The sequence below is a fragment of the Nicotiana tomentosiformis genome, chromosome 1 (genome assembly GCF_000390325.3).
Source record: "Nicotiana tomentosiformis chromosome 1, ASM39032v3, whole genome shotgun sequence".
Lineage (NCBI taxonomy): Eukaryota > Viridiplantae > Streptophyta > Magnoliopsida > Solanales > Solanaceae > Nicotiana > Nicotiana tomentosiformis.
This window is the reverse complement of record NC_090812.1, coordinates 85,225,263-85,297,351: the sequence shown is the minus strand read 5'-3', so window position 1 is coordinate 85,297,351 and position 72,089 is coordinate 85,225,263. Positions and strand designations below refer to the sequence as shown.

Sequence of the window (72,089 nt, the reverse complement as noted above, 5' to 3'; positions counted from 1 at the left end):
TTTCCCATGACACACAAGAACAGTCATCGAATCCCGAACAAACTTCCACAATTTACAACCAACTGAATAGAGCACCTTTCAGGCCTAAACTATCATATTAGCGATAGTACCAAATATCCATGCTCGGTTTCAATCTTTAATTAATCAAATAACTACATGTCACACCTATACAATCTTCCTGTGGGATATGCTCCCACGACCATCCGCACCATGTAACAAGTTTGCACATCCATACCACCAGCCACACTAATGTTGTAAAGAAAATCAAGAAGCCGTAAATCACTACACAAAGCCTCTTACACAGGACACTGTTCTCAGGTGATGCTAACGACAATACCAGCTGATTCCAACCACCTGAATTCTTCCCTGATCATCCGAGCTTGTGACATTCTTGTCAACACCGACCCGCAACCTTGATCCTCAGCTTCCAATTCCCCATGCCGCTCACTACACCTAACATGCCAATACGTGAGAGAAACAGAATTTCCATAATAACCCCTGATCCACTAATAGGATAAACACTTCATCATATAGAAACCTTTTACTTAGCTCATTTCAGAAGAACCAATGCAACATGCAACTAAATTCCCAAACCGCAGAAAATACAACCTCATGTCGTAATCTAAACTGCCATAACTCTCCCGGAAATCCCTTTACATAACAGAGCCATACTAATCGAATACCTCCCAAATCAACCAAGTTGTGGTGGCGCTCAAGCCCAAGTGTACAACCACAAACTATATGTATAACTTCACGCTGGAGAAACTCAGCACTGCCATAACCATGCTGATTCAACCATTACCAACCGAGCCACTTCTTCTAATTTACTTCGGACTTGCCTTTGGAATAATAATAGCTCCATTCAAAACCTCATGAACTCAAATCCGAACTCATCCTGAGTGACCTTATTTCACGAGACCACGTTGTCTCCAAAACCCACGAACCATCTCATACCCTCCTTATGCGCATATTCGCATCTTCAACTGGTACACCCATTCTGAAAATCCCTCTATGAAACAAAAATTATTTTCTCCCATTCCTCCAATGCCACACCGCAGACCGAAGATAACGTAGAACACTCCAAGCCACTTTTCATAATCCACTGCAAAAGATCAATACTTAACCATACTACTGGCTCGAAATCCTTAGACACCACACTTTGAACCCACTAGAACCATTATTGAGAGTCACCCACTCTGACTTGTTCCTAATTATGATCAAACTCCAAGGCCCTGCTGGCACATGAACACCCTCTCAAAGAAGCACCCTGGCTGAATCACGTTCCTTGTAACTCACCTCTACACGAAGCATAAATCCTGAGTCTTCCCAAAGCCTGAACATGAATCGATAAGGCCAATTACAGCGTACATTCCTCAAATCCTTTGCTCAAATTGCCACTGATGTTTTCTTTCCTTAGTCTTAATAACCTATCAATATGCTGCTAACCAGAACCCTTACAAGTAGATAACCATGCAATCAAATTGTAGGAGGCGGAGCTCTCCCACTTAAGCTTGAAGCTACCATTACATAACCCTGGAACCTAGCAAGATTCCTTCTTCCTTACTGGCATGACCTTGTGCAATCGACTCGCCAAATTCCTCGAAATCCTTATGTTAACTATTTCATGAACGCTTTGAATCACTAGCCATATTTATATATTCGACCTCTTACTGGATAGCCAGTGAAATCCTTCGTAGAGGCTTCGTCAACACCACACGATCGCTAACCTGCTCACAGGAGATAACCCATCTATGGAAATTACATGCCGACATCTTCCAATAGCGCTGCACCGAGTACAATTACTACGAAATCAATAAACCACCCTGAGCCCGTGCTCATTCACCAGTTGTACAAGTCCGTTCACTCCCCATGGACATCAACTAAATGTGAGACAATGCGTTCCAATCCAAAGTCATTTTGTATCCTTCTTTATATCATGCAACTCCTTTCCGTTGTATCCAAACCTTCTTCGTATAGCAGCTAATATTCCAAATTAAGTTTGTAGACTTAGTCACTGCCCACCATGACTTCCAAATCACTCTAAACTTTCCTCAACGCGTGTAGCTATCCTACCACGAAACCCATCCGCTACTCTGCCACTCTCCCACTTTGGTCAAACCCTCTCCTTTAAGCAACTACCTGACTTCTGTTTCTCACACTTGGCCTTCTAGAAATTTAACCACCGCAAGACACCTCCCACATATTCTTCCTCATCCTTCGCTGCCCAGTTGTTTCCTTAAATCAAAATATACCTCTGTAGCACTTGAACCAATCAATCGCTACCAACTTTAAGCCTTTCCGAAGATCATCTTCCTTGAGCCCTCAACACCCGGACCACCGATGAAGTCCTGAACCACCGCACACTGCAATCTCTGACAATCGCTTCCCCGACACTATTTCACACTAACCTGCCCACAAGGCAAATTGATGAAGACCATAACATCATCAAACTTAACACATTCAATCCAGGGCAACGACACCACATCATAGATGAAAATTCCACCATGCTCGAAATACCAAGTCTCATTACTCCGTCAACACCAAACCTAAACATTCATAGTCCGATTGTCTTTCCTTTGCCGGAAATAAAATACTGGATCTCTGAATCATGCACTGAGTAAACCTCCTTCCAAGTCATTCACTGCTTGGATGCATAGACAAGCATCCTACCATTACACAAACACGGTGCGACAGCAACGCACGAATCATCATAACAATCAATGCCAAGCCTAAAAACCTTAGGTAATACTGATACTGAGCTGCAACGACAGAATGGCCTTCCGCAAGGTGATGACAATAGCCCAATCAAATACGCAGGGAGAAACACCCTGCACCACATCTGTAGTACCATTAAAATTCCTCGATTCCCAATTTATAACAAGCGCTTCACGTCGCATAAGACTGAATAGGAAGGGAATAAAGGCTTAAGCCTCAAAGGAATCGAATCGCACGATGAGGAATCAAGAAGGGAAGTGCTCCTAACAGTCTTATAGCCTCTCGAAGATAAGTACGGACGTCTCTGTACCGATACGTAAAACTCTACTAGACTCGCTCATGACTCGTGAGACCTAAGTGAACCTAGTGCTCTGATACCATGTTATCACGACCCAAAATCCATTAAAGATTGTGATGGTGTCGGACCCCACTATCAGGCAAGCCAAAAATAAATACTTAATTTGGCTCTCATTTTAATAATTTTAAAATCATATTTCCTTCAATTAAATAGTAAAAGGTGAGATTTACATTGTAAATAATAATATTTTACAACAATTTCAATACAGAACAACCCAAATCACCCCAAGACCTAGTGTCACAAGTGCATGAGCCTCAACTAGGAATATAAAATAAAATACAATATCTGTCCGGAATACAAATTCGGATAGGATAAAGATAAATACTTTGAAGGAGACTCTGCTGGCTGCGGACTTGTAACGTGGAATGCAACTCAACTAAGTACCCGCAATAATCGCGCCTTTGCGCCCACAAGGCCACTAGACATATATGCACCTACACAAAAATGTGCAGCAAGTGTAGTATGAGTGCATAAATCAACGCGTACCCAGTAAGTATCCCACCTAACCTCGAAGAAGTAGTGACGAGGGGTCGACTTCGACACTTACTATGGGCTATAAATAAAATATCAATGATATAACTAAGTATGGATTACGTAGAATGACTGTAAGCTCAATATCATGAACTAAGTGGATAATTATTTGTTAAAAAGAAATTTCCAAATTTATTTTTCCTCGTTTATCAATTTGTATCTCAGGCCAATGAAGCAATATTAATTATCATAAATTTCAAAGCAACCAATTCAGTCATGCGCAAATCATGCCGAGGTCGTACGACCTGATCCAACATAATATTTAAATTGTGCATTCCCGAGGGTCGAACCGCACGAACCATAGATGCATCTATTTAACCTGGTAAGGTGTTCGCCCGCTCCACAAAAGAGAAAACACATTAAACAACCAATTCAAGATTTATTAAGGGGTAATTATTTTAAAATTTCAAATTCTCATTTAACGGTAAAGTAATTTAACCTTTTTAAAGTTCCTTAACCAAGTTTCGATATGATTTAAGAAATTTAAATTAACAAGTAGGATTCACGCATCACAATTATAATATGATCTGAGTCCTAGACTACCCAGACATAAACATATTAGTAGCTACACACGGACTCTCATCATCTCATGCATATGTAGCCCCTACAAATAGAAGCATGTATTGAATTATTTCACCTATGGGGTTAATTCCCTCTTACAAGGTTAGAAAGAAAACTTACCTCGCTCCGAAATTCCATAACCAGCTCCCAAGCCCTTCCAACAACTCAAACCGATGCCCAACGCTCAAAAACTAGTCAATAAATGTGTAAACCCATAAATATATACTCTAATACTCATTGTATCAATTTACAACAATTCCTAACTCCGCTTAAAAAGTCGATAAAAATCACCTTCGGGCCCACATGCCCGAATTCCGAAAATTTTTGAAGATAAACTTTACCTATGACACCACGAACTCAAATATATAATTTATTCCAAATTCCATGTCTAATTTCATGGTCAAAATCCAAAAATATCCATTTCTAGGTTTTTCTACCAAAATCCCAAATTTCTACAAATTTCAAGTCTAAATCCATATATAATCCAAGTATTTAACTTGCAATAGGTGGGAATCACTTATCTTGACATAGATGACGAAAATCTCCCTTCCAAGAGCTCCAAAAATCGCCCAACCAAATGAAAAGTGAAAGAAAATGGCAAAATCTCTTCTTTTAAAAAACCTCACTACCCAAGCGGTTTTTGCACCTGCAGTGCCTTGGCCGCATCTGCGGTCCCGCACCTGCGACAAAACCCTCGCAGGTGTGCATTTCCCTTACCTGGCCAAGCTCCGCATCTGCGGACAAAATGGGGCCGCTTCTACGAGCCCATCCGCTTATGCGGCTACTGCTCTCGCACCTGTGGTCACGCAAGTGCGCCAAAACTTCCACACCTGTGGTGGCTGTCCTGACCTCACTCTTTCGCTAACGCGTCCCATAGCTCCCACCTGCGGCTGGCCAAGCGCAAGTGCGATTATGACAGCAACTGGGAGCTTCAGCTGTTGCTCCCAATTTTCAACGTGGTCCGAGCCTCGTCCGATTGCCACTCGGGGCCCCCCGGGGCCCCGCCCGAATATACCAACAAGTTTGGAATCATAAAATGGACTCGCTCGAACCCTTAAATCATGCCAAACAACAACAAAATCACGAATCGCACCCCAATTCAAGCTTAATGAACTTTGAATCTTCAAACTTCTACAATCGATCCCGAAACCTATCAAATCGCGTCTGATTAACCTCAAATTTCGCACACAAGTCACATTCGACAGTCCGGACCTATTCCAACTTTCGGAATCAGAATCCGACCCCGATATCAAAAGGTCCACTCCCGGTCAAACTTCTTAAAATTATCCAAATTTCCAACTTTCGCCCAAATGACTCCAAAATGATCTTCGGACCTCCAAATCCACTTACGGGCACGCTCCTAAGACCGGAATCATCATACGGAGCTATTCCCAGACTAGGAATCCCAAACGGATGTCGATATCATTGAAATGCATTTCAACTCAAATTTATGAATTTCTTCCAAAATGCCAACTTCCACAATAGGCGTCGAAACGCTCCCGGGTCATCTAAAACTCGATCAGGACATACACCCAAATCCAAAATAACCATACAAACCTGTTGGAATGTTAACATCTCGATTCCGAGGTAGTTTACTTAAAAAATCATACTTTAGTTAATTCCTCCAACTTAAAGCTTCCGAAATTAGAATTTTCTTTCCAAATCAACTCTGAACTTCTCGAAATTCAATTCCGACCATACGCACAAGTCATAATACCTGAAGTGAGGCTGCTCATGATCTCAAATAACTTAATGATGCACTAGATCTCAAAACAACCGGTCGGGTCGTTACAAATATCTGTAATACATGTTGTCTAGGATAGATTCAACCCAGCTGGATCCTGGTGTGTATTAGGCATAGCTTCCAGTGGTAGTTGAGTTGGGGAGTGACCATATAGAGCTTCAAAGGGAGTGACTTTAAGGGAATTATGGAAGTAGGTATTGTACCAGTGCTTGGGATTCTCAAACACCATAGCTCGTAAGTAGGTTTATAGTCAGCGATTTAGTCTCTCAGTTAGCCCATCGGACTGTGGGTGATAAGCTGAACTCATGTTGAGTTTAGTCCTCATTATCCTGAATTAATGTTGAGAGAAATAACTAGTAAAGACAGAGTATCTATTTGAAACAATAGACCTGGGAAGTCCATGTAGTCTATACACCTCCTTCATGAATAAATCTACAACCTCTTGTGTTGAAAAGGGGTGTTTTAAGGATAAGAAATGTCCATACTTGGACAACCTATCCACAATCACTAGCACAACACTTTTGCATGTGGAAGAAGGTAGTCCTTCCACAAAATTCAAAGATATGTCTTGCCACACCTGATCTGGAATGGGGACGGGTTGTAATAACCCTAGGGTATGCATATTTTCAGACTTAATTCTGTGACAAACATCACAATCACTAACTAATTTAAAAATATTTAACTTCATGTTAGGCCAATAGAAAACCAATTGCACTCTTTTGTAGGTACCATGTTGTCCAGAATGACCCCCTAGGGGTGATTGGTGCATTGTCTTTAGGATTTTACTCTTGAGATTAGCCTCTCTGCCTACATAAATTTTTTTTTTATACCTGATGACACCCTGCTGCAAGGAATAATCTGGATTGCGGCCTGGAGTGGAAGCTAATTCACCCAACAATGTTAAAGAAATGGGGCCATCGTCATAGCTGTGACTGACTTCCTGTAACCAAGTGGACTGAACAGTAGAAATTGCAAGTATAGTGGACTGTTGTTCCTATCTCCTTGACTGGGCATCATCTACTCTATTTTCAGTACCCTTCTTATACTGCACCTCATAGTCTAATCCTAGGAGTTTAGTCAGCCCTTTTTATTGTAAAGTAGTGGTAATTTTCTACTCCAACAATATAACGACCCGGCCGGTCATTTTGAGAATTAAAGCCCCGATCCCCTAATATCTGCTTTCCCCACATTTGTTTCTATTTTTGGGAATTTCTGAAGTGATTGGTTATGGAATTCGGGGAATTTTGGGACACTTAGTCCCTAGTTGTGAGTTTAAGCCTTAGAAATTGGACCGTAGTCGGAACTGTGTGAAGATGGATCCAAAATGGAATTCAGTCGACTATGTTAGCTCCGTTGAGTGATTTTAAGCTTAGGAACACGTCCGGGATGTGTTTTGGAGGTCTGTAGTAGATTTAGGCTTGAATTGGCGAAAGTTAGGTTTTTCGGCGATTATTGACGCTCTTATTTTCTTCTCTTTTTTTTTTACTCACGCCTCATTTTGATCCCTCATCTTAGAATCATTGAAAAATATTTTGATCGAACCTTTTGTGGGTTGCCTACGTATCATGTCGCCGCATGAATCAGATCATTACGTAGTTCAGGGCAAATCGGGAATAAAGTAAAATAAACTAACTCTTTTTTTTTACTCATATACAAATAATCCCATAAAAGAGGCTAATTTTGATATCGAGCTAGGAATGGATTTCCGAAAGTGGTTGTAGGTTCGTAGTGTTATTTGTGACCTATGTGTAAAATTTGAGGTAATTCGGACTAGATTTGACGTGGTTCGGCTTCGTTTGTAGAATTTGGAAAATTCTAAGTTCTTAGGCTTGAATCCGTGCTTAATTCATGATTTTTGGTGTTGTTCGATGTGGTTTGAAGGCTCGACTAAGTTCGTATGGTGTTATAGGATTGGTTGGTAGGTTTGGTTGAGGTCCCAGGGGCCTCGGGTGTGTTTCGGATGCTTAACGGAATGAAATTGGACTTAGGAAAAATCTGGTGCTTTTGTTGGTTCTGCTGTAATCACACCTACGCAAGGCTGCCCGTAGGTGCGAGCAAATTGGCGCAGAAGCAGGAAAATGGAGGAGTGCCAGGGGTCACAGGTGCGAGGTAATTTCCGCATCTGCGATGCCCGCAGATGCGTTAGGGGTCTTCGTAGGTGCGCAAGGTTCGTAGAAGCGGAAGGGAATTCCGTAGGCGCACACGCGCAGATGCGTCCCTTTTATCGCAGGTGCAAAGGTAGAGGGGGCAAGTGAATTGCGCAGATGCGCACAATTTTCCGCACAAGTGCACCCGCAGGTGCGAGCCCAGGTTCCGCAGGTGCAGAAATACCTAGGCAGTGGTTAAAAACGAAGGGCTTCGTGATTTTTGTCATTTTTGACTTTGCAAACTCGGTTTAGGGCGATGTTTGAGAGCATTTTTGAGGCATTTCTTGAGGTAAATCCCTTGTGCTTATTTTTTATCAATAATCTTGCTTTGCCATATATTTTTCCACCTAGTTAGTGTGTATTTAAGGTGGAAATTGGAAGTTGGAGGCTAGGGATTTGGAAGTTTGATTTGTGGATTTGGAAGACCATTTGGTATCGGAATTTAGTAATTTTGGTATGGTTAGACTCGTGGTGGAATGGGCGTTTCTATTTTGTAACTTTTACCTTATTCTGAGAGTGGGTCCCACAGACAATTTTTGAGTTAATTTCGGGATTATTGTTAAAGTGTTGATTTCATTAATTAGATGAGTCTATTATTGTTGTATTTATGATATGTAATTGCTTTTGGCTTAGATTTGGTCCATTCAGAGCCGGATATTGGTGGGAAAGGCATTGTGACCGATTGATTGAGCATGGTTCGAAGTAAGTGGCTTGCCTAACTTTGTGGGCGGAGAGGGGAAATCCCCTTAAGATTTGGAACTATTGTGATATGTGAGACCCGTGTACGTGAGGTGACGAGTACTTACACGGGCTAGTTGTGGAAAACATAATTTTTCTTACTGAGCAGCAACATGTTTTCCTGTTATTTTGAGTTATACCATTTTAATGAGTACTAATCTATTTTCATTCTTAATTGAGCTATTCCAATATGTGTACCTATCATGTTTAGTCTAATACAACATGTCTACGTGTCTTAATTGTTTATGTGAATTATGTGCAGCATGCTTAATGAATTTCTTGCTTCTTCCCGTACTGGTACTTAGTCTAAATTGTAAGAATTTCGTGATGTAGTTGTATTTCTATCATTCGCGCTGCATATTTACTTTGGGACTACGGAACGGTATTCTGGGAGATCCCCTTGTCTTGAATATTTACTTTGGGACTATAGAATGGTATTCCGAGAGATCCCCCTGCACATTTATTTTGGGACTACGGAATGGTATTCCGGGAGATCCCCCTGCACATTTATTTTGGGACTACAGAACGGTATTCCGGGAGATCCCCCTGCACATTTATTTTGGGACTACGGAACGGTATTCCGAGAGATCCCCCTACACATTTACGTTTAGGACTACGGGACGGTATCTCGGGAGATCCCCTGTTGTGTTTCTGTGTACTAAGCTGTTACCTTCTATGATTTCATTGTTGTTAAATTCCAGCCTTTATTTTATTGTGGTATTACACTCTATATTGTTTTATTACATATTTACGAGTAGAGCCTTGACCTGAACTCGTCACTACTCGACTGAGGTTAGGCTTGGCACTTACTGGGTACCGATTGTTGTGTACTCATGCTACTCTTTGCACATATTTTTCATGTGCAGATCCAGGTGTACCTTATCAGCCACACTGTCAGTGAGCCGGGACAGCTTTGGAGACTTCAAGGTATATCTGTCGAGTCCACAGACCTCGGAGTCCCCTTCTACTCTTTCTCGTGTCCATTATCTTTTGTATTTTTCCTTGTTAGACTCTGATGTATAGAGACACTAGATTTTTCTTTCTGTAGTTTGTGATTCACGATGTTCTGGGTTTTGGGATTTGTTGCATATTTTTGAATAATTGGTGAAATTTATATTTTTATTTCATTATTCCGCAAAATGTTAGGCTTACCTAGTTGTTGAGACTAAGTGCCGTCACGACGTCACACGGAGGGGAAATTGGGTCGTGACAAGTTGGTATCAGAGCTCTAGGTTGGTAGGTATCGTGAGTCACAAACTGATTTATTAGAGTCTCGCGGATCGGTACGGAGACGTCTGTACTTATCTTCGGGAGGCTATGGAACTGTTAGCAAAATTTCACTACTTTGATTCCTTGTCGTGCGAAAATTGTTGACTTCAGAGATTCTAATTTTTTGTATTCTATTCTCTCACAGATGGTGAGGACACGTACAAGCGGATCTGATGAACAGGCACCCGCTCCCCTTGCTAGAGCCGCGAGAGGCCGGGGCCGGGGTAGAGGCTGAAGACATCCACGTGGTGCAGCCAGAGTACCCGCACGAGCTGCTACAGAGGAGCCCCAGTAGCTCAAGCTGGAGGGAAGACACCTGAGATACCTTTTGTTGCACCAGCCCTCCAGGAGACTCTAGCCCAGTTTCTGAGCATGTTCATCACCTTAGCTCAGGCTGGATTGATTCCACTTGCTCCTACCACATCTCAGGCCGGGGGAGGAGCACAGACTCCCGTCGCCGGTACTCCAGAGCAGCGGGTTCAGGTCGACCAGGTTCCAGAGATTGTACCAATGCAACCGGTAGCTCCGGCTCAGCCCGAGGTTAGGGCAGCAGCTTATGAGGCGGAGCAACTCAGACTTGAGAGGTACAAGAAGTACCACCCACCTACCTTCAGCGGATTGGCTACAGATGATGCTTAGGGTTTTCTGGAGGAGTGTCATCGTATTCTCCGTACTATGGGCATAGCGGACACGAGCGGGGTTTCTTTTACCACATTCCAGCTTAGAGGAGCAGCCTATCAGTGGTGGCATTCTTATGAGTTGGGTAGTCCGGCTGAGGCAGCTTCACTTACATGGACTAAGTTCGCTGACATATTTTTGAGAGAGTATGTCCCTCAGAGCCTCAAGGACTCATGGCGCGCAGAGTTTGAGCAGCTGCGTCAGGGTGCTATGACTGTATCAGAGTATGCAGTTCACTTCAGTGATTTGGCCTGACATGCACCGGCCTTATAAGACACAGTTCGAGAGAGGGTTCGACGGTTTATTGAAGGTCTCCATCCCAGCAGCCGGAGTAGTATGGCTAGGGAATTGGAGATGGATATTTCTTATCAGCAGATTGTGGGTATTGCCAGGAGATTCGAGGGCATGTTTTCCCGGGATAGAGAGGAGAGGGAGGCCAAAAGGTCTCGAGAGGATGGTTATTATTCTGCAGCTCGTGCCCCAGCAGCTCGCCATAGTAGGGGTTATGTGAGCCATCCCGTTCATTCAGCTCTTCCAGCCTCAACGGTGTTCCAGCTCCTTCTAGACCCCAGGAGCCTTATTATGCACCGCCAGTATCTAGTGTGCCTCCTGCACGGGGTGTTCCTAGCGGCCAGTCCAGCAGACTTGGACCGAGCAAGTCACAGCAGCCACGCCCTCCCAGAGCTTATTTTGAGTGTGGAGATACTCACCACATGGTGAGGGATTGCCCCAGGATTAGGAGGGGTGCACCTCCACAGACTTTTTAGCCACAGCGTGGTCCACCAGGTCCTCAGGCTATGATTACAGCACCAGTTGCCACCACACCTGCTCAACCAGCTCGAGGTGGAGGTCGGGGAGGTAGAGGTCGCCCTAGAGGGGGAGGCCAGGCCAGATATTACGCACTTCCTGCTCGTACAGAGGACATTACAGGTATTGTTCTGGTCTGTCATAGAGATGCGTCGGTATTATTTGACCTAGGCTCTACATATTCTTATGTGTCCTCTTATTTTGCTCAGTATTTGGGCGTGTCTCGGGATTCTTTGAGTTCCCCTATTTATGTATACACTCATGTAGGAGATTCTCTTGTTGTGGACCGTATGTATCGATCGTGTTTGATTGCTCTTAGTGGTTTTGAGACCAGAGCCGATTTATTATTGCTCATCATGGTGGATTTTGATATTATTTTGGGCATGGACTGGTTGTCGCCCCATTATGCTATTCTTGATTGTCACACTAAAACTGTGACGCTGGCTATGCTAGGTTTACCGCGATTAGAGTGGAGAGGTACCTTAGAGTATACTCCCAGTAGAGTTATTTCTTTTCTTAAAGCTCAACAAATGGTTGAGAAGGGGTGTGACGCGTATCTAGCTTATGTGAGAGATGTCAATATTGATACCCCTACAGTTGAGTCAGTTCCAGTAGTGAGGGACTTTCGAGATGTGTTTCCAGCTAATCTTCCGGGCATGCCGCCCGATAGAGATATTGATTTTGGCATTGATTTGTTGTTGGGCACTCAGCCCATCTCTATTCCTCCATATCCTATGGCTCCTCCTGAACTGAAGGAGTTGAAAGAGCAGTTACAAGAATTGCTTGATAAAGGCTTCATTCAGCCCAGTGTGTCACCTTGGGGTGCCCCTGTCTTATTTGTGAAGAAGAAGGATAGTTCTATGCGGATGTGTATTGATTACCGCCAGTTGAACAAAGTCACAGTGAAGAACAGGTATCCATTGCCTCGTATTGATGACTTATTTGATCAGTTACAGGGTGCCAGAGTGTTTTACAAGATTGACTTACATTCAGGTTATCATCAATTGAAGATTCGGGAGCCGGATATCCCGAAGACTGCTTTCAGGACCAGATATGGTAACTATGAGTTTCTTGTTATGTTTTTTGGGCTGACCATTGCCTCAGCAGCTTTCATGCACTTGATGCACAGTGTGTTCCGGTCTTATCTTGACTCATTCGCCATTCTGGTATACTCCCGGAGTTGGGAGGATCATGAGCAGCACCTGAGGACTGTACTTCAGACCTTGAGAGAAAAGAAGTTATATGCAAAATTTTCAAAGTATGAGTTTTGGTTAGACTCAGTGGCATTCTTGGGTCATATAGTATCGAGTGAGGGGATCCAGGTGGATCCGAAGAAGATTGAAGCAGCGCAGAGTTGGCTCAGGCCATCCTCAGCTATAGAGATCCGAAGTTTTCTTGGTTTGGGGGGGTATTACAGTCGCTTTGTAGAGGGATTCTCATCTATTGCAGCACCTATGACCAGGCTGACCCAGAAGGGTGCTCCGTTCAGGTGGACAGAGGAATGTGAGGAGAGCTTTCAGAAGCTCAAGACAACTTTGACTACAGCCCCAATATTGGTATTACCTGCAGGTTCGGGGTCTTATACTGTATATTGTGATGCATCGCATATTGGTCTCGGCGCGGTGTTGATGTAGGACGGTAGGGTGATTACCTACGTGTCCAGATAGCTGAAGGTGCACGAAAAGAACTATCTTGTCCACGACCTTGAGTTAGCAGCTATTGTTCATGCCTTGAAGATATGGCGACATTATTTGTACGGTGTTCCTTATGAGATTTACACCAATCATCGGAGTTTGCAGCGTTTGTTTAAGCAAAAAGATCTTAACTTACATCAGTGGAGGTGATTGGAGCTACTTAAGGATTATGATATCACTATTTTGTACCACCCTGGGAAGGCCAATGTGGTGGTCGATGCTTTGAGTCGCCGGGCAGAGAGTTTGGGGAGTTTAGCATATCTACCAGCAGTAGAGAGGCCATTGGCGTTGGATGTTCAGGCCTTATCCAGCCAGTTTGTGAGATTGGATATTTCTAAGCCGAATCGAGTATTGGCTTGTGTGGTCTCTCGGTCTTCTCTTTATGATCGTATCAGGGAGTGTCAGTATGATGACCCCATCTGCTTGTCCTTAAGGACACGGTCCAGCACGGTGATGCTAATGAGGTTACTATTAGAGATTATGGTGCATTGAGGATGCAGGGAAGGCTATGTGTGCCTAATGTAGATGGTTTGCGTGAGTTGATTCTTCAGGAGGCTCACAGTTCGTGGTACTCTATTCATCCGGGTGCCGCAAAGATGTATCAGGACTTGAAACAGCATTACTGGTGGAGGAGAATGAAGAAGAACATAGTAGAGTATGTGGCTCGATGTCTGAATTGCCAGCAGGTAAAATATGAGCATCAGCGACCAAGTGGATTGCTTCATAAGTTAGAAATTCCGGAGTGCAAATGGGAGTGGATCACGATGGATTTCATGGTTGGACTCCCATGGACTCAGCCGAGGTTTGACGCAGTTTGGGTGATTGTGGATAGGCTGACCAAGTCGGCACATTTCATTCCTGTGATGACTACCTATTCTTCCGAGTAGCTAGCTCGAATCTACATCCGTGAGATTGTCATGCTTCATGGCGTATCGGTATCTATTATCTCTGACCGGGGTACGCAGTTTACATCGCGGTTCTGGAGAGCTGTATAACATGAGTTGGTTACTCGGGTTGAGTTGAGCATAGCATTTCACCCTCAGACGAACGGTCAGTCCGAGCGCACTATTCATATATTAGAGGATATGTTCCGTGCGTGTGTGATAGATTTTGGGGGTGCTTGGGACCAGTTCTTGCCACTTGCGGAATTTGCTTACAACAACAGTTATCAGTCCAGCATTCAGATGGCACCGTATGAGGCTCTGTACGGTAGGTGGTGTCGGTCCCCAGTGGGTTGGTTTGAGCCCAGCGAGGCCAGATTATTGGGTACGGACTTGGTTCAGGATGCCTTGGAGAAGGTTAAGGTGATTTAGGATAGACTTCGCACATCCCAGTCCAGACAGAAAAGTTATGCGGACCGGAAGGTTCGTGATGTTGCATTCATGGTTGGTGAGCGAGTCTTGCTTCGAGTTTCGCCTATAAAGGGCGTTATGAGGTTTGGAAAGAAGGTCAAGTTGAGCCCAAGGTTCATTGGTCCATTTGAGGTGTTTCGTCGAGTTGGGGAGGTTGCTTATGAGCTTGCCTTGCCTCCCAGTCTAGCAGGAGTTCATCCGGTATTCCATGTTTCTATGCTCTGAAAGTATCACGGCGATCTGTCCCATGTGTTGGATTTTAGCTCAATTCAATTGGACAAGGATCTATCCTATGTTGAGGAGCCAGTGGCTATTTTAGACAGGCAGGTCAGAAGGCTAAGGTCAAAGAACATTTCTTCCGTGAAGGTTCAATGAAGGGGACAACCGGTCGAGGAGGCAACTTGGGAGGCCGAGCATGATATGCGCAGCCAATACCCTCATCTTTTCACAATTTCAGGTATGTCTTTATACTCGTTCAAGGACGAATGATTATTTTAAGAGGGGGAGGATGTAACGACCCAGCCGGTCATTTTGAGAATTAGAGACCTGATCCCCTAATATATGCTTTCCCCACATTTGTTTCTACTTTTGGGAATTTCCGGAGTGATTGGTTATGGAATTCGGGGATTTTTGGGACACTTAGTCCCTATTTATAAGTTTAAGCCTTTGAAATTGGGCCGTAGTCAGAACTATGTGAAGACGGATCCAGAATGAAATTTCGTCGACTCCGTTAGCTCCGTTGAGTGATTTTGAGCTTAAGAGCGCGTCCGGGATGTGTTTTGTAGGTCTGTAGTAGATTTAGGCTTGAATTGGCGAAAGTTATATTTTTCGGCGATTTCGGCTGATTGTGGAAATTTTGATATAGAGCTCGGAATGGATTTCCGAAAGTGGTTGTAGGTTCGTAGTGTCATTTGTGACCTATGTGTAAAATTTGAGGTAATTCGGACTAGATTTAACGTGGTTCGACGTCGTTTGTAGAATTTCGAAAATTATAAGTTCTTAGGCTTGAATCTGTGCTTAATTCATGACTTTTGGTGTTATACGATGTGATTTGAAGGCTCGACTAAGTTCGTATGGTGTTATAGGATTGGTTGGTAGGTTTGGTTGAGGTCCTGGGGGCCTCGGGTGTGTTTCGGATGCTTAACGGAATGAAATTGGACTTAGGAAAAATCTGTTGCTTTTGCTGGTGTAATCGCACATGCGCAAGGCTGCCCGCAGGTTCGAGAAAATTGGCGCAGAAGGGGGAAAATGGAGGAGTGCTAGGGGTCTCCTGTGCGAGGTGATTTTCGCATCTGCGATGCCCGCAGATGCGTTAGGGTTCTTCGCAGGTGCGCAAGGTCCGCAAAAGTAGAAGGGAATTCTGCAGGCGTGCACGCGCAGATGCGGCCCTTTCATCGCAGGTGCGAAGGTAGAGGGGGAAAGTGAATTGCACAGATGCACACAATTTTCCGCATAAGCGCACCCGCAGGTGCGAGCCCAGGTTCCGCAGGTGCGGAAATACCTGGGCAGTGGTTAAAACCGAAGGGCTTCATGATTTTTGTCATTTTTGACTTTGCAAACTCGGTTTAGGGCGATGTTTGAGAGCGTTTTTGAGGCATTTCTTGAGGTAAGTCCCTTGTGCTTATTTTTTATCAATAATCTTGCTTTGCCATGTATTTTCCCACCTAGTTAGTGTGTATTTAAGGTGAAAATTGAAAGTTGGAGGCTAGGGATTTGAAAGTTTGATTTGTGGATTTGGAGGACCATTTGGTATCAGAATTTAGTAATTTTGGTATGGTTAGACTCGTGGTGGAATGGGCGTTTCTATTTTGTAACTTATACCTGATTCCGAGACGTGGGCCCCACGAACAATTTTTGAGTTAATTTCGGGATTTTTGTTAAAGTGTTGATTTCATTAATTAGATGAGCCTATTATTATTGTATTTATGATATGTAAATGCTTTTGGCTAGATTTGGGCCATTCGGAGCCAGATATTTGTGGGAAATGCATTGTGACCGATTGATTGAGCTTGGTTCGAGGTAAGTGGCTTGCCTAACTTTGTGGGGGAGGGGGGGAATCCCCTTAAGATTTGGAATTATTGTGATATGTGAGCGTCGTGTACGTGAGGTGACGAGTACGTAAACGGCCTAGTTGTGGAAAACCCGATTTTTCTTACTGAGCAGCAACATGTTTTCCTGTTATTTTGAGTTATACCATTTTAATGAGTACTAATCTATGTGCAGCATGCTTAATGAATTTCCTGCTTCTTCCCTGACTGATACTTAGTCTAAATTGTAAGAATTTCGTGATGTAGTTGTATTTCTATCATTTGCGCTGCATATTTACCTTGGAATTACGGAACGGTATTCCGGGAGATCCCCCTGTCTTGCATATTTACTTTGGGACTACGGAACGGTATACTGGGAGATCTCCCTACACATTTATTTTGGGACTACAGAACGGTATTCCGGGAGATCCCCCTACACATTTATTTTGGGACTACGGAACGGTATTCCGGGATATCCCCCTGCACATTTACGTTTGGGACTACGGGATGGTATCTCGGGAGATCCCTTGTTGTGTTTCTGTGTACTAAGATGTTACCTTCTATGATTTTATTGTTGTTAAATTCCAGCCTTTATTTTATTGCGGTATTATACTCTATATTGTTTTATTACATATTTACCAGTTGGGCCTTGACCTTACCTCGTCACTACTCAACCGAGGTTAGGCTTGGCACTTACTGGGTACCGATTGTGGTGTACTCATGCTACTCTCTGCACATATTTTCCGTGTGCAGATCCAGGTGTACCTTATCAGCCGCACTGTCAGTGAGTCGGGACAGCTTTGGAGACTTCAAGGTATATTTGTCGCATCCGCAGACCTCGGAGTCCCCTTCTACTCTTTCTCATGTCCATTATCTTCTGTATTTTTCCTTGTTAGACTCTGATGCATAGAGACACTAGATTTTTCTTTCTGTAGTTTGTGATTCACGATGTTCCGGGTTTTGGAATTTGTTGTGTATTTTTGAATAATTGGTTAAATTTTTATTTTTATTTTATTATTCTACAAAATGTTAGGCTTACCTAGCTGTAAAGACTAGGTGCCGTCACGACGTCATACGGAGGAGAAATTGGGTCGTGACAAATAAATACTTGAGACTTTGATGATCTGTCCTTACAATAAAATGTCCCCCTTATAGATAATGTCTCTATTTTTCCACTGCAGTTAATACTGCCATATATTCCTACACATAGGTTGATACCCCTATGTTCTTTAATGAAAAAGCCTTGCTTAAGTAAGCTATTGGTCTCCCTTATTGCATTAAGACTGCCTTCATCCCTATAGAACATTCATTAGTTTCAGGCTAAGGCTAAAACAGGTGTTGAAGACATTGCTATTTTCAGCTGATTGAAGGTTGTTTCAGCCTCTTCAGACCACTAGAAGGAATTTTTCTTCAGCAAAGTGGTCAGAGGTCTACTGATGATTCTATAAGACCTTACAAACCTCCTATAATAGCCAGTGAGACCCAAGAAACCCCTTAAGGCCTTGACATATTTAGGAACAGGCCAGTTGAGATGGCCTCAATCTTAGCAGGGTCAGTAGCCACTATTTGTCCTAAGATAATGTGACGTAAGTACTCCGCCTTGTTTTGACCAAAAGCACATTTAGACAACTTAGCATAAATTTGTTCTTTCTGGAGCACCTCCAACACTTGTCTAAGGTAAACAACATAGTTCTCCACTGAATGACTGTACACTAATATATCATCAAAGAATACTATCACAAACTTCCTAAGAAATGACCTGAAAACATGGTTCATTAGACTTTGAAAAGTAGCAGGAGTATTAGTTAACACAAATGGCATGACCTTGAACTCATAATTCCCCAAATGAGTTCTAAATGCAGTCTTGTATATGTCAGATTCTCTCATACTAATTGGATGATATCAAGCCTTAAATCTTATTCATGAACCATTCAACTCATCCATGAGATCATCTAGTAGAGGTATAGGGAATTTATCCTTAATAATCATCTTATTTAATTCTCTGTAATCTATACAAAATCTCCAGCTACCATCCTTCTTTTTAACCAATAATACTGGTGATAAGAATGGGGAATGACTTGGTTGTAAGGTTCCATTGTTAAGCATATCAGTTACTTGCTTTCCTATCTCATATTTTTGGAAATGATTATACATTTAGGGTCTAATGTTGATTGGAGTTGCATCAGGTTTGAGGGATATGAAGTGATCATGACTCCTCTATGATGGTAGAGACTTTGGCTCAGCAAATACTCTTAGAAACTCTGCCAATAACTCCTTAATCTGCTCAAGTATGCTTTCATCTTCTGTATTTGTGTGGGCTGTAATGGTAAAGAGATGAGCCCATAACAGTTGACCCTTCTTAAGTAATTGCTGTACTCATGCAAATGACATGCTTTACAACCTACCTTCTTCAGAGAAACCCTTAAGTTCAACTCTCTTCCCTTTCACACTAACCTGCAGTCTATACCCAATAAAGTCAAACAAGATAGGGTTATGGTTCCTCATCCAATCCTCTCCTAATACTATATTACAACTCCAATATCTAACAATCTCAGCTTATGTTCAAAGTCAATGCCCTGCATTTTCTATTTGAACTGGGGACAAGAGTGATAACTCATCAAACTACTCCCATTATCAGTTGTGACTCTCATTGGGGCATCCACCTGAATCACTCACCTCAATTATTTTGCAGTTTCACTTGCTATAAAACTGTGAGTACTCCCACAATTTGCTAGGATCACCATAACATGCTTGCCATACATCCCTTTCAATTTGATAGTGGTAGATGCAACTGTCCCAGATTAAGCATTGCGGCTTATGGCCTCATCAATTACTGCCTCATGTTGGTCCTGACACTCCTCCAAACCATCTTCTATAGTTTCTAGTTCTATTTCTTCTTGTTCAATAGTGCCAGATAATGCATTTAATTGTCTGTTCTTGCATTGATGACCAGGGAAGTACTTTTTTCCACACTTATAACATTCACCTCTTGCCTTTCTTGCTTCAAACAACTTATTTCCCATATTGTTGGAAGTAGAACCTCCATCTTTCTGAGAAAAACCAGAGGTTTTAAATCTTGCCTGGCTATTATTGTTGTTATATTGTCCTATATATCTGACACCATTTCTTTTTCCTTTCTTAGGTACTGGTCCCTTCTCCACAACTTGACTCAAGGAGAAAGGATCAAGCATTTTAACTGTATGCCTGATTCCATCCTTGAGTCCTTCAACAAAGAATCCGAGAAAGAACTCCTCAAGGATAGTAGGATGTTTAATCAAGACCCAAGCCTTCAAGACTTCGAACCTTTCCAGGTATTCAATTACTGATCCTTGTTGCTCAATTCTTTTGAATTCTCCTAAGAGGTTGAGATTACTATTATCAGATTCCTCAAATCTCTTGCTGATTTCTTCTACAAATTCAGGCCACCTCACAGTACCCCTGCTCAAGTGGTAGGAGAAATAGCACGATTCTGCTCTCCCATTGAGATGGAGAACAGCAACCTCCAATTTCTCGTAGGGATCAGTTATGTGATTATAGAGAAAGTACCTCTCACATTTTCAAAGCCAAGATCTAGAATCGCCCTTCTCAAAATAAGGAATTTCGAACCTGTGACCATGAGTGTGCCTCTGCCGCCTACCAATAGAGTACTCATTCTGCTCTCTAAATTTGGGTCGACTACTGGATCCATCGAGATGATTGACTTCTACTAGAGCACTACCCAGAATGCCATCCTTGCCCGCGAAAAGCCTTTCCATCTCACATCCAATTTCTTCCCAACTTCATCTATCTTTGAATCATTTCCTTCTAATTTTTTGCTCGTTTCCGCCATGTAAATCTGTAACTGATTATCTATTTTCTTCACGTAATCTTCAGTAGATTTAGAATGAGTTTCTGGAACCGTCATTGTGGTCATGATAAGCTCTGATACAAATTTGGTATGTGCTAAAATGAAAATGAGAATTAATGGAAGAAGAACAAGAATTTTATTAAACAAACACTCTCAATCGATTACAATATGGCCCAATTAGCTAATCTCTTCAATTGACCTGAAAGAAGAGAAGAAAAGAGAAGGAAGATATTAAGAGAGGATAGAGTAGAGAGAGAAAGTGGTTAGGAAATGTACTGACCGGGTAAAAGCTAACTACTTCAGCTTACATTCTGTTATTTATCTAACTATCACTAAGTTGGGTCTAATGGGTAATTGGTGTAGTGGGCTTCCGTCCTTATTCTGATAGGCCCAATAGGCGTAGCCTGTTAATACTTGACCCATTCTTCATAAGTGTTGTAACCCTACTTTCCTTATTTGTATCGATATTTTCCCTTCCTTGTTAGAACATAACATAATATCTCTATCTCTAAACGGGTCAGCAAAGAATATTTCAAGAATCAATGTTCTGTAACCCTTCTTTCTTTAAAGGGAATAACAATAACCATTTTTTTCCCCTAACTTTATGTGTGGCTTAATTATCCCAATACTCTTTTCCTTGCCATATGTCTCCCCATGCACCAACGGTAGACCCAAAGACCATTATTCCAAACTTCTTTATAAAAACGATTTAAGCTCATGGTTAAAAGCGATTGTTTCCTTAGTCTTATTGGTTCGCCCATGGAATTATGAACTTTCTAAGAATTGAGAATTTTCTCAATTTTGACGCTCAGAATATGCAAGTATAAGAATGTGAACATACAATAATGCTCTACTTCTTCTACAGATAGGCTGAAATTGGTATCATTATGATCAGTAGATAATTTTCACAAAGATAAGTGTATAAGGTCAAAACAGATTTCGGCTTTCTTACGTTCGATCGAGATCGAGTGGCAAGAAGCCAGAGTAGGATTTTGGGAGTAAGCTCCGAAGGCAGTACAAACGAGTCTCGAAGTCCAAAGGCAGCTCAAGGAGTCGGCTCGATAATCCTATCGAGCCCGAGGAGTTGCTGCGAGGTCGGAAATGCACCACGCCCGCCCCGAAGGTCAAGCTCAAGCCAAGACCGAAGAGACGACCCGGTAACGGGTTCGGGCCAGAAACTAGAAATGTTCTCTCAACCATCACGCTTACAGGTTATATTACGTCGAGTTCGAACCATTCACTTGACGGCTAATAAGCCTATAAGCTGCTTTCATTTTAAGATTGAGCGAGCACTCACTCGGACCATCATGCCTAAGGGCTATTTTTTCTTCAAGTTTGAATTATTGACTCAACTAGCAAGCCTAAGGGCTACATCACTTTATGTCCGAAAAAACAATCGATCGATCATAGAGACTACGAAGTCAAAATTTGATTAAAGTCTTCACAAAATGAGTCGACCAAGTTGTATATATACAAAATTGTCTACATGATTGATTGGCGTGATACATACAGAACTAAAAAAATTAATTAATAACTAAGCTTCCTAGTCATCCTCAGGGGCGTTCGCTTCTCTGTCGGGCTCTTCCCCGTCCTCGGATCCACTCTTGCTACCGTCATCGTCATCATCATCAGAAGCCAAGGCTTCAGCTTCATCTTCGAGCTCTTTAGCCTTTTTTATCTTTTCGGTAAGATCGAAACCTAGAGCGTGTATCTCCTCGAGGGTATCCCTCCGAGACCTACATTTAGCAAGTTCGGCAACCCAATGAGCTCGAGCGTCGGCAGTATCCGCCGCCTCCCGTGCCTCTATCTGAGCAACCTCGGCATCGGCCCGATACACAGCAATGGACTTATCCGCTATGACTTTTGACGACTCAACCTCCGCCTTGGCCTCAGTAAGACGTGTTTCAAGCTCCTCGATCCTCTTGGCCTGAGCCGACCCCTTTTTCTTGACTCTTCGAAGCTGAACATCGGCCGATAGTAATTTGGTCAAAATGGTTTCCTTTTTCGCAGCCAGGCGATCGATAGTCTCTTTCCTCCGATTACATTCGGCTTTGATTTGATCGACTTCTTCCCGAAGTGACCCGATCTTTTCAACCTTTTGCTGCACCTGAGACAACGAAGGGTTAACTTCCACAGTCGAGTCAAACCCATACTTTAACATAAAGAGGCTCGCCTGTTTGTCAAGTTCGGCCTCTTCTTCACGAGCCTTAGCCAAATCCGCTTGGAGGTCCTTTATAGCCTCGTCCTTTTGGCTGCAAAGAAGCCGCAAGGCGTCTCTCTCCCCCGAGACCTTCTGAAGCTCGACCTCACACTGGCTAAAGTCGACTCGAAACCTACTAATGGCCTGCACAGTAGGGAAAGAACACTAGTCAAATTCAAAAAAAAAGTAAAAAAAATAATAATAACAAAGAAACCAAGTATAGTGAAATCATTACCCGAGTAATGAAACGTTGGGCCTCTTCTAGTAGAAGAGAAGCATCCCCAATATCGAAGCATCATCGACTCCAGTAAAGCAATCCCGAAAGGGATCCCCTGCACTAGAGCCTCCGCCCATATCGGGGGTCTTCAATTCTCGAGCTTCCTTTAACGCCTCCTCAGAAAAGGTAGGAGAGAAGGCAAATAACCGACTGTCATAGCCCCAAGCGAATCACTCGGCGCATTCCGATCAAGACTCGGGATCCCGGGGTCAACCTCGACTGGTACGGCCGTCATCGGCTCAGGAACTTCGGTGACCTCGATAGCTCTCGCAGATCGGGTCACCAAAGCCGAGGCACCTTCTTCTTCTGCGTTTTCTTCTTCTGCGTTTTCTTCTTCTTCTCTCAGTCGTTGGACCGAGTCAATCGAAAGGGCAATTGCCTTCCTCCTCACCCTTCGAGTTTTGGGTTTGGGGCCCTCTGACCGAGAGGCAGCTTTTCGTTTCTTGTCTTTCCCCGGTTTCGGGATCGGGGACTTGGTTCCTTCTTCACCGCTCGAAGGCCTCAAAAGGCGTCCTTGGTTACACCTGCATAAATGGAAATCGGTAACGAATGGAGCACAAAGAACACTTTGAAGGAAACAAGAAGTAAAACCTTACCATGGTTTTTGGCTTCCCATCTGCCTTTTCCCAAATCACGCCAAGCGCGTTCGGCATAAGAGGAAGTCGAGGCTAACTTCCGAACCCAATCCTCGAGGTCGGGCACCGCTTGTGGCATCCAAGGGGCAGCTGTATATCGGGAAGAGACATCAGAAAAAATCAGGAAAAGGTACAAAAAGCAACGTCTTATGAGAACAACTCACGGTCGAAATTTCATTCCTCGGGGAACGGCATCTTCTCTTCCGGAATAAGGTCACCGGTCCTCACCCGAATGTAACGCCCCATCCAACCCCGATCCTTATCTTCATCGATGCTCGACATCAAAGCCTTTGATGCCCGATGATGAAGTCTGATTAATCCTCGAAAGATTTGAGGCCGATACAACCGTATGAGGTGATTCAGGGAAAAATCCATCCCCCCGGCTTTGGTGGAGAAGAAGCGAAGTAGGATTACTATACGCCATAGAGAGGGATGAATTTGACCGAGGGTAACCTGATATCTCTTGCAAAAATCGATGATCACCGGGTCGACCGGACCCAATGTGAAGGGATAAGTGTAAACACTTAAAAACCCCTCCACATGGGTGATGACGCTCTTTTCGGGGGATGGAATCTGCAACACAACCTCGGAACCCCAGTTGCAGTCTTTGTTGACGGCCTCGAGATGACCCTCCGTTATAGAGCACATGTACATTGACACGTGCTCGCATCGACCCGGAACGGATGAAGGATTCTCAACCTTAAAATCGATCTTCAGAGTGCACGGGCCGGGAACATAGTCGAGAACGGACGGCTCCACCGGTGCCTTGTCGTCGGACGGCCGTGAAGAAGAAGCTTTCTCCTTCTGAGGTACAGTTTTCAAAGTTTTAGTCATTGATATGCGAGGAAGAAAGGCAAAGGAAAGTGAAAAATTGACGACACCTAAAGCTCTGGTGTGGATGGCTCTAAAGCAACGAAGCAGGGGGAAAAGATAAGAGAATTTGGAAAAGTAAAGGCGTAAAAGTGGTAAAAGTTAGATGGAAGGGTTATTTATAGGCTCGCATCATGTCGGTTCGGTATCAGAAATAGCCGACCATCATCTGACAAGCATTAAATACCTTGAAAAACTAAATCGATGGGACAGCTATCACATACGTCATAATCGGTCCCTGATAAAATGTCAGCTTGTTGTCCGATCGAACCGTCAAAGGTCATGTCGATTCTCACCACATCCTTTATGAGAATCGAGGGGACTATCTGTATACGGTCAAAACAGATTTCGGCTTTCTTACGTTCGATCGAGATTGAGTGGCAAGAAGCCAGAGTAGGATTTTGGGAGTAAGCTCCGAAGGCAGTACAAACGAGCCTCGAAGTCCAAAGGCAACTCGAGGAGTCGGCTTGATAATCCTATCGAGCCCGAGGCGTTGCTTCGAGGTCGAAAATGCATCACGCCCGCCCCGAAGGTCGAGCTCAAGCCAAGACCGAAGAGCCGACCCGGTAACGGGTTTGGGCCAGTATCGAATTCGGACCAGTATCGAGTTCGAGCCAGTGTCGAGCTCACAGACAAGAGCCGTTGCAACCGCACCAAGGGAGAGAATCTTAGCGAGAATCGAGAAAGAGACAAAACATCATGGGTTCTCCACTATATGCTTTATTTTATTATTTTGTTATAAATAATGTAATGACCCTCTATTATAAAAGGGGGGTCCTTGTAAGCTAAGGGCACGACAGACAGCAACAAAAAGATCACTTCTCATATTATCCCCTTGTGTTTGATTGACTTTATTTTATTCGTTCTTTTTGCTCACTATTTTCATTCTTATAGTCAAGAATACACTTATTTCTATTTCTCAACACGATTTATATCAAATTGTATCGCATATCCTTAGAACCATACACAAATCTAACGTTATCCGATTTTTCGGGTAAATAATAAGATAACACCAAAAAGTTTTATGTGCAGAGATTAATGGATTTTTTAATCTATTCTGAAACCAGTGTCCTCGCAAAAAGTTACTTGAACCCCCTCATGACTTCAGGTGCATCTTTCAATTTTAAACATCCGTTATACAAACTATAAAATATCAATCTATTTTATTGGAGATTGCCACTACTCAACACATTAAAAAATTTCATAATGATTGATAGCACACCACAATACCAAGAATAAATATATACAGGATTTCTAAAGTTTCTCAAAAGCTTGAGAATGCGTCTTTGGTATTTCCTATGCACGGCAAAATTTATAAACGAATATTCTAGTGGATAAAATAGATTTTCCGCTTCTTCCATGAAATGGGCTGCATTTTTATCCTTACGAGTAGTCAATTTTCGCAATGGAGTACAAGGTTGGCTCTCTTTGAAACAAGCGTCTGAAAGTTTACGCCTACTCCATAAGGAATTTTTTATTTATCTTTTTTCCTCGGCTAATTTTTATTAATTAAATAAAATATTATATTTAGGCAATCTAGTGATTCCACAAACATTATTTAAACTATTGGTGCAGACCATACTGATTGTCAAAATATATAAACTCCTGATTCCTGAAAAGCACTTCAACTCAAACAATATTAGAAAGTAAATTAAAAGATGAAGCTACTATTAAATAGATAAAAGCAACCTTGAAAGAACTGCTAAAACTTGAAAAGATTAGATAAAAGGATAAATTCATCAAGTTTGTTTGAATGATCAATGTGGATCATCTTATGCTGACTTGCTTTGATCTAGATGATCGAATACCATCTTAACCTACAAAGATGAATAATCAAAGTTTAATTTGATACATGTGATTGATTTATTTATTTATAATTTTATAAGGTACAAACATGTAATGAAACGTATTTCACCCAATACTTCCTCATATACGATATTCTTGGTCTATGTTCCTTTATCCTTTTCTCTTGTCGAATTAAAATTCTTGTTTGTTAAAAAACTACGAAGATCATCTTTCATCATTTTGAGCTTGTACTTTTTTCTGTAAACTTTGACTTAAAAGAAACAAAACCAAATTAATGCAAAATGTGACCAACCACTCGAATCCTCTTGCCTTAGTATGTACCATTCTGTATTGCACTAATTATTACACACACCATTTACTACCGTCATTATTAAGTAATTAAGTTTTACTAGTAAGGTTAGCACATTTCATTTGCCATTTACTTATGAACTAGTGAAGCTGTTCGCCCTCGGTAGTGAAAGATATTTTATCTTACAATTATAAAAATTATATAGATTTATTTGGGGGGGAGGGGGGAAGGATGCAAGTTGGATAAAATGGCAGAAAAAAGGAAAAGGAAGAGGAAGAAGAAGATTACGAATAAAGTTGAAACGTGAGCTTGATTTTTAAAGTAAGCTTGAAGGATTTAAATAATTTTCACTCGAAGAGATAAGGTTAAATCTTAAAAATTGATAACATTATATTGATCGCCATCAATGTATTTCGGAATACAAAAGGTGATTGGAAAGACTGGGAATTTTTTACACAAGTTGAATGGAAAATTATGGTGGAAAAGCAAAAAATATAAAAAAAAAAAAGAAAAAAAATGTAAATAGTATTAAATTGAATGAAAAGAAGAAACGGCTCAAAGAAGTCAATTTGGCGTCATGTATCAACTCAGCCTACTAATTGGTAACCCATTTTTCCTTTATTGGTATCGAGTAACTAATAAATGTATATCACAATAATAATATATATATCACAAATTTATTTTCTTTATTTACGTATAGCAAAGTGTATATCAAAAAATTATTTTCCTTCGTTGTATATCTAAAATATGAAGTTATAAATATAGTTGATTATAATTTATTCTTGTCTCTATATCCAAGTGTATAATACAAAAATAATTATATTGTTTGTATATCACTGCATATAATACATCAAATAATATGTATACCAAAATGCAAATGGCAACTTTATTTTCCTTCTTTGTGTATATCAAAATATAAAACAATTTTTTTTTCTTTTTTTGTATAACCAAAATTATTTTCTACTTTGTATATATCAATATAAAACAAATAATTTCTTGCAGATTATATATATATACACACACACATTGATATACAAGATGGGAATTTGATTTATTTATTTTAAATCAAAAAACAAAAGGAAGAAAAGAGAGAAGAAAAACGAATACAGTTATCATGTTCATACTGCATAACTCATCAAGTAGACACACTTTAGTTTTCTTTTTCTTTTTCAATGAACTTGTTCCGACATAAATTGGCTAGGCTGCTTTATAGGCTCTGCCATATGCCAAGTCCAGCCGGCGTTTATGGTAATTTGGTCTCATATATGTTTGTTTAGCTCCAATCAATAGGGCTTAACCTGCAATCGACATTTCAAAATTTTTACGGATGTGTAATCAGATCTCACTGATTTTTGCATGATTTGCAATAATATTCCCTAGACCATGTAAGAGAGAAGCGATAGAAGAAGATATAGGGAGGGAGATATTGGAGAGAGAATAAATAGGGAAGTAGTTTTTTTTTTTGATTTAGCTATACAATGCTAATCTTTTGGGGTTGCCTTTGCCAAACTTAATCTAAGGCCAAAATTTTATCAATTTCTATTATATAATGACACCCGAAATAAATTTCTCTAGTAACTTAAAATATACTCACATTGATCTACCAGTAAATATATGCCCTGCCCAACCCACATGCTATATTTTTGGTCTAAATTTGTCACCATAACTCTGACCTCTATTTTCTTTGACATCATGTGACAAATCTAAACATTTTAACCTAAATTTTAAGACGATGCGTAAAAAATTACAGAACTTTTGACAACCGCTTATACAAAGAGGGGTTAAACATATAGTTCTTAAAGGTTGAACATACTTTTTTTTTTTTTTTCGGAAATGGTTTACTAAATTGACAAGAGGCGTATGGACCAATTGTATTGCTGCAAAATCTGTCATTTGGCACTGGAAAACTCCAATCGCGGTTAAATGATGGAATTACTTATAACTTTTGAGTTGCCGGAATCAAGAGCTTCAAAAGGCATGCAATAATTACTTCCGAAGCTGAGATTTTCACCAGATAGTCTTAAATCTCAGGTGACCAAACGAATAGGCCAGTCTAGAATAGTACTGCACCTATGTGCAACCATTGATCAGTTGGGTTTTATCGAGCTCCGCGTGACCTGGTACGATTTTACAGAGCTTATGATGGCCGGGTACGTTTTTACCGACCCTAATACGGCCGGGTACGATATGATGATGATGATGCCCACATGGCGTATGTTTTTTTAAAAAGTATATGTATATATATATGTATCATGCATTTCATATCATTCGCCCTCAGAGGTACTCAGATATTACATGTGGTATCTTCTTTATCTCTTTTTATATTACTGTTCTTATTTATACTTTCCAGCATTACATACTCGGTACTTTATTCGTACTAACGTCCCTTTTGCTTTGGAGATGTTGCGTTTCATGCCCACACGTCCCGATAGACAGGTTAACAGTCCTCCTAGTAGGCTATCAGCTCAACGAAAAGTGTTGGTGCACTCCACTTGCTCCGGAGTGCCTTTTTTGTCAGCATGCTTTGGACATATATTGATTAGTATAACGAGACCATGTCCCGACCTTTATGACTTTTATGTAATCTTAGAGGCTTGTAGACAGATGATATCTATATGGATGTTTGTAAGGCTTTGTTGGCCTATGTTTTGAGTGTACAAATGGTCATGTCAACTTTTAGGAACGGATCCAGTACATTAGTTACGTGTTCCCGTGAACCTAATAACTTTTGCCTAAATTCGATATTTGTATTGAAAATTTTATTAAATGTATAAGAATATTTAACTTGAAAACTAATTCATTAATCCAGTTATTATTGTTTATTAACTTGAGATTTCTGTAGGAACCCATAAACTTAAAATTCTGGATCCGCCTCTGTCGGCCTTATAGGTCCGTATGTCACATGTATAAGTTTGTATATCATGTTAAGTCGTCATATATCTAGTATTCTCTTATATTTTATTCTGGTTATCTCATGACAACCTTTCAAGCACATTTATCCATGATAGTATAATAATTGAGAACGCAAGAAAAGATACTTAAAAGTATCTAGAGAAACTTACTTATCAAATGATGAACTGCTACCGCCAATATCACACCTAATTCCACTGTTTTAACTCTACCAAGAAAGTGAATGCACGGTTTAGCACTTAACCGAAAAAGAAATTCTACAAAAAAGATATCCCTGTCAGTCACGGAAAGTTATACATGTAGAACAATAAATGAAAAACATAGCCATTGTTTTTATGAGTAAATATATTCAACGAAACCCAGTTTGGAGCTGCAAATATGCCCTGCTATCTATTCTACCATTGTTCTATGACTTACCCCAACCAGCAAGTGGCAGTAAGATATCAAGCCGGTCATGGTCGCACCATTCAAAAAATAAAAGTAGTTTCACATTCCACACGCCCTTACCCCGTGGAGGGGGAGGGGGGAAATACAAAAAGGAATACCACTAGCGACGGCAGCCCTCTTCGTATTCGGAAGAGAGGAGGTGCAAATACAAAAGAACCCCACTCGTTTGCAGCCGTCTTTGTTTCTACAAGGAAGGGCGGAGACAGAAGGCATAAGATCGAAAATCAAACCAAAAATTGCCTCAATATCAACGAGTTACAGCACCAGCAGACAAAGGCACATCTGTGCTGAACGACTCCCATTGAACTTCTCTTAATATTTTAAATCTTTCATCAAATGTCACAAACCCAGCTTGAGGTACTACAGAGCCAGATGTTCCAGCTTTATAGAGCAGAACTGTGGTGGCCCCAATATCAGGTCCATGAAGCTTTCCTGTTAGTAACACCCGAAGGGGCATGAAGAGAGATTTTCCCTGGTACATAAAGCAACCTTATTAAATACTGAAAAAGAAACTTAAGGGAAAAAGAAAATACTCAGATCTAACCTTGCGCTTCAGCAATTTACCAAAATTCTTCACCCACTTTTGCCATCCAGGTTGGCCTTCTGCAAGTGCACCAGAGAGCTCGCCACTGTCGTAGGCAGCTAACAAGCTCTTAGCAACTTCAGAAACCCCATCTTCTAAGATTGGTTTTCCTTCAGCGCTGCAAATGGCATAGCGTATACCATAATAAGTAAGTCACATACTATAAGCTTTTCTCCTTTTAACATCATTTCAGGCCTTCTAATAGATAATTGGTTGCCCTTTACGAAGAATCAATGTTTTGTTGAATTGTCTTATTGTATTCAATTTGTAAAGGACTAAATGGGGAATCATTTTTGTGGAAATTATCTTTTCTATTCTCCTTGTAAATGAGGATAACCATCCTTTTTGCTATAATTAATACCTTTACTTATTCGAACAAATTAAGCTCATTAATAACAAATATTTTCATTAACGCCTTAACGAATAGACCAAGTTGAGAAACTGTAGAAGACATAATTAAGTAAATAAAAGTGTGTTCTGTCTAACAGCTTAAGCTTTTAGATGAGATGGTCACACACTTCAACATAGTACCAGAGCATGCTGAGGTCTTGGGGTCGAGTCTCATCGCCACCCAATATCAAAAAGAATTTACACGTGCTTGGTTCATCAAAAAGAATCAAGCCCGCGTGTGAGGGAGCGTGTTGAAGACATTTTCTATGTAGACTATTCATTCTCTTTAACTAGAGAACTTTTCATCTATAAGCATCACATAGTACAGTTTCAAAAGAGGATTTCATAAATCACCTTGCCAAAGTTTCATATAAAGGATAAGATAGCAAACTTGAAAGCGCTTTCTCTGAATCTGTTATCAAGTCAATCCCATCCTTCAGGAGCAAAACAGCATCCTGTACATATAGAAAAGTTAACAGGTATAAGAACCATAACTCCAATGTCCACTGAACATCAACTTTTGAATTGATGTTTAACGAATAGCATTTATGCAACAGCCACTGGGGAAAGAGGGGAATATTTTCAGCATTTCAAAAGTTTCGATCAAGTTTGACATTTAGCTAATTCTGTACCTGATGCATCCAGAATCATACCAGCAAACAAAACCACCAGCTGTGTATTCTACCTCGACTAATTCAACTTTTGCAAAAGTTCGGTCTGATTTTCAGTTAGTGAATTTTGATAACTGAAACGGAACCGTAATAAATTCCGTACGGTTTTATTTTTTTCATGTTTGGTTCGATTTAATCGGTTTGGTTGTTTTAATTATGGGCCTGAACAAAATAAACTGAACAAATTCGCCAGAAAGAGTGCCTTCACTGGAAAACTTCAAAGAAAAAGGTTGCTGGTCTTTTTCTGAGGTCGCCGGAAAAATCTCGAACCAAGGTGAGCAGCGAGGGAATGTCGAGTCGACACACAGAAGTGTTTTTCTACTGGATCTCACCGGGAAAATAGATATGGTCGTACACATCATTTTGAATGGCATTTATTTCTTTGTGATTAAGCAACATGAAATTTGTTGAGCCGACGGTCTATTGGAAACAGCCTCTCTACCTTCACAATGTAGTAAGGAGGTCTGGGTACACACTACCCTCCCCAAACCCCACCTATGTACCTATGGGACCACACTAGGTTTTTTGTTGTTGTTGTTGTTGAGCTTAAGCAACATGAAAACTAAAATAGTAGTATTCTCCAATAAAAATACATCATTCCCCGATAGAATCAAGAGCCAGCTAATTTATAAGTTTAAGTTCGAAAGCAAACATTCTAGAAGAGATTGGAGGACTACAAATTGTCGCAACCATCCATTTGATCGTCTTTCTTCTTTCTGTATCAGCATCCCTCTCTTCATTTTCCATTAAACCACTCTTGAAGACCATAGTTGAAAACTCTGAGCTTTTTGAAGGTTTAATTCTTGATGATGCATGATAAGCTTCATGGCTTCTTAAAATCTCCTTTCTGAAACTTGTTTGAATCCTAGAGCACAGGGCAAGAACTGAAGTTACAAACAATGGCTTAGGATTGAGCTTTGAGATTCTTCAGAATAAGAGGTTTCGGGCTAAGGATAAGCTTAGGGTAACTGGGTAAGGGACTAAGCGGACAAAAGCTTTTGAAAAATTTCGGTTTTTTGGTTAAACGAAAAACCGAACCCTTGAAACGACCACCGAACCAAAGAACCGAAGTTATAAAAGAGTTTACCCATCAACAGACTGAATAAACCGAAAAATCGAAAATTTTGGTTTGGTCTTTTTTTTCCGGTTTTACGCCCACCCTCATTGCTGAGTGGGAAAAAGTTCTCTGCTGTAGGCAACAGGCCATGTTAGATTGTCCTGCATTGTTGAGCGAATGGGTTGTTGTCTACTTATATTGTCTCGGACAATACTTACTTTATGATCTAGCTTTTGAGATTGAGCTAGACCAAGGTCCATTTAACAGAGCCAGGCCCATCCCTGCTTGTTTCCCAATGTCGAGCCCCATGTTATGTTATCCAAGCTCTAGTTGTTCAAGCCTAGGCATGCCGGAAGGTGTTAGATTTTCCGACATTGGTGAAGACAATGTGATGGTTTCTCCTTATATGGTCTTGGACAATCCTTACCTCATGAGCTAGCTTTTGAGTTAAATTAGGCCGAAGGTCCATTTTCTTAATAGTTCATATTTTTATTCCAGACCAAAATAGAGAGCAGGCCAACTGAAATAGAACCAAATCAGGATACTAAAGGCTAAAATCATGTAATTGGCCAGCTGGTTGTACTTCCGTACAAGGTAAAACCAATTTCTATAACACAAACTCTATTAATCATGTTCGCAGCAGCTAGTAGCTTCGCTTGAGGACAAGTTAGCTACACAACCAACTCATCACAGAAGAAAAAGAAAGCTGGTTACTTAGCTTGAGAAAATCCTAAAGAGTAAAGACTTCAACTTTTCCATCCCCGTACAACACATTGCATAAGGATGCTCCAAGGGGCTAATCGATAATTTTCTTTGTACTTTCCATGGTAGAGTTTAGCCCTATTTGTTAATTGTCCTCAGCCTAGTATTGAAACAAGTGAAATTATTGTTTTACAAAGTTATAGCTACAACTAAGTTTCAGGAACATCACTAGCCTTATATCCCCCAGATCCCAGAGTTTTAAATCAGAAAATTAGAAATTTAGGATTCTTTTACATCAACACACATCAAATTAAGGTTTTCAAATTTTGATAGAAGGTTGTTAAAATTGTCATCCAACTCCTACAACCCCACAGTTTTATGGATCGAAATATACTGAAGCAACCCTGCCATGAAAACACCTTAATGTGATATACTTAGAGAAATATACCAACCTTTCCAGCATCAAGTCACTTTTACATTATGTGACAATAAATTTCTTAATTAGCTTGCTAGTTAACAACACAGAGAATTTGTTTCACACTTCTGTAAGTCAAGTTCCAATTTTGACTTTCCTGATAGCCTCTAAGGATGTACATTTTGATATCATATTACAATTTTCGTTCCAACTCTTTTATGAGACATTTAGGTCATAAATTTATAATGTTTTATAAGGTACTGGGGTATTTTTTTTTCTTTTTCCGGTAACTTTGCATGGAGACACTATCTGCAGCAATTTATAACTTGAAGATCCGACCCCAGAGAATCTTAAGGTATCCTAAGTAGGATCTTGAGTTTAATGACTTGGTGTCATATCCGGCACCAAACATCCCTGATTCATTCAGTCATGCAAAAAGAATCCCTGATTTAATTCAACTGGCCGTGTTGCACTAGGTCTATCCAGAATCAGCCAGCCAAGTCGTAGCAGACCATCACATGGTAAAACAACTACCTATAGTGATACTGCTGCTTGTTGCATTTCATATAAGGGTCTGTAACCACTTTATCCCAACTTGCACCAACAGTGCATTAAGAATAAGCTCCATCAGAAGCTATCAGTCGCAATACATAAGAAGGTGCTCCCAACCATTAACACGGAACTGTCAGATCACATCACATTGCACAAACATAGTTTATTCTTCTTGGATTGGTAAAACATAGAAGGGATAGGAACAATCACTTAAGGAAGAATGAGAGTCAAACTCTTCATCGAACAGGCTACAAGATGTGGTGGAGAAAAGAAAAAAAGAGAAAAAGTTCTACCTGTATAAAGATTCCTTGTGATTCTGTAGCGATGCCTGCATCCTTCCACCTTTCACCAATAATTCGGTTCAGCTCTTCAGATGGTAGAGATCTCAAATGCTGACCATTCATCCACCTGAAGTTCATATTCACATTTTAAACAAGAATCAAGAAATGTAAAACCAAGAAATCCTATTTATATAGCAGAAGAAAATATAATACCTTAACTTGGTCGAATCAAAAATGGCACCACTTTTGTTTACACGTTCAATTGTGAACTTTTCAACTGCAAATGAGATGAGAAGCTATCACACTTGAAAGGCAAATAAATAGAAATGAATGCAAGCTAAAATTAGCTATGTGAACATCAGCACAGAGGCAACCAACTGACCAAGTTGTTCAAGGGTGAAAAACTCATTTTCTGTACCATCACCCCATCCCAAAAGAGCTAGATAATTCACCATTGCCTGAGGCAAATAGCCCATGTCCCTGAACTGTCAGGGAAAAGGAAAACACTGAGATTTCTCACTTTTCCAGTTCAAAAGGAAAGGGTAGAGAAAATCCAAAGCAAAGGAAGAACATATTTTACCTGACACGTAAACCCCTAAAATTGTTTCAAAAGGGAAGCATGCAATGTCATTTACCTGACCAACTGATGTTGCACCATGCCGTTTAGAGAGCTTGCTTCTATCAGGTGCAAGAATTAAAGAAACATGCGCAAAGTGAGGCATCGGAAAACCTAGTGCCTACAACAGGGTAACAAAGAAATTTCTCCGTGAGCTTCTAGAAGTGAAATCATATACCCAGAACTGCCTAAGGATTCTTCTCTTCTTTTTCCATTTTCTTCACTCTCTTTTTCCCTTTAGCTTTTCTTTCATTTTATTTCTTCTCTTCTTCTTTTTTTTTGGGGGAGGGGGTGGGGAAGAAAGGGGAGGAGACCGGGAAAAGCAGTACCTTGTATATTAATGCTTGCCTTAGAGTATTCGGCAAATGTTCCTCCGCTCTGAAGCATCAAGATTTCATTAGTGCTCGAGTGCCAAATAAACAATTCAAAAATACATGCTACATATTGAAAAGTGGCTGTATCCTGTGCAGAAAACAAAATAGTACAACCTATGTTACAGGGAGCCATAGCCTCAGGTACAAATTATGGCATGGGTAAGCTCGATTTTTAGCAAGGTTTCAGTACAATCTCAAGGTAACCATGTCATACCCATTTGACAATGGTGTATCAAGGAAAACGAATGAGTCTGTGTAGTGATAGCACACAACTGAAACAACAACAACATACCCAGTACTATCCCACACTGTGGGGTCTGGGGAGGGTAGTATGTACGCAGACCTTACCCCTACCTTGTGAGGATAGAGAGATTGTTTCCATAATATTGAGAACTAATTTAAACACATATTTACATCATCACTGATGTTTCATTTTAACAACTAAAGATCACTATAATCATATTACCCTCTTCGTTGTTACTCAACTTTTCAGTGGAAATTTTACAATGCCTTTGGCCTATAGAGTATAGCATCAGTTCTGTCATACAGTATTGAAATTAGATTTCTCTAATACCTTATGACATGGGAGATTGCCATAGTAGCATCATCAACTGTGACACAAAAGTTGTAAACAGGTTGTCCATTACTTCTCATGATCACAAAATCTCCAAGTGTGTCTAAGTTCCAACTGACCTTCATGAAATTGCAACAAAGTTAGTCCACCATAATAACTGAGATGCACTAGCATTTTGCCCGTGCCTTGCATGAAAAATTTCCAGCATTTTTTACTTTCTTGTCAAAGATAAGAAATTCACAGTTATGTTATTTCAACCATTTCCTCTTCTTTTTCTGATAGGCAAAATAAACTTTTATTCCATGGTCAAGTACCAAGCAGGTATTATTACACAAAAGTTTTGCAGAATTTATAGGACTTCTCAATTAAAGGAGTACATGGATTCCAACTGATATTCTAGTCCTTCTACTGAGTTCTTCCTAACCCAAAAATATAGATTCTGTAAGCATTTAAACTTTACAAAAGGTAAGGACAAAAAATTATTCTTAAAACATCTATGGTTCCTTTTCATGCTGTCCAGAAAATATACAAAGGGACATTTCTCCATAATTTCTTCAGCTTCTCTGTGCACTGTCAGTTCCAGCTGATATAGATAGCAAATTTCAATTTAAAAAACTTCTTATCATTACCACTTCCGCCTATCATGCATCATTGAGAAAAAAGGGGGGAAACAAAAAAGAAAGAAGAAAGAAAAATTCACAAGAAATAAATATGCAATGATACTTATGTATTAGGGTATTAGCTTCCTGCAGTACCTTTTTATCTAGTTTCTAATATCACTAAGTTCCACTCCCTATTTCCCAATCTAGACTATTGGTATTCTATAGTGCTCTTTTATCTAATTTCGACAATCTCCAAGTTCTAATACCCTAGAACCCCAAGCCCATAATCACCAGATCACTACACAACAATTACAGAGTTTGAAACCAACAATTGATGACCTAGAGAAATTAGCCCATCTATCCAAATAAGGCAATGGACTCATCTAGTCATAGCTCTTACTTTAAGCAAGAGTCAGCCCCAACTTAATTATTCCCTACGAAAAAAACTAGTCAGAACCACCCCCTTTCTTCCCTTTTTTCCCCTTGAAAAAGTACCCCCTTTCTTCTTTTGTTTCTAATCTTCTAGAAGATACGAGGATAATATCATAACACAACGTTTTAGCAATAAAATTGCCATTGTTAGCTTGGACGATATCCTAAAAAAAAATCTTCAATTTATTCACCAGTTGGCGGTTCAACATAATAAGTTTGGACCGGAATTATGACAATAAAAAAAAATAAAAAAAAACCACCAGCTTAGATGGGAATAAATTTTACTGGTACAAATTAGTTGAGAAATATCACTAACTTCACCACGAATGAGGTCATCAATTTTTAAGCTCCCTTCTTTTGGTACTCGAAATCGGTATGTGTATGGGGTCCCTTTTGCCAGCTCTTCTACCACTTCCTCCTCTGTAGCACTTGCCCACCTCCCAGTGTATACTGGAGGCAACTGCTTCAACTTTGCAATCTCTTTCATCTTTTCTAATTCCTGCACAACAGAAAATGCTTTATTATTACACTGTCATTCAATACGATATACTAAGACCACAAAATTGGACAACGTATTGACCCATCAAGCAGATAAACAATGGAGCAGTTTAAGAGGCATCAAACTTGTGAGCATCGTGCTCCTGAAACTAGTATAATAGATGGAATCCAAAAGGATTCTGTAGCACAAATATCTGCTTCTGTGAACTTACATTCTAGATATACAGATTTCTAACTCTCAAAATTCACACTGTAAAACCGGCCAGCATACCCAAGGAAAGAAATGAAAATTCAATACAATCACCTCATTTGAGCAAAAACATCGATAAACATGACCGGATTGTAAAAGCTTTTCAGCAAATTGCTTGTAAAGGGCATTCCTCTCAGACTGCCTGTACGGTCCATATTCCCCACCAATTCCAGGACCTGCAAAAAATATGTCATCATTTTTTTAAATATTTTGATAGGTAAAAGAATATGTCATCAATAATTGTGATCACTTAGAAATTAGAATTACATCTTAAGAAAAAAAAGGATGAAAACTAAAACAGAATTTAAAGACTGTCCCAATGTCACAATGACAAGCAACAAGCGACGAGGATTTGATTCCTCACCTTCAATATAAGTCTCACCTTATAGCATTTGCTACTAGCTTGTTTTCCTTATTGCGAACTTAAAAACAGCATTAGCCTGTGGTTTTCCTTATAAAAAAACTTTAAAACAGAAAATTATAAAGGCAACAAGCAATTAACAGGTCACAAAGTAAAATAAAGAGATTGGTTTGAGTCAAAAGGTTGGTTTGAGTCAAAAGGCACGCTTTCAATCTGCTGATTGATTTGGAAATCAGTATTGCGCAAAGCTGGACCAATGATGGTTGGAAGTTAGAAATTAGAAGATATTTTAAGGACTGGGATATAGAAAGGGTTACACAATTATTAAAAGTTTAGAACCAAACTAGAGTGATGGATAATCAAAAGGATTCTACATGGTGGAAAGAGAAGAACAATGGTAGCTTTACTGCCAAGTCCTGATACTAATTTTTGCTAAAGAATGAGAACTGGAGGAGGAGCCTTGGAAGAAGCTATGGAAAACAAAAGCTCGATCTCTGTGGGTGGATTGCTTCACATGAGGCATGTTCTCACACAAGACTTTTTATGTGAAAAAGACATAGAAACTGCAAGACATCCTTTTTTACATTGCAGATTCACAGGACAGACATCAGGAGTAGGTTTTTGAACATATATGGCATCAATTGGGTGATGACAGGGACTGTGAAACAAGCATTAGCTTCTCAGCAGGGCTGCAAGATGAGAGAAGAAATCAGAAAGCTATGGAGTTACACATTTTTGAACAGTGTGCCGGTGTGCCTTGCAGGGAATCATAGATATTCTGAAAGGAAAATAGAAAAGATTTTCTCTTGTAAAGTATAGATGCTTATATAATTTAAAGTGTTGGCGAAAGGATACATTTAAATGATAAAGAGTCAATGCTGGAATTCATAGATAGTCTCAGCACTACGTGAAATAATTCCCAGCTTTTTGTGTAATTTTGTACTTTCCACTAACTCTTTGGTGTTGACTTTTGTTTATTTTTTATAAGGTAAATAATTGTTGTTAATAAAATTGTCTTACATTTAAAAGCATATATTTAATTTAATGCTAACGAGTCCGTAGTTTTGATTTTGACTGTGTTGAAAATATAACTAAAAGAATCGTCACACATTTCCACATGGTATCAGAGCAGGCAGAGATCCTGGGTTCAAATCACTGTCACCCATAATTAAAAAGAATATCTACGTGTTTGACTCATGAAAAAGACAGGCTCCCATGAGAGGGAGCGTGTTGAAGATATAACTAAATGAATAAAAATGTGTTATCTCTAACAGCTTAAGCTTTTAGATGAGATGGCCACACACTTCCACAAACCGCGGCATTCGAAAAGTTATAAAACGTGTCAGCTTCATTGGATCAATTTATGACACTAATTTTAGCTATTGAGCTTTGACAGTTTTGTATGTGCAGAATATCAACAGGCTTGTCCAAAAGTTCCATTCTAAGGACGCTAACAAGACAAGCCAGAAAGTGTCCATCTTTTTTAGATGTATCAGGCATTGCATTATCCAGATAACTCAAATTGAAGCAATTGGATGTCCAACTAGGGCCTATATGACATGATTGATCAATAGATCCACCTTTGTCATATATTCCACACATCACACTAGATAGATATCACATTCATGGAATACGATTCACTTTTAAGATGCGTTGCTGGTGAAATGTTAAGACACGCAAGACTCAAAATCTCATGCTAAATAGCGTGGAGGTTTGAGTCCTCTTCAAGGCATAATATTGAGAATGCTCATTAAGAGAGCTCGGATCGAAACGGTATATCTTGCAGCTACCTGAGCTTACTCAGCTTAGGCTCATTACTTCACAAGCCTAGTCTAAAGAAGAAATACTTTAAATACTTGTTTGACTGAGGCGGCATCGTTTTTTATATAATATTGCTGATGAGTTGGGGATTTACTATAATACTTGTGTTACTAATAAATATATAAGATGTAAGCTCAGCTCAAACCTTTAGTTACATACAACAAGACACTGACATCAGAAATCTGCAATTTAGCAAAGGGAAAGAAAGGGTGGTAGATGATAGAACCTTCATCCCAAGCAAGACCAAGCCAAGAAAGGTCACGAAGCACGGCCTCCTCAGACTCCTTTGTGGATCTTTCCAGGTCTGTGTCTTCAATCCGGAGTATAAACTTCCCACCTTTTGCCCTGTAATTTAGAGTAACATAATGTAACAGAGAAAGACAATTAAAAAAAAGCGTTTCTCAATGGGTAAAATGGAGAAGAAAACAAGGAACCGGGACGGACCGCGCATATAAGTAGTTAAAGAGTGCAGTTCTAGCGCCTCCCACGTGGAGATTACCGGTAGGAGATGGCGCAAACCGAACTCTGACATCCCCTCCGTCCCCCGCTGAAGCATAAACTGAGAAACTTCTTCTACGGGAGCAGAGACTTTGCCGGTAACTGTGGTTGCCGCGACAGTATAGTAGTGACTGGCTGTTCTTTAACTCCGGGATCAACCTTACTCTAAACCACGGCGCCGCCGCCAGCGTCGCCATTCTTCACTAAACTTCGGTGAAATCTGTTACCTTTCTGAAAGGAAAAGAAAACTATATTTTTGGTGCAGGACTCAGGATAACGATATCTTACGTTTTGGAATACGAACCCATAAGCGCAGCCTCCGTCAACCTTTAACCCGATTAATTTGCCAGGCCCACCTTAATGAGCCCGCTTGTGACGCCCCAAGCCTCCAACCCCACCTTCTGGCGTAGGCGAAATTGAAATTTTGCACAAGAATGTGTGTTTCCGTTAAGGGTGTGTTTGTCACTAAAGAAAAATATTTTTCAATTTTCTCATATTTAGTGACTTAAATATTTTAAAAAATATTTTACTTAAAAACTCATTTTTCTCTAATTGGATGAAAATATTTTCCCTACCAAGAAAAGAGAAAACATTTTCCAAAATTATGTTTCAACCTTCTCTACCCTATTCTCTATCCCCACCAACCCACACCACACACCCCTACCCACCCTGCACCCCCCGCCTCACCCCCACCCTAAATAGATAGATTTTTTTTTCATTTCAATAAATGAATATTTTCTTTTCATGATATAAAAAATTATATTTTTTATTTTAACAAAAAAATATTCTCTTTTCATGATGTATAAAAAGTATTTTATTTCATTTTAACAAAATGAGTATTTTCTTTTTATGTAGAAAAAGTATTTCTTTCATTTCAACAAAAAAAAAAGTAATTTCTTTTCATGATGTAGAACAATTATTTTTTTAATTTTACCAAAATGAGTATTTCTTTTTCATGATGTTGAAAAAGTATTTTCTTTTATTTCAATAAAATGATTACTTTGTTTTCATGTTGGAGAAAGAGTACTTTCTTTTTCAATCAAAAAAAGAGTATTTTCTTTATAGTTATGGAGCATAAATTTCAATGTTATTTTGCGTAAAAAAAAATAAAGCAACATATTAGTTCATTTGGATTTGTGTGAATTTATAGAAGAATAATTAAATTGTTGAAAAAAATAGAGTCTTGAAAATGTTGGGTATTGGGGGGAGCAAGGAAACATGGGGACTTGGGGAAAGGGGACGAGTAGCATACAAATATATTTTCCTAAAAAAATATTTTTTACTCTTTAACCAAACACTAGAAAATATTTTCCGGAAAAAATTTCCCACTCACCAACCAAACAAGGGAAAATAAGTGATAAAATCACACAATTTTCATGAAAATATTTTCTAGGGAAACATTTTCCTTCGTAACAAACACACCCTGAGTTTTAGGATAAATTACATTAAGCACTCCTATAAGTTTCACCCGGTTTTAATATCAAATACTCAGGCCTTCTGTATTAAGAAAATTATGCACAATTATTAGTTGGGAATCTTATGGGAATGTACCAAAGAAAGATATTATTTACTAATAACTAGCCATTTTAATCATGCTACCAAAAAATACTTAAAAAAATTATCAATGATATATAATATTCAAAAAATATAGGCAAAAACAAAAGTTCAATAGGCATTGTTATGATTCATTGAAAACACAAAAATAAGGCAATATACAAAATTTAACGAAGTTTGAAGGCAAGTTAGACTACTTTGGAGTCAAAATTCATTACCAAGAATATAAAATATTAAAAAAATAGGGCAAAAAAGATTTTTTTTTTTTTTCAGTGGGTATGGTTGGAATTCGTTGATGACATATTGATGAGGTAATAACAAAATTTGAGAAAGATTTGAGGTGATTTGAACTGATTTGGTTGTAAAAATCGTAGTTAAAATCGAGTTTAAAAGATTTTTCTACGACACATATATCAAACATGTATTACGTATGTAACTCATATACATGTATACATGGATATGCATGTGATGCACATTTGATACAAATATGATACATATATGATACACAAATGATACTCATTTTTTTTCCATGTTCATCTTCTACTTTGAATTTTCAGTTTAAACCACCTCAAAATTCCACCAAATCATCTCAAACTGAGATTCAAACTTCTTAAGGTGTACCCAATCTATTCTAATAATACCCACTCAAAAGAAAGCAAAAAATGATATTTTTTGGCTACAAATAGTTAATTGGCTAATACTGGCAACAATTGGCTAATATTAGTAATATTTTATGAATTGATCAATTTTTGAAATCGGCTACTTATAAATGGACATAGTGTTAGTCCCGCCAATATTGCTGTATTTGTAAATAATAATTCTGCAAAATATAAGTTAACGTAATGAAACAGTAATTAATTCGAGCCCACTGAATTCACAGTGTTTCCTTAAGGAATTTAATCCCTCCTAGTACCCAAGGTAATGGATTATTTCCTCCCAGGATAGAACGAATCATACACTAGTGTAGCGGTACTTCAAACCCCAGTGTTTCAGCGAACACAAAGTTCGGTAGCAAATCACACTTACAGTTGCTTTGTTTGAAGTTAAAACAATGCAGAACAAAGGAGTAGAAACTCAGAAAATCGTATGGAAATGCTGAGAGGAAGGAGTGCAATGTATAGCCAAATCTGTTGAGCGATTTTCAGTTTGTTGTTCTTGTGTGTTATGTGTTGTGTGTCTTTCTTCAATAGCTGCTGCACATATATATAGCAGCCAGTGTTGAAGAAGACCAATTGTCCACCCTCCATGGTGGAGCAAGCATTAGCTTGTTTGTGGAGCAAGCACATTCATGGTGGGAAGAGCATTAGGCGGCTAACAAATGGTCAATACACGGATTGGAAAATATCCGTTACAAATGCGGATAATCTTACGTTAATATTTACTATTAACAAATAAATTTGGTCCAAAAAATTAATCAATCAATCGATCATTTGACCAAATCCAAATCCAAATCCGAAGCCATAGCCGTAGCCGAAATTGAGCCAAGCGAGCGACGACGACGACAGCGCGAGGCTTGCTTTCTTCTTAACTCTTTAAGAGCTATAAGAAGAGCAATTATATATATACCCACCAAAAATGTCTTCCACTTCCAATATGGGACAATGTCTCATTGTTAAGAGGGGGAAACTTAAAATTTTACTCAAAATTTCATTTTCCCTCCATTTCCCATTCACCCTCATTTTAAGAATATTACATCTTAAAAAATAAAACCTCAACAATCCCCCACATGAATGGGGAATGGCTATATCACGGAAGTATGCATGAAAAAACTGTGTGATTTACAAGCAAGGATTAATTGCATCTGGATAAGTAGGTTTCCCTTTGAACTTTCCGTAGTAAACTTATGTCGGATATACTCGGTCAATCGGTAGATTTGATATCTTTGAACCGTCGATCTTTGGTGTATACCTAGACAACCATAAGTCACACAATCAACCCTTAACCGTCTTTGGTTCTCATTGTTGTGTTCGTTTCAGCCATGAACACCGCCTGGTTTCATAAGTGCGTAGAGAACTGGCCTTACAAAGTTCTCCTTGAAGCGGCTAACACTTCACACTTACATAGGTGATTCCTAAACGTGTCATCCTGTAGATACACTATTTGATATACCCCGTATCAAATTTAGAAATCATTAAAAAAAATTAATGCTTTATCCTTGGTACTGAACATTATCTCATCACGAGAACGGACTAAAATTTTATTTGACAATGTTGAACCGTCATTAATGACTTTGTTTGATCTCCTTGAACCTAGATCTTGGGATCTCCAGTCTTCTAGGTAGAGTTACCGCCACAATAACTTGTTCTCGGCCATAGCCCCATTCCCCTTGATGATTTCTCAACTACCTCTCTAGTTAGGCCTTTTGTAAGTAGATCCGACACATTATCACTTGACTTTACATAGTCAATCGTGATAATTCCTCTAGAGAGTAATTGCCTAACGGTTTTATGTCTTCGTCGTATATGACGAGATTTACCGTTATACATAACGCTCCCAGCCCTTCCAATTGCCGCTTGACTATCACAATGTATGCATATTGGTGCCAACGGTTTGGGCCAAAATGGAATGTCTTCCAAGAAATTCCGGAGCCATTCAGCTTCTTCACCGGCTTTATCTAAGGCTATGAATTCAGCCTCCATTGTAGAGCGGGCAATACATGTTTGTTTGGACGACTTCCAAGACACCGCTCATCCACCAATAGTGAATACATATCCACTCGTGGACTTAGAATCAGTTGAACCGGTGATCCAATTTGCATCACAGTATCCCTCAATCACCGCAGGGAAATTACTGTAATGCAATTCAAAGTTCTGGGTATGTTCTAAATATCCCAAAACTCGTTTCATTGCCATCCAATGAGATTGGCCTGGATTGCTCGTATATCGACTCAGTTTACTTATAGCACAAGCTATGTCTGGTCGTGTACAATTCATGATATACATTAAGCATCCCAATACACGAGCATAATCCAATTGTGATATGCTTTGGCCTTTGTTCTTTGCTAATGCAAGATTCACGTCAATTGGAGTCTTTGCAACTTTAAAGCCCAAGTGCTTGAATTTTTCAAGTACTGTCTTAATATAATGAGATTGTGACAATGCCAGACCTTGAGGAGTCTTATTGATCTTAATTCCCAGAATTAAATCAGCAACTCCCAAGTCTTTCATATCAAACTTGCTATTGAGCATACGCTTAGTAGCATTTATGTTGGCAATGTCATTACTCATTATCAACATATCATCCACATATAGGCAAACAATAACTATGTGATTTGGAACATTTTTAATGTACACGCATTTATCACATTCATTTATCTTAAAACCATTTGATAACATTGTTTGGTCAAATTTCGCATGCCATTGTTTGGGTGCTTGTTTTAGTCCGTAAAGAGACTTAACAAGTCTACATACCTTCTTTTCTTTACCTGGAACCACAAACCCTTCAGGTTGTTCCATGTAAATTTCTTCCTCCAACTCTCCATTTAAGAAGGCCGTCTTAACATCCATTTGATGAATTTCAAGACCATACACTGCAGCTAATGCTACTAACATCCGTATGGACGTAATTCTTGTAACTGGAGAGTATGTATCAAAGTAGTCTAGACCTTCTCGTTGTCTATACCCTTTGACTATGAGTCTTGCCTTGAATTTATCAATAGTGCCATCATCTTTGATTTTTCTCTTAAAAATCCATTTAGAACCCAAAGGTTTATTTCCAGGAGGAAGATCAACCAATTCCCATGTATGGTTGTTCAATATGGATTCTATTTCACTATTGACTGCCTCTTTCCAAAACAATGATTCCGAAGAAGTCATAGCTTCTTTAAATGTTTGAGGCTCATTCTCCAATAAGAAAGTCACAAAATCTGGTCCAAATGAAGTAGACGTTCTTTGACGTTTACTACGTCTTGGATCCTCCTGATTACATGTACTTTCTTTTGTTTCTTCCCAAGGTCGTTTAGATCCTTCACCAAATGACTCACATTCCTTTTTATACGGATATATATTTTCAAAGAACTCAGCATTATCTGATTCTATAACCGTATTATTGTGAATGTCGGGATTTTCTGATTTATGAACCAGAAATCGATATGCTTTACTATTTGTCGCATATCCTATGAAAACACAATCAACGGTTTTCGGTCCTATCTTTACCCTTTTGGGTTTAGGAACTTGTACTTTTGCCAAACACCCCCACACTTTAAAATAATTCAAGTTGGGCTTCCTTCCTTTCCATTTTTCATATGGAATGGATTGTGTTTTGCTATGGGGCACTCGATTTAATATTCGATTAGCCGTAGGAATGGCTTCCCCCCACAAGTTCTGTGGCAAATCAGAACTTATCAACAACGCATTTATCATCTCCTTTAATATGCGATTCTTTCCTTCCGCAATCCCATTAGATTGGGGCGTGTAAGGGGCTGTTGTTTGATGAATAATTTCATATTTTAAACATATTTCTTCAAAAGGAGATTCATATTCACCACCCCTATCACTTCTTCTCATTTTTACTTTCTTGTTAAGTTGCGTTTCAACTTCATTCTTGTATTGCCTGAATGCATCTATTGCTTCATCTTTACTATTCAGTAAGTAAACATAGCAATATCGAGTACCATCGTCAATAAAAGTTATGAGATACTTTTTTCCACCGCGAGATGGTATTGACTTCATGTCACAAATATCTATGTGAATTAAGTCTAAAAGATTTGAATTCCTTTCAACTGACTTATAAGGATGTTTAACATACTTAGATTCCACACATGTTTGACATTTTGATTTTTCGCATTCAAACTTGGGCAGTACTTCCAAGTTAATCATTTTCCGCAAGGTTTTATAATTGACATGACCTAAACGTACATGCCATAAATTATTTGACTCAAGTAAGTAAGAAGAAGCTGAAATATTATTATTGTTTTCCACAACCATTACATTCGGATTGAAAAGGCCCTCGGTGAGGTAACCTTCTCCTACAAATATTTTATTCTTACTAATGACAACCTTGTTGGACACAAAAATGCACTTAAAACCGTGCTTAACAAGAAGTCCAGTAGAGACTAAATTCTTTCTCATTTCGGGAACATGAAGGACATTGTTCAAAGTCATGACCTTGCCAGAAGTAATTTTCAGAAATATCTTCCCATATCCTTCAACTTTTGCTGTTGAAGCATTTTCCATATAAACTGTCTCTCCGGGTCCAGCAGGAGCATAGGTAGCAAAAGCCTCTCTAACTGCACAAACATGGCGAGTGGCTCCTGAATCAAACCACCACAGTTTAGGATTTCCCACCAAGTTACATTCAGAGAGCATGGCACACAAGTTATCAACATCATCATGGTTTACTACCATGTTTGCTTGACCCCTTTTCTTGTCTTTCTTCGGAGCACGACACTCCGTAGATTTGTGTCCGGTTTTCCCACAGTTGTAGCAGTTTCCACTGAACCGCTTCTTGCTTGGGTTGTATTTCGGACCAGAAGCCTTCTTCCTCTTTTTGTTAGCTTCAACAATATTTGCTCCCATTATTGTTGAATTTCCACGGCCTCTCCTTTCAGCAGCTTTATTGTCCTCTTCGATTCTCAACCGAACAATGAGATCTTCAAGGGACATTTCCTTTCGTTTGTGTTTCAAATAATTTTTGAAGTCCTTCCACAATGGAGGCAACTTCTCAATCATTGCTGCTACTTGGAATGCTTCGTTGATGACAAGACCTTCAGCAAGTAGATCATGAATAATCACTTGCAATTCCTGGACTTGGGTAATAACAGACTTACTATCTACCATTTTGTAGTCCAAAAATTTTGCGGCAATGAATTTCTTCATCCCGGCATCTTCAGTTTTATATTTCTTTTCAAGCGCATTCCACAATTCTTTTGACGTCTCCACGCTACTGTATACATTATACAGATTATCATCCAGTCCGCTAAGAATATAATTCTTGCATAAAAAATCAGAATACTTCCACGCTTCAATCACGAGAAAGCGTTCATTCTCTGGAGTTTTATCTGGCAAATCAGGAATATCTTCCTTGATGAACTTCTGTAGACATAACGTAGTTAAGTAGAAGAACATCTTTTGCTGCCAGCGCTTGAAATCAATCCCGGAAAACTTTTCGGATTTTTCTGCCGGTGCCAACGCCGGTGTTCGGCTTGTCGATGCGTTGGCAGCCACCATCGGAACAGCTTGGTTTTCGCTTTCAGTCGTCATTTTTCTGTAAAAGAATGACACAAACAAACGTTTAATAAACGTTTTCAAACTGGAGTAAAAATCACGTAGATTTTAATCTTCCAACAAAACGCCACGAAGGCTTTACTCTCCAAAACGGGAGTACACAAAACCGCAAAGGTTTTAGTTTGCAGAATAATAAGAATAACACAAATACAGAAATAAATATTAAATTCCTTAAGATTGTTAGTCCCGCCAATATTGCTGTATTTGTAAATAATAATTCTGCAAAATATAAGTTAACGTAATAAAACAGTAATTAATTCGAGCCCACTGAATTCACACTATTTCCTTAAGGAATTTAATCCCCTTCTAGTACCCAAGGTAATGGATTATTTCCTCCCAGGATAGAACGAATCACACACTGGTGTAGCGGTACTTCAAACCCTAGTGTTTCAGCGAATACAAAGTTCGGTAGCAAATCACACTTACAATTGCTTTGTTTGAAGTTAAAACAATGCAGAACAAAGGAGTAGAAACTCAGAAAATCGTATGGAAATGCTGAGAGGAAGGAGTGCAATGTATAGCCAAATCTGTTGAGCGATTTTTAGTTTGTTATTCTTGTGTGTTGTGTGTTGTGTGTCTTTCTTCAACAGCTGCTGCACATATATATAGCAGCCAGTGTTGAAGAAGACCAATCGTCCACCCTCCATGGTAATGGTCAATACACGGATTGGAAAATATCCGTTACAAATGCGGATAATCTTACGTTAATATTTACTATTAACAAATAAATTTGGTCCAAAAAATTAATCAATCAATCGTTTGACCAAATCCGAAGCCGAAGCCGAAGCCGAAGCCGAAGCCGAAGCCGAAGCCGAAGCCGAGCCGAGCGAGCGACGACGACGACAGCGCGAGGCTTGCTTTCTTCTTAACTCTTTAAGAGCTACAAGAAGAGCAATTATATATATACCCACCAAAAATCTCTTCCTCTTCCAATATGGGACAATGTCTCATTGTCAAGTGGGGGAAACTTAAAATTTTACTCAAAAATTTTATTTTCCCTCCATTTTCCATTCACCCTCATTTTAAGACTATTTCACCTTAAAAATTAAAACCTCAACACATAGCTGGTAGTTTTCCTTATTAGTTTGACATAATATTATCCTTTGTATTCTAATTTATGTGATATAATTTGAGAATATAATAACTTACTTACATTTTGAAAATGTAAGCTATTTGTATTTTTTTCTAAAAGATATACAAAATTTAATTTGTATGAATTTCTTATTTTCTATTTTAGTTTGATTTTTTTATTACTATGGTTCAAAAAAAAAATATATTTGGTAGATGAACGTGTTAATAGTTCGAATTTGAAAAATATAGACAACATCATCATATTTATATAAATTTTTCATAATGTGGTGTATAAGCGTTTGATTTTAAAATACATGAAGTGCATCTAAAGTTTAGTTGTATTATCACGATATTCAATGTAATTAAATTTACAAATAAAACTCGATTACTGCCAGCAAATAGGGCGAATAGGTAATATTATAGGGATGAAGCATACATACTCTTTCAGCTTGTGGCTGTTTTTATAAGGATGATACATATAAATAACTACTCCCCAAGATGTGTAATTAAAAATTCAGGACACTATAAGTTATCTTTAATTTTCTACCATACACAATATGTCAGTTTTCCGGTAAGGCTAGATGTGGCATAAGGATGGTATAATTATATTCGAAATAGATAATTTCATGTATTTGGACGGTCACTAATGTTAGATAAATAATTTAGCCATTATGTCAATTTTGATTGTAATGAGAACTTCTCATGAGTATGAAATTCAAATGTAATATTCAAATCTTTAGTTAAACTTACAGATTTGTCATTCAACTCCATTTTATTTGATTATTCGTATTTTTTATAATATCTTTTCTCATGGAGAATTTGCAAGGATAACGAGTGAGATTAATTTTTTAATGCTATTTTACAATGGCAAAAACAGAGATTCCAAAGGAAAAAGATAGCCGATTTATTCTGAAACGGTACATCCAAAAAGTGGTGGGTGTAATCCTAATTCACCTTTCGAGATAGTTTCATTTGAAGAGTTCCACCAGTGATAAGACCCAAACCACCCATTTCACTAGCTAAAAGTATTTAGTAAATATCACAGGGACCAAATACAATAAAATAATTGTTGAGGGGCTAAATTTACCTCTTCCCGAAGAACTAATCGTCTTCCAATTTGATTCACTGATAAATTCACATTTTGTGCCACGTAGAAGTAGGGGAAAATTAGCGGATCATATCGGATATAAATGGGTTGAAAGCGGGTTAAATAAAAAATAGATAAAATTCGACCCACACCCATAATCAATGCGAATAAATAATAGGGTTAAATCATGAATAATATAAAAATCCTAAGTATCTACTCATATATTATAATAAAGACCGAAGTTTACTAACATACTATAGCAACATCAATTGAATAGTTTTAAAAAATAAATTATTTTGTACATATAATAATGAACAAAACATTCTAGTAGCAGCTCATAAAATAAAGATAAAAAAATGGTGAGGAAAATTGAAAATCCTAATCCTAATTGAAAATTATATATATTATTAGAAAATAAAGACTCTCTAATGGAAGAATATAAAAAAAAATTAATCAGAATCTTAAAAGTTGATTAAAATTGCAGATGAAGGGTAGAATATTAAACTAAAGAAACAGTAGTAATTTGGTCTTTTTATATTTAGCTAAAATAGGATAGGAATTAAGGAGGGACAAATTTTAGAAAAATTGTTTCATAGGAAAAAAAAACTTAAAAGGGTAATAAAGATGAAAAAACCAGGATCGTTGATTTGTCTTATATTGCGCTTGAGTGTGGTGGTGTTACCGTGAGATGTCTTTTATTAGTGTATGAATCATCGCACTATCCATTCTTGTTATTGGGCACACTACATTCACTCTTTGTTGGCCAAAGTCATGGTGACCTCTTAAATTTGCTCGGATATTACTCTTTGGAATCTTATCTATGCTATGTTCCACTTAAAACACTTCGATCAACCTAAATTTATACAATTTAAGTACTTTTTGCAATATGGCAAGGTGTATGAGATACACCTACAATAAGCGCATGAGATGTACCAATTTAGCCAAAAAAAAATTATCTCTTCTTCTTTGTTATATCTCTTGCCACCACTTCCTCCCCCATCTACCACAATTATGCCTCTAACAACGCCACTACCGACGCTACTTTTCTCCTTCCCCTTCTTTCTTCAACCACCTCGCCTTTTTCCACTATTATACCTTCTTTTTCAAACTTGTCATTGTTGCCACTACCGTGCTACCTTGTACGCCGAACAAAATAAAGACAGCCATCACCAATTAATATAATCTAACATTAATAAGTCACACCAACTAAAAAAAATTACTGATAAAAAAAATATATCAAAGTAGTTGACCGAAAAATCAGATTGGAGTCTCAAAACTTTTCAACAAAACTCCATTTTATTGGACATGGTTGATACAAATTCATTAAGTTTTTATGGCAAGACTCTATTCTTGAACTTTTAGAGAATCACATTCTTCTTCTCTTACTCCTTGTAAGTGGAATGGGGATGCGGGGTAACAACTGGTGGGTTGTTTTTTTCATTTTCTCTAGGTTTAGTTTTCAAAAACTAACTTTTTTTTTCAATTTTGTATACAATCAGAAAATTGTTTGACCAAAAAAGTATGACTTCCGGTTAAACTATTGAATTTATGTATTAATGGGTTAAATCTAGTTAAGGATAATAACTTTAGATGCTACTCTCGAAAACGTGCAAGAGACGGGACCAGATCCAGTAAATGCTTGATGACAATAAGTGCAAAATACTCTTAAAGTATGAACATTAATGGAGATATAACTAACAATAAATGGCAATAAATGATATTTAAGTAAATAAGGAGAATGATTCACCCAATAATGGATGGATTAGACGAATATTTCTCCTGATAATGATGAGTAACAGAAGGGTCCAAGATTCGTATGAACAATCATCGGATCTGGTGGAAAGGTGGAGAATAATAAGAACAAGAATCTATATCAAAAGGTAATCTTTGTATTATTTTTTTACAAGGAAGAGAGAATCTTCTTCTCTAAAGTGCTCTTAGCAAAATGCCTCCCCCCCTCCCCCCCCCCCTTTCTTTTTCTTTTCCCGTATATCTTCAACACATATCCCTAATAAACCCTAATAGTACAAATGTCAGAAATATTCACTAGAATATTCTCTCTAATATCCTACTCTGAAAACTAGTCGTTATTGTCCTTTACGCGGTGCTTGACCTCGACCATGGTTGACACCTCGGCCACGAATTTTGCTGCCTTCTGGTCGACCTCGACCGACTCTTCCCTTAATGTCATATTAGGCCAAATACCCTTAGGGTAGATTTTAGCCCATACAGTTAGTCCTTCCGCTTATTGAGGCCGAGATCATACGGCCTTGATGAGCGAACTCCGTTTATTGTGGTTAACAAAATTGGGCGAGCAAGTCGGATAGTGGCGCTATAGACGAGGTGGAAACATGACCTTTTGTGAGCCATAACCTTTGGGGCCGCATTGTTTCAGAATAATGTCATGATATCATACGTCGTTGTATCGCGTTTTCCCGATGATTTGCGACGTTTCCTGCGCCTATGCCGTTTCTATACCTGCGCTGGGCAATGATGGCCTGATTTCTTAGTCCTGATGCCTGAAATCGTATAAATAAGGACCTGAGGCCATTTGTGTTTGTTTTGCATACTCTCAATATCGAATCCCTGCTGTCTCCTTCTTCATTCTCCATATTGAACCCTTGTCTCCTTTTTACTTCGTCATAACGTATCCATTTCCCTGATTCCAGTGATTTCAGTTGCTTCCAACCCTTCTGTGCTTAAAACATCTTCTCTCAAGAATATGGTTAACACACCCTCTGGTTATGTCATGGTGCTTAACCCTACCCCTTTGGCGGTGCGCATGCCTCCTCACGACGATGGTATTTCTGTTGCTCTCGAAGACGAGAAATTTCCTACGATGGAGGAAATAATCCCTCGCATTGAAAAGGCTAGATCTGACTTTTCGAAGTTACATGAAGACGATCCTAAGGCCTTAGAGTCAGTGATGAATGAGGTCGATCTCGCTGAGATTAGGGCAAGGTTCAAAATTCCTGCTCATATCGATCTGATTCCAACGGGGCACAATGTGGTAAAGGCACACCGCCACGGATATTGCGCGTCCTATGTGTATCCGTTCTACGTCGGTTATACCTTTCCTCTTCTCCCATTGGCAGAGGAATTTTGCTGTTACTACGACGTTTGCCCGGCCCAACTCTCCCCTTACATCTACAAGCTTATTCGTATATTGATGAAATATGTGGAGTTGGTTGGCCGTGGGGTCTCACTTCACCATCTGGTGCATCTCTTCACCCCTCGTTTCTATAGGGGGACGATGTTGCACCTCCTCCACCGAGGAAGTAAAAGTCTGGTGGTGAAGATGGACGATAAGGTCAATCGTCAGTTCTGGCTTAGCTACTTTTTCGTCAAGTATCTTTTTGCCAAGCATTTGTTTTGCCCATTTTAGTCGTAATGTGACATTCTGTCCCTTTTTCGTGTAGCTGAGATGTCGCCCCCTCCCTTGTCGGGGACATTCATGACTGGGTCAGTTAGGTCTTGCCTCACACAATGGAGATTCGTGAATGACCGACTTTTATCAAGAAATTCGGGCATGCACCTTCCGTGACCGATGAGTTCGTCTATATGTATTTATTTGTACATATATAATTATTATCTTTTGTCTATACCGTTTTGACCTCATGGTCGCCTACTCATTACGTTTTTGTACATGGATTGATAGTCTTTTAATATTTTCTTTTTCAGACCGAGGATATTCGAGAAGGCCAAGGGCTCCTGCTACGGTGTTTCGCAAGAGGAAGGTTGCTTATGTTCCTTTTGTTGCGGCGAGGTCTGCTCGGTCATCGACTACACCTGCAGAGGGACTCTCGACTTCCTATTTGCATCATTTGGTAGACGAGGATGATGAGGAGGAATCGTCGCCGAATGGTGATAACTTGCTTCCCCGTAAGAGGCGATTTGTGGATATCGGCGAAGGAGCTGTCCGACCGACGAGTTCGGCGATGGAGGATTTCGTCATTCGAGAAACAGCGATCATAGAACTTGAAGATGATGCTGACTTACCACCTACGATTCTTCCATCGTCGGGAGCCGAGGAGGATACATCTCTCCCTGAGACCATGATGGATTTTGAGGGCCGTCGGCGAGAGTCCCAGTCGACTTACGGCGAGATGGTCCATCGGCCTCGCTAGCAGCCGAGGATCCTTCATTCAGGGTCGACACGAATGGAAAAAGTATAGCCGAAGAAGGTTACGAGACGGGCTCCGATATAGATGCCGATGAAGTGAGGATGATGGGGGAAGGACTTACCCGGCTTGAGGTGAGATTGGAGGGGACCATGCGGAATATTGCGATCCCCTTGGACCGAGATTTGTTGGTTGACACGGAGGATGTGGTTCCTTTTCTTGGTCCCATCTGTTTCCGATGTGGAGGGTAAAAACCGTGAGAAGCTTAAGGACGCCACTCTATCGATGAGCATATCCACCCTCGCTCTTAGGGTAAGCTTTTTGATCTTTATCCATTTTTTATGTCGAGTTCAAAGTTTCGTTCTTACTCCCCATTTATGTCTTTTATTCAGACCATGATTTTGGGGATCGAGAGTGCCCGACGAGAGGAGAGGTGTAAGGCCATTTTCCAGAAAATGGAGCAAAAATATCACGAATACCGTGATAAGCACCGCGAGATCTGCAGGTAGTTCGGTGGGAGCGACAACTTCCAGGCTCTCCGAAGTGAACTGAAAGAGAAAGATGACGAGTTGATAAGGGTCATCGGAAAATGCAGCTTTCTCGAGGGGGAATTAAGGGACAAAGAAGAAGAACTTGAGGTGAGCAAGGGGGTCGAGGCCCAATGCACCGATCTCCAGGCCCAGGTGGTTTCGTTGGGCGCCGAACTCGAGGAGTGTCAACTAAAAGTGGACGCTTTGAGTGGCGAGGTCGTTGAGAAGGCGGCAGACTTAGAGAAGGCAAATTTGGCCCAGTTGTCGGCTGTGAGAAAAGTGGAGGCTTTGGAGATCGTGATCCACATTTTTTGTTCTAAGTAGGCGAGTGCTCAGGAGATGGCCAGGCTTAGAGGGGAGCGGCTTGATGATCGAATAAGGGAGATGGAAAAAGAGGCTTCGGGCCTTAGTGATCGAGTTGCTGCTCTCAAGGTCGAGAATACACAGTTATTGGCCTAGCCGTCCTCTTTCCGTACTTCTGCTTTTCCTGATGTTCCACGGGATTTGTACGAGGAATGGATTCACTCCGAGGCTCGGCTGGATATATTCAGGGATCTGATGGGGCAGGGGGCTATTTTAGAAGCCGACTTCGAGGATTCTCGTGCTAAGGCATGTAAAGCTCGGTTTGCTTATGGCTATGATCCAGCTACACCGGAAGCCGGTAATGACGGGGAGGATGCCGGAGTGGATCGGATTGAACAGGATGCTTGGTACGAGGATGAGTACCCCGCTGGAGATGGCGATGATAAAGAGGTAGGTGGAGGTGGTCTAGGCGATCAAGCTGGTGGTGCTACTTGGTCAGGCGGTGATTAGTTCTTCTTCTTTTTGTTTAGACGCATACTTGTGTATTTTTACTAGGCGTGTATTCGAGCCTTTGTGGAAAATATTCTAAGTATGAAATGTTAGTTTTGTTATTCGTACCTGATTCTTTTTCTTTGTTTGGGTTTGTATGCTTTTTTGATTTTGTTGCTTGGTTGCCTTTGTCATAATAAATTTGTTCGAGTAGTTTGAACGAGGTTAAAACGAAGCCTAGGTCTGATTATGGCCGAGGGCCAGTAGGTGTTGGTTCGAACGAGGTCGAACACATCGCATATTTATTTATGGCCGAGGGCCGATTATGTGTTCGTCTGAATGTGATAGAATATAACCTTCATTTTGTTAAGGTCATGGGCCGAATAGATGTTAATTCGAACGAGGTCGATTGTAACCCTCATCTAGTTAAGGTCGTGGGCTGATTAGGTGTTAATTCGAATGAGGTCGAATATAACCTTCATTTATTTAAGGTCGTGGGCCGATTAGGTATTAATTCGAACGAGCTTGGATGTAATCTTGATTTATTTAAGACCGTGGGCCGATTAGGTGTTAATTCGAACGAGGTCAAATATTACCTTTATTTATTTAAGGTCATGGGCCGATTAGGTGTTAATTCGAACGAGGTCGAATGTAACCTTTATTTATTTGAGGTCGTGGGCCGATTAGGTATTAATTCGAACGAGGTCGAATGTAACCATCATTTATTTAAGGCCGTGGGCCGATTAGGTATTAATTCGAATGGGGTCGAATGTAACCTTCATTTATTTAAGGTTGTGGGCCGATTAGGTGTTAATTCGAACGAGGTCAAATGTAACCTTCATTTATTTAAGGTTGTGGGACGATTAGGTGTTAATTTGAATGAGGTCGAATGTAACCTTCAAATATTTAAGGTCGTGGTCCGATTAGGTGTTAATTCGAATGAGGTCGAATGTAACATGTGCTTGGGGAGAGCCGAAATAAACTTCATGTACTTGTGCTTTGTTCATATTCTTGGAGATATTTACATATTTTTTGGGCGCTGGCTGGTAGTTCAGTCCCAATCCCAGTATATTTAGTCCCTTCATTGGTCGAACTGGAAAAATAGTGAGAGATCGAGCAATGAACGAGCCGACCAGTGCCTTTGTATGTGCGTGCCTCAATCCTGAAGTATCCCCATCATCGCCTCATTAAAAACCTCCTCGAGAAACCCCAATTGGGACAAAACTCGAGTGAGCAAAAAAGAGTGTGACTTTGGGGGCCTCATCCTTTAAAAGTTGAAGTACTTGAGGTGTGTAATATTCCAGTTGTTTGGTAGTCACTTTCCTTCCATTGTTTCTAGTGTGAATGACCCTTTGTTTGCTACTGCCGTGATTTTGTAGGGGCCATACTATTTTGTTCCTAGTTTGCCTTCTCGTGGGTCTTTGCTTGCTTGTGTTTTAGCTTTAAGCACGTAGTCCCCGACTTTGAGTGGCCTGATCTTTGCCCTTTTGTGATGACCCAAAAGGTCATCTTATATTTTAGAACTCAAATCTACGCTCTTAAGCCTTAAAATCTCATTTTTTTACCCTCCTCAATTTGCGTGCATAGTCCGGGCATGTTTCCGGAAAGCTTTTATGTTGAAAATTGATTAAAATAAGAATATATGCCTTAAGAGTTGATTTTAGTTGACTTCGGTCAACATTTTTGATAAACAGGCCCGGATCCGTATTTTGACGGTCCTTGTGGGTCCGTATCGAATTATGGGACCTGGGCATATGACATGAATCGAATTCGGAGGTCCCTAGCTTGAGTTATGAATTTTTTAAAAACATTAAAAAGTTTGAAAATTATTTGTTTTTAAGAATTGATTGATGTTTGGCATTGTTAGTACCGGGTTCGTACTTTGGTTCCGGAACCCGGTACATGTTCATTATGATATTTAATACTTGTATGTGAAATTTTGTGAGAAACGGAGTTGATTTGACGTGATTCGGACATCCACTGAGAAGATAGGAATTTTAAAGTGTTCTTGAGAATTTCATTTGATTTGGTGCTGAATTCGTAGTTCTAGGTGTTATTATGGCGATTTGATCGCGTGAGAAAGTTTGTATGATGTTTTTAGATTTGTGTGTATGTTTGGTTTGGAGTCCCGAGGGCTCGGGTGAGTTTCGGATAGGCCACAGGATATTTTGGACTTTGGAAAATCTATATTTCTGCAGATTCTGGTGTCTCGCATATCCTTTTTCGCGTTCGTGAAGGTCCTCTCGCGAACGCGAAGGTCCTCTCGCGAACGCGAAGAGTAAAATGATTAAGCCGGAATTTCTTCTTTGCGAATGCGAAGGCTTGGTCGCGAACGCGAAGCGATGAGGGCATTACCCTTCGCGAACGCGACAAGCCCATCGCGAACGCGTAGTGTTAGGCACTGGGTGGGAAGGGGGTCAGCCTTTTCTTCATCGCGAACGCGAGCAATGTCTCGCGAACACGAAGTCCAGTGGGGGGTAGCCTACGTGAACGCGAACACTGTCTCGCGAACGTGAAGGCTTAGCAGCCAATGCTCTTCGCGAAAGCGACAGTGGCCTCGCGAACGCGATGCACACTGTCGCCCAGCACTTAACAGAATCCAAACACGAGTTTAAGCCATTTCTTTAGCATTTTTCAAGAACCAAATGGGTAGAGGCGATTTTCAAGAGTCATTTTCTTCCCCAAAGTGTTGGTAAGTAATTCTAAACCATTTTGTTTCAATTACCCATTACATTTCTTGAATTATCAACCTAAAATCTAGAGTTTTCATGGTCGAATTAGGGGTTATGGTAGAAAACTAGGGATTTCAAAAATTTGGGTATTTAGACCTCAATTAGAGGTCGGATTCCAAAACTAATTACATATTCGGGCTCGGGGGTGAATGGGTAAATTGATTTTGGTCCGAACCTCGAATTTTGACCAAGCGGGGTCCGGGGTCAATTTTTTGACTTTTTGGAGGAACATTTGGAAAATTTAATTTATGCAATATAATCGATTTCTTTAGCAATATTTGATATTATTGAGTCATTTTTGAATAGATGCGAGTGGTTTGGAGGTGAATTCCAAAGGAAAAGCTGTAATTGAGAATTAAGTGGCTTTTGTAGCGAGGTAAGTGTTGTGTCTGACCCTGACTTGAGGGAATTAGGAACCTTAGATTATTTGCTAAGTGAAATTCATGTGAGCGACTTATATGTGAGGTGACGAATACTTATGCTCCGCCAATTTACCTGTATTCCATGTTTCTTCCGTTTTCTTATATTGTCTCTTTCCTATGCCTAATTGCTACATGTTTATACTAGTGTTATTAAATTGATCGTCATTATCATGGTTATAGATTTTCTGTTGGTAATCGAGTATTCATTTAAAAGTTGAGATTTATATTGTGGAACCAAATGTTGACGTAAGATTTGTACTTGTTATTCTATCTCCCTAGTGTTATTTATGCATTGCCATTATGGTAAGGGAGAGTGTTAATACACGAAGGGTGATGCCATGTCATATTATGAGTGTTAATGCACGAAGGGTGATGTCATGCCATATTGTGAGTGTTAATGCATGAAGGGTGATATCGTGCCATATTATGAGTGTAAAAGTACGAAGGGTGATGCCGTGCCATGATATGAGAGTTAATGCACGAAGGGTGATGTCGTGCCATTTCTATTAATTTTATGGTGAGATTGAGAGTAAAAGCACGAAGGGTGATACCATGCATTTTTCCTTTAATATATTCACTATTCCTGTTGATTCATGGTATATTGACTGCTCCGGTGATCATTCTGTTGTAGTTCTTTATCTTGTATTCCCCTCAGTATGTTCCCCTCCCGACATTTCCTATTTAGTTCTTCATTTCTGTTATTTGTATATATACACTGTTAAATTGTACAGGTTGATTTGTAGGTGCCTTGTCTTAGCCTCGTCACTACTTCGTCGAGGTTAGGCTCGACACTTACCAGTACATGGGGTCGGTTGTACTGATACTGCATTCTACACTTTTTGTGCAGATTTTGATACCGGCTCGGGTTGATCAAAATTTTGCTATTGGTCCGCTATCCGGAGACTCAAGGTAGATCCGTCGGAGTTCACAGACCTTGAAGTCCCCGTCTATCTTTTTCGTTCTACTGTTTCTTTCATTCAGACAATTGTATTTCTTTGAGACTATTACTTGTAGTAAATTCTAGAATGCTCGTAAATTGTGACTCCAGATCCGGGTGGTAGTAATTAATACAATTTTATGATATTCCGCACTTATCATATTTTATCTTAGTTAATTATTGTTAATTACTGAATGGGAATAAGGAATTAGTTTAATAATTCTCTAATGTTGGCTTGCCTAGCAAGTGAAATGTTAGGCGTCATCACAGTCTCGTCGGTAGGAAATTTCGGGTCTTGACAATTGGTATCAGAGCACTAGGTTGCCTAGGTCTCACGATTCACGAGCAAACTTAGTAGAGTCTGGAGGATCGATCCGGAGACGTCTATGCTTATCTTCCAGAGGCTATGAAGTTTAGGAATAAATTTAACTTTTATTCTCTTCTGTCGTACGATGTTGTTTTCTCAATACTGATTGAACTCTTCTACTCTTATTCTCTCGCAGATGGCGAGAACACGTACCGCTTCCTCAGCTGAGCAGCAGCCAGAGCCTCTAGTGGAAACTCCTACGAGGGGCAGAGGTCGAGGTCGAGGCCGAGCCCGTGCCAGAGGCCGAGGTAGGGGCAGGACTCAACCCAGAGCCCGAGCAGCAGCCCCAACAGTGGAGCCTCAGATAGATGTTGATGAGGAGATTTTAGCTCAGACTATTCCTGCCGGACTAGCTCAGGTTCCGGAGGGGTTCATTGCCACCCTAGTACTTCAGAACGCTTTGGTCTGTTTGGTGGGCCTTATGGAGAGTGTGGCCCAGACTGACGCATTGCCCATGGCACCAGCCGTCTCTCAGGCTGGAGGAAGGGCCCAAACTCCCATCACTCCCTCTCCGGAGCAGATAGCACCCCAGTATCAGGCTCCAGCAGCTCAGCCAGTCGGATTAGTTCAGCCGGTTATTGTGGCAGAGGTCGGCGATGGGCCAGCTATGTCTTCTGAGGCTTTATGGAGATTGGACAGGTTTACCAAGCTCTTTAATGTTCACTTCGGTGGTGCTCCTTCAGAGGACCCCCAGGAATATCTTGACAGCTATCATGAGGTCCTACGAAATATGGGTATAGTGGAGGCCAATGGGGTTGATTTTGCTCCATTTCAGATGATAATGGTGGAGAGATTACTTGTTGACTAGACCAGCTGGGTCACCTGCTCTTACTTGGGACCAGTTTTCTCAGATCTTCATAGAGAAGTTTCTGCCTATCATATTGAGAGAGGAGCGTCGCCGTCAGTTTGAGTGTCTCCAGCAGGGCAGTATGACTGTTACTCAGTATGAGACCCATTTTGTGGATTTGGCCCGTCATGCTATTCTTTTGCTTCCTACCGAGAGAGAGGGTGAGGAGGTTTATTTATGGTCTTGCTCAGCCTATCAGATTGCAGATGGCTAAGGAGAAGTTACGTTGAACTGACTACGATATTATGACAATAATAGAGTATGGGTATTGTGAATTATGGAGTGTTTTAATCTATGGCTTTGAGCCAAGTGGGGAGCCTGCTATTGATAATTTGATTTCATTGTTATGTGTTAAATTTTAGTTTTGGGCTGAGGCATACTAGTAGGATAGTTATGACTTACAGAATTTGAGATCGAGGATGACTCGAGTTAGGAAATTTCTGAATACGGGTTATGTTGCGCTTTATGATTAAAATCATGGGATGAGTGAGTTGTTATTTTCAAAATATGTAGTACGCACGGAGTATGGATTTGATTGGGGGTATTAAAGTAGAGTTACTTCTTTGGGTGTTGTTGTGCTAATGGGACACATGTCTTTTGGCCCATTTGGGCAGTACAATTTAGATTTGAGAAAAGTGGGTGACTTCCGAGAAAATTCTAGTGGGTTTGAGAATTTTATATAACAATTGAGAATTTCTCCGGACTTGTGTATGGATAAAACCTGAGATTTGTATTTGATGGTGCCTGGACTTACGAAAGTTCTGCATGACTAGGGATTATACATTTCAGTATAAGGAAGGTAAGTAGAACAATTTTAAATTCATATAAGGTAAGAGTCGAAATGGTTCTTACTCAGGGAAGTCAGGGGTCTGACAAGAGACCTCGTCATTCTGGTGAGTTCAAGGGTGCTTCATCTAGTGGCAGGAGTACTTTTGGTAGAGGCCATCCTCCCAGGCCATTTCATTCAGCTCTCTAGGTATCACACGGTGCCTCAGGTGGTCGTGGACCTCAGATGCATTATTCCGACCAGCTAGCCTATAATGCACCACCAGCTCCTATTAGTGCACCTCCACTCTAGAGTTATCAGGGTGGTTGTTCAGGTCGACAAGGTCAGTTTCAGGGTCAGCAGTCACAACAACCGAGGTTATGTTATACTTGTGGTGATCCGAGGCACATTGCTAGATTTTGCCCTCGGGCAACGGGCAGCTCACAACATCAGAGTTCTCGTGCCATAGTTCCGGCACCAATTGCTACACCACCTACTCAGGCAGCCAGAGGCAGGGGTCAGGAAGCCAGAGGTAGAGGCCAGACTGTTAGAAGTGGAGGTCAGGTCGTTAGAGGTAGAGACTGTAAGAACCCGTAAAAAAATTTAAACCAAAAACTCGGGGTTTTTGTGGTTCCAAGATAGATTCCTGCGTTATTATTTCGGACTTTTTGGATTGAACAGTACCCTACGGACTTAGAGGAAAATCTTTCGCAGAAGAATGCATTTTTGTGGCCCATTATACGGACTGCATAATGGCCGTAGAGTGAAGCAGTAAGTTGGCCAATTTGAGGTCAGCTTTGTGGTCGATTATGCGACTGTATAACCACTATGCGGACCGCATATCGATCGCATAATCCCTCTTGGGTTTTTGCGTAGGGAGTTCTGCGGTGCATTATGCGACCGCAGAACAATTTGCTATTCTTGATATGGAGGTCCGAAAGTTGAAAAACAAAGAAATTGTATCCGTAAAGGTATTATGGCAAAACCAGCAAGTCGAAGAAGCTACTTGGGAAGCCGAGAATGAAATGAAAAAGAAGTACCCTCATTTGTTTGAATAACCATGTAATAGCTCTATAAAGTTGTTCCCCTTAAGTTTTGTATCACTTGTTCGGGTAATATAAAGACACTACTTTCTAGTTATATGTCCCCCATGAGGCTTCGATTGGTGTTATTTTGTATTCTGTTTTGTCATTTAATCCTATATATATGTTGCTAAGGTATGTTTCGGGGGCTCTCTAACAAGTGGATAAGGCTAAATACAAAGGAAACTTTGGCGCAATTTTCAGAAAATTAGGAAGTTAGGCAAATTTGGGGTTGATGGTATGTGGCAAAACTAAAACTGTGTTAAGAGAACCTTGATCCTCATTCGAAGACGAATGATCTTAAGTGGGGGAGGATGTAAGGACCCGTAAAAAAATTTAAACCAAAAACTCGGGGTTTCGTGGTGCCAAGATAGATTCATGCGTTATTATTTCGGACTTTTTGGATTGAACAGTACCCTACGGACTTAGAGGAAAATATTTCGCAGAAGAACGCATTTCTGCGGCCCATTATGCGGCCGCATAATCACTCTGCGGACCGCATAATGGCCGCAAAGTGAAGCAGTAAGTTGGCCAATTTGAGGTCAACTTTGCGGTCGATTATGCGATCGCATAACCACTATGCAGACCGCATATCGATCGCATAAACCCTCTTGGGTTTTTGCGGACCGCATACTGGTCGCATACCTGGGCCGAAAGTTCAGGCCCCTGAAGGCTATTTCTGCGGTCACTTTGCGGATCGCATAACCATTATGCGGTCGCATATGTGACCGCAGACCTGTGTTGGGGCACCCATTTTCTTAATTTAAAACCCGACCCCCATTCTGTTAAAACACCCCTTTAGTCTATTTTGAAGCTCATTTCTGATATTTCTAGAGTGAGAGAGAGATGGTTCTAGATGGAGGGCCTAATTCTCATCAATTAATCTTCAACCATCACTCAAATCTTGGAAATATTCAAGTAGAGCACCAAATTCTTCATCCAAAAAGGTAAGACTTCATCACCCCAGCTCTTAATTTCAAACATAGCTATAATGGGGTATTAGTGTGATACTTCATGGGTATGAGAGTGGTTCGTCTTGCATGCATGTGATAAAGAGTGTGGAAAAAATAAAAAGTGAACTAGAACCATGAACGTTTTCCTAATTTTAGGTTCAATTTATATATTGCTAAAATAGATTGAGGTTGCTAAGAGTTCCGGATAATTGTAGAGTCTAAAGGAGCGAAATTGAGGTATGTATGGCTAACTCTTTTCTTCTTAGAATCGAACTCCTGGTGTCCGAAAAATTGGTGTAAGTTCCGACTTGATCATACTAGAATTGTTTGCCTTAGTGTGTTGAGTTGAAAGATTCATGTTCCCGAATTATTTTAGATGTTTACCATGTCATCATGCTATTTGAGAACGTAATTATGATTTTTCAAGCTCCTTCCTTTATGTGTGCAATGCCTTATGTGATGGTACTTATCGATATGAATTATGATGTAATTTGAACGAATAAAAAAGGAAAGACATGAATTGTAAAACGCTCCCAAGTGCCAAGAACTACTTAATAAACGAGACTATTTGTGCCATGTAACGAAAGATGGGAAAGAAATGTGAATTGAGTGAACAATTGAAAGAGGTTATGTCTCAAGTGGGATGGCTTAACCGATCGGGCTGAGATCGGATGCCATGCTGTATACATGGTGACATTTGTGTTGAAATTATTGATTTACATTGTGGATATGGATATGTCTCACTTGAGATGGCTTAGCCGGTCGGGCCAAGACCGGACTCCTTGTAAAAACACGGTGGCATTGTGAGTTGTGGCTTTGACACTAAAGATTATTAACCTAAAAAGATGGAAAGATTGAATTGGAAACTATGTGATCCTTACTTGGTGTTTCTTTATATTTCTGTGAAGTATTTATTGATTATTATGACTGCCTTCTCTTTGTTTCACTGTTCATTCTACTAAGATTGGTGTTCGCCTTACATACTAGTACTATTCGACAGTACTAACGTCACTTTTGCCGGGAGCGCTACATCTTTGAATGGATGTAGGTGGTTCCATCGCAGATAGTGTCGATCGCAGATAGTGGTGCTCTCCCTCACACTCATCACAACAGTCTTGGTGAGCCACATTTCTTCCTGGGGTCATGTAGTCCTTTTTTTGTATAAGTTTTTATATTTTGAGGTATAGCCGGGGCCTTGTTGTCGGCATTTTCATGTTGCTCTGTTGTACCCTTAGATGCTCCGTAGACGTTTATGTGGGTCATGTATGTGTGTTGGGGTGGTCGTTGGATCGAGTTGTATTTTGGAAACTCAATTATGCCATAATGTACCTATATAAGGAAAAATGAACTAGCAACGTTTATATATTTATATAACTGATCTCTCCCCTATTTTACAAATGGTGATGCGTTCCCTTTTTGGATTATGAATGAGTTGGGTAGGAAAGGTTTAATAGGTTTGCTCGACCGGGTTCACTTGGTTGAGCACCGGTCGCGCTCCCTGAGGTTGGGGAGTGACAGAGACCAGTTAGTTAGAGACCGTCCCAGGGACGTAGTTCAGGGTGATGGGACCCAGCCCCGGTGTTATGCTTTCCCAATCAGGCCTGAGGTCGCGTCATCTGACGCTATTATCACAAGTACTGTTTCAGTTTGCAGTAGAGATGCTTCAGTTCTATTTGATCCGGGATCTACTTACTCCTATGTGTCATCCTATTTTGCTTCCCATTTGGTTATGCCCCGTGATTCTTAGAGTGCTATTGTGTATGTGTCCATACCAGTGAGAGATGTTATTGTTGTAGATCGTGTTTATCGTTCGTGTGTGGTCACCATTGGGAGTCTTGAGACTCATGTAGATCTTCTACTTCTCGACATGGTTGATTTTGATGTCATACTGGGTATGGATTGGCTGTCACCTTATCATGCTATATTAGATTGTCACGCCAAGACGGTGACCTTAGCCTTGAAGGGGTTGCCTCAATTAGAGTGGAGAAGGAATCTTGGCCATTCTTCCAGCAGGGTTATCTCTTATGTGAAGGCTCGGCATATGGTCGAGAAGGGGTGTCTAGCTTATTTGGCTTATGGCCGCGATTCTAGTGTGGAGGTTCCTTCCATGGATTTAGTGACGGTTGTTTGTGAGTTTCCAGAGGTGTTTCCTTCAGACCTGCCGGGGATGCCACCCGACAGGGATATTGATTTCTGCATTGATTTGGCTCCGGGCACTCAGCCCATTTCCATTCTACCATACCGCATGGCCCCGCCAGAGTTGAAAGAATTGAAGGAGAAGTTGCAAGATTTGCTTGATAAGGACTTCATTAGACCTAGTGTCTCGCCTTGGGGTGCACCTGTGTTGTTTGTGAAGAATAAAAATGGATCGATGAGGATGTGTATAGATTATCGGCAGTTAAACAAAGCCACTATCAAAAACATGTATCCATTGCCGAGGATTGATAATTTATTTGATCAGCTTCAGGGTGCCCAGGTGTTTTCGAAGATTGATTTGAGATCTGGCTACCATCAGTTGAGGATTAGGGCATCCGATGTTCCTAAGACAGCTTTTCGTACTCGGTATGGGCATTATGAGTTTCTAGTGATGTCATTTGGTATGACAAATGCCCCAGCAACATTCATGGATTTTATGAACCGGTATTGATGCAGGGTGGCAATGTTATTGGCAATGTTATTGTATATGCTTCGCGGTAGTTGAAGGTTCACGAGAATAATTACCGTGTTCATGATCTAGAGCTGGCAGCCATTGTTCACGCGCTAAAGATTTGGAGGCACTATCTTTACGGCATGCCGTGTGAGGTATTCACGGATCATCGGAGCTTGCAGTATTTGTTCAAGCCGAAGGAACTCAATTTGAGACAGAGAAGGTGGTTGGAGCTATTGAAAGACTATGATATCATCATATTGTATCATCCTGGGAAGGCCAATATGGTGGCCGATGCTATGAGTAGAAAGTCAGTCAGTATGGGTAGCCTTGCATATATTCCAGTTGGTGAGAGACCACTTGCATTGGATGTTCAGGCCTTGGCCAACCAGTTCGTAAGGTTGGATGTTTCTGAGCCCAGTCGTGTTCTAGGTTGTACAGTTGCTCAGTCTTCTTTGTTTGAGCGTATCAGATATCGGCAGGATGATGATCCTCATTTACTTATCCTTAGAGACACAGTATGACACGGTGGTGCCAAGCAGGTTACTGTTAGAGATGACGGAGTTTTAAGGATGCATGGTCGTATTTGTGTGCCTAATGTGGATGGACTTTGTGAGTTGATTCTTGAGGAGGCCCACAGTTCCCGTTATTTTATTCATCCGGGCGCCGCTAAGATGTATCAGGACTTGCGGCAGCATTATTGGTGGACGAGGATGAAGAAAGACATAGTTGCATATGTAGTTCGGTGTCTAAATTGTCAGCAAGTAAAGTACGAGCATTAGAGACCTGGTGGTTTGCTTCAGAGGATAAAGATTCCTGAGTGGAAGTGGGAGCGTATCACTATGGATTTTGTTGTTGGACTTCCACGGACTCAGAGGAAGTTCGATGCAGTTTGGGTCATTGTGGACAGGCCGACTAAGTCAGCGCACTTCATTCCTGTGGCAGTTACCTATTCTTTAGAAAGGTTAGCTGAAATTTACATTCGTGAGATTGTCCAGCTTCACGGCGTCCCCGTGTTTATTATTTCAGATCTAGGTATATAGTTTACCTCACATTTTTGGAGGGCCATAGAGCGTGAGTTAGGCACGCGGGTGGAATTGAGTACAACATTTCATCCACAGACAGACGGATAGTCAGAGCGCATTATTAAGATATTGGAGGATAAACTTCGCGCTTATGTTATACACTTTGGAGGTTCATGGGATCATTTTTTGCCACTTGCGGAGTTTGCTTATAATAATAGCTACCAGTCGAGCATTCAGATGGCTCCATATGAGGCATTATAGGGAAGGCAATGTTGTTCGCCAGTTGGGTGGTTCGATCCGTGAGAGGCTCGGTTGTTGGGCACAGACTTAGTACAAGATGCCTTGGATAAGGTCAAGATTATTCAAGATCGACTCCGCACAGCTCAGTCCAGGCAGAAGAGTTATACCTACCGTAGAGTTCGTGATGTTGCATTCATGGTCGAAGAGAGAGTGTTACTTCGGGTATCACCCATGAAGGGTGTAATGAGGTTCGGAAAGAAGGGCAAGTTGAACCCTAGGTATATCAGACCTTTTGAGATTCTGGAGAGAGTGGAGAGGTGACTTACAGGCTTGCGTTGCCACCTAGTTTAGCAGTTGTTCATCCAGTATTCCATGTATCCATGCTTCGAAAGTATCACGGTGATCTGTCCCATGTGTTAGATTTCAGCTCTATCCAGTTGGACAAGGATTTGACTTACGAGGAGGAGCCGTGGCAATTCTAGCCCAGCAAGTTCGCCAGTTGAGATCAAAGAGTTACCCTTTAGTTCGAGTGTAGTGGAGAGGTCAACCTATTGAGGCAGCTACTTGGGAGTCCGAGTCCGACATGCAGAGTAGATATCCCCATATTTTCACCAGCCCAGGTACTTTTCTATATCTGTTTTAGGACGAACGATTATTTTAGAGGTGGAGAATGTGATGACCCAAAAGGTCATCTTATGTTTTAGAACACGAATCTGAGCTCTTACCTTAAAAATCTCATTTTTACACACCTTGATTTGCGTGCACAGTTCGGACATGTTTCGGAAAGCTTTTATGTGAAAAATTGATGAAAATAAGAATTTATGCCTTAAAAGTTAATTTTAGTTGACTTCGATCAATATTTTGGTAAACTGGCCCGAATCCATGTTTTGACAGTCCCTGTGGGTCCGTATCGAATTATGGGACCTGGGCATATGCTCGGAATCGAATTCGGAGATCCCTAGCTTGAGTTATGACTTTTTGAAAAAGATTACAAAGTCTAAAAATTATTTATTTTTAAGAATTGATTGATGTTTGGCATTGTTAGTACCGGGTCCGTACATTGGTTCCGAAGCCCGGTACAGGTTCATTATGATATTTAAGACTTGTCTGTGAAATTTGGTAAAAAGCAAAGTTGATTTGACGTGATTCGGACATCCAGTTGAGAAGATAGGAATTTTAAAGTGTTCTTGAGAATTTCATTTGATTTGGTGCTAAATTCGTAGTTCTAGGTGTTATTATGGCAATTTGATCGCGTGAGAAAGTTTGTATGATGTTTTTAGACTTGTGTGCATGTTTGGTTTGGAGCTTTGAGGGCTTGGGTGAGTTTCGGATAGGCCACAAGATGTTTTGGACTTTGGAAAATTTGGTTTTTTGCAGATTCTGGTGTCTGGCATATCCTTCTTCGCGTTCGTAAAGGTCCTCTCGCGAACGCGAAGACTAAAATGACGAGGCCGGAATTTCTTCTTCGTGAACGCGAAGGCTTGGTCGCAAATGCGAAGCGATGGGGGCATTACCCTTCGCGAACGCGACAAATCCGTCGCGAACGCGTAGTGTTAGGCACTGGGGGGGAGGGGGGTTAGCCTTTTCTTCATTGCGAACGCGAGCAATGTCTTGCGAACGCGAAGTCCAGTGGGGGGTAGCCTATGCGAACGCGAACACTGTCTCGCGAACGCGATGCACACTGTCGCCCAGCACTTAACAGAATCCAAACACGAGTTTAAGCCATTTCTTCAGCATTTTTCAAGAACCAAACGGGTAGAGGCAATTTTCAAGAGTCATTTTCTTCCCCAAATTGTTGGTAAGTGATTCTAAACCATTTTGTTTCAATTATCCATTACATTTCTTGAATTATCAACCTAAAATCTAGAGTTTTCATGGTAGAATTAGGGGTTAAGGTAGAAAACTAGGGATTTCAGAAATTTGAGTATTTAGACCTCAATTAGAGGTCGGATTCCAAAACTAATTACATATTCGGGCTCGGGGGTGTATGGGTAAATGGATTTTGGTCTGTACCTCGGGTTTTGACCAAGCAGGTCTGGGGTCGATTTTTTGACTTTTTGGAGGAACATTTGGGAAATTTAATTTATGCAATATAATCGATTTCTTTAGCAATATTTGATATTATTGAGTCATTTTTGAATAGATACAAGTGGTTTGGAGGTGAATTCTAAAAGCAAAGCTGTGATTGAGAATTAAGTGGCCTTTGGAGCGAGGTAAGTGTTGTGTCTAACCCTGACTTGAGGGAATTAAGAACCTTAGATTATTTGCTAAGTGAAATTTATGTGAGCGGCGTATATGTGAGGTGACGAGTACTTATGCGCCGCCAATTTAGTTGTATTCCATGTTTCTTCCATTTTCTTATATTTTCTCTTTCCTATGCCTAATTGCTACATGTTTATACTAGTGTTGTTAAATTGATCGTCATTATCATGGTTATGGATTTTCTGTTAGTAATCGAGTATTCATTTAAAAGTTGAGATTTATATTGTGGAACCAAATATTGAAGTAAGATTTGTACTTGTTATTCTATCTCCCCGTTGTTATCTATGCATTGCATTATGGTAAGGGAGAGTGTTAATACACGAAGGGTGATGCCGTGTCATATTGTGAGTGTTAATGCACGAAGGGTGATGTCATGTCATATTGTGAGTGTTAATGCACGAATGATGATGTCGTGCCATATTATGAGTGTAAAAGCACGAAGGGTGATGCCGTTCCATGATATGAGAGTTAATGCACGAAGGGTGATGCCATGCAGTTTCTATTAATTTTATGGTGAGATTGAGAGTAAAAGCACGAAGGGTGATGCCGTGCATTTTTCCTTTACTGTATTCACTATTCCTGTTGATTCATGGTATATTGACTGCTCCGGTGATCATTCTGTTGTAGTTCCTTATCTTGTATTCCTCTCAGTATGTTCCCCTCCTGACATTTCCTGTTTAGTTCTTCATTTCTGTTATTTGTATATATACATTGTTAAATTGTACAGGTTAATTTGTAGGTGCCTTGCCTTAGCCTCATCACTATTTCGTCGAGGTTAGGCTCGACACTTACCAGTACATGGGGTCGGTTATACTGATACTGCACTCTACACTTTTTGTGCAGATTTTGATACAGGCTTGGGTTGATCAAAATTTTGCTATTGGTCTGTTGTCTGGAGACTCAAGGTAGATCTGTCGGCGTTCATAGACCTTGAAGTCCTCGTCTATCTTTTCTGTTCTATTGTTTCTTTCATTCAGACAGCTGTATTTCTTTCAAACTATTACTTATAGTAAATTCTAGAATGCTCGTGAATTGTGACTCCAGATCCGGGTGGTAGTAATTAATACAGTTTTATGATATTCCGCACTTATCATATTTCATCTTAGTTAATTATTATTAATTACTGAATGGGAATAAGGAATTAGATTAATGATTCTCTAATGTTGGCTTGCCTATCAAGTGAAATATTAGGCGCCATCACGATCCCGTCGTTGGGAAATTTCGGGTCGTGACAATAGCGTTCTGCTTGTTGCTTTTGGGCGACCATTCTTACGTAGGCCATATCTCTTCGTTCCCCGACTTCGTCGAGCTCATGCCTTCTACTGTCATCGTTCTAGGGTCCACTTTCACGGAAGTATCTTAGGCTAGGTTCCTCGACTGGTATTACTGCATCAGTCCCATAGACTAACGAGTATGGTGTTTCCCCTTTGCTCGTTTTTGGCATTGTTCGGTAGGCCCAGAGTACTTCTGGTAATATTTACGGCCACAATCCCTAGGCATCTTCGAGTTTCTTCTTCATGATGTTTAGTATTGCCTTGTTGGACGATTCCGCTTGCCCGTTGCCCGCGGGGTGGGAAGGCGTTGAGAGTATTCTTTTGATGTGTCATTTTTCGAAAACATCGGCGACCTTATTTCCTGCAAATTGAGGTCCGTTGTCGCAGCTAATTTCTTTGGGGAGACCGAAACGGCATATGATATTTTTTCATATGAAGGCGTCCACTTCATGTTCGCGTATTTGGGCGAATGCTCGTGCTTCCACCCATTTAGAGAAATAGTTAGTTAAAACCAAGAGAAATCATACGTTACCTCGTCCTGCCGGGAGGGGCCCCATGATGTTCATTCCCCATATGA

The 72,089-nt window shown here is 40.3% G+C and overlaps 2 protein-coding genes across 2 annotated transcripts; both read right to left on the bottom strand.

Moving 5' to 3' along the window:
* Nucleotides 1–20,629: 20,629 nt before the first annotated feature.
* On the bottom strand, nt 20,630–24,414 carry LOC138907104 (uncharacterized). Its single transcript, XM_070197267.1, has 4 exons — nt 24,113–24,414; nt 23,229–23,469; nt 22,209–22,575; nt 20,630–20,667 (listed from the first exon to the last, which is right to left on the bottom strand). Exons 1-4 carry the CDS (start codon nt 24,412–24,414, stop codon nt 20,630–20,632), a joined length of 948 nt encoding a protein of 315 aa, XP_070053368.1.
* A 5,257-nt stretch (nt 24,415–29,671) lies between these two features.
* LOC104108636 (glutamate--tRNA ligase, chloroplastic/mitochondrial) lies at nt 29,672–40,997 on the bottom strand. Its single transcript, XM_009617717.4, has 13 exons — nt 40,526–40,997; nt 40,308–40,426; nt 37,954–38,075; nt 37,468–37,650; nt 36,118–36,236; nt 35,499–35,547; nt 35,189–35,290; nt 34,936–35,038; nt 34,767–34,830; nt 34,566–34,680; nt 31,230–31,330; nt 30,447–30,603; nt 29,672–30,374 (listed from the first exon to the last, which is right to left on the bottom strand). The coding sequence occupies exons 1-13, from the start codon at nt 40,774–40,776 to the stop codon at nt 30,150–30,152; spliced, it is 1,710 nt and encodes a 569-aa protein (XP_009616012.1). The 5' UTR covers nt 40,777–40,997; the 3' UTR covers nt 29,672–30,149.
* Nucleotides 40,998–72,089: the final 31,092 nt, after the last annotated feature.

Coding starts and splice junctions, on each gene's coding strand:
- LOC138907104 (XM_070197267.1), bottom strand. CDS start 24,414: ATGACTAAAACTTTGAAAACTGTACCTCAGAAGGAGAAAGCTTCTTCT. Junction 22,576..23,228: donor AAGAAGGTGCCTCGGCTTTG/GTGACCCGATCT, acceptor TCGTTGTCTCAG/GTGCAGCAAAAGGTTGAAAA. Junction 20,668..22,208: donor GGTTGCCGAACTTGCTAAAT/GTAGGTCTCGGA, acceptor CTCTTCTTTCAG/GTCAATTGAAGAGATTAGCT.
- LOC104108636 (XM_009617717.4), bottom strand. CDS start 40,776: ATGGCGACGCTGGCGGCGGCGCCGTGGTTTAGAGTAAGGTTGATCCCG. Junction 35,039..35,188: donor GTGCAACATCAGTTGGTCAG/GTAAATGACATT, acceptor TTTCCCTGACAG/TTCAGGGACATGGGCTATTT. Junction 30,375..30,446: donor GTAAATTGCTGAAGCGCAAG/GTTAGATCTGAG, acceptor TTTATGTACCAG/GGAAAATCTCTCTTCATGCC.